Source organism: Lolium perenne, chromosome 3, assembly GCF_019359855.2.
Source record: "Lolium perenne isolate Kyuss_39 chromosome 3, Kyuss_2.0, whole genome shotgun sequence".
NCBI classification, from domain to species: Eukaryota; Viridiplantae; Streptophyta; class Magnoliopsida; order Poales; family Poaceae; genus Lolium; species Lolium perenne.
The window spans coordinates 306,463,565-306,535,653 of record NC_067246.2 but is presented as its reverse complement, the minus strand read 5'-3'; the positions used below and the strand labels follow the sequence as shown (position 1 = coordinate 306,535,653).

Sequence of the window (72,089 nt, the reverse complement as noted above, 5' to 3'; positions counted from 1 at the left end):
TGGTCCCCAACTAGGTTGGGTCCTAAGAGGTTAGTCACAATAGGCTTGGCAACCCAAATGGTTCTTTTCTTAACACCACTTTGAGCACCAACAAATTTGGCAAACACATTGCCACCCTCATCCTTACGAAGAGAATAAACATCATCAATGGTGATAGAGTTGGATGAGGTACCAATAGTGCAAAAGGAGGAGATGTGACCCTTCTCACGGCATATGTAACAAGTTCTTTTCTTCTCCTTCTTCTTAATATATTTCTCCACAATGGGAGCATTGGCTTGATTCTTCTTGGGAAGTGGCATTTCTTCAACTTGAGATTGAATATGAGTTTGAGCTTGAGGCCGCTTCCCTTTTTGCTTCTTCTTCAAAGGGCAAGATCTAACATGATGCCCTTCAATTTTGCACTTGAAGCAAACAATCTTGGCCGGGTCTTTGACTTGTAATTGGCCCTTCTTAATCTTGTTGTTCTTGGACTTGTTCTTGTTGTTGGAGTTGAATCCAAGTCCACTCTTGTCATTGGGGTATTGTTGCACACTTAACATCTTGTCAAGTTTGCATTTCCCTTCATGACTCTTTACCAAGTCGTTCTTCAAAGAAGAGACTTGGGCCTTGAGCTCTTTGATTTCCTCTACATGGTTAGTAACAACACAAGTACTAGAGGAAGTAGAACCTTCATTGTTAGAGAAACAAGGCAAGGAAGATAATTCATCACAAGATTTAGCAATATTATGAGTGGATGAATTACTAGGACTAGCACATGGCAATATAACATTTTGAGTAGTAGTGCTAGTACCCACATGAGGCTCATAAGGTGTTGCCTTAGATATTATAGCCTCATGAGCTAACTTTAGCCTATCATGAGAGGCTAGAAGATCCTCATAGGAGCTAGAAAGCTTTCCATGATTTTCTTCTAATTTCCCATATTTGCTAGTTAGCAATTTAAGTTGAGCCCTTAGCTCAACATTCTCCTTCAAGATAGATGCTTCACAAGAAGTAGAGTTAGTAGCACAAGCATCATTATTAATAGAAATGGGAGAAGGCAAGTTGTCATGCTCTTTTAGATAGGAAGCTTTAAGTTGCTCATGCGACTCGGTGAATTTGGTGAGCGCACTCTCAATAGCCCTTGAGCCCTTTTTGAGTTGCTCAAAATCCTCAAGGAGTTTAGCATTAACAAACACAAGCTTATCATTTTTTAGCTTTAGTTCATTTGCCACCTCAAGAGCTCTATCATGGTTTTCCTTTTCTCTAGACAATTCTAGAGCAAAGGTTTCCTCAAGAGCTTCCTTGGTGGTTTGTTCTTCTTCAAGTTCATCCTTTAGAGATGCCACATCATCGGCATACTCTCGTTCAAGAGCACCCATTTTATCAATGGTGTTCTCATGCATAAAAATAAGTTTTTGGCTCTCAATAGCGGTAGTCAAGATTTCAAAGAAGTGAGAGCAAGCAATTTTATCTTTGCAAATAACCTTGAAAACACTCTTACCCTTATCGCGTAGAGAGACAACCCAATCCTCTTCTTCATATTCATCATCATCCTTATCACCACGAGACATATTAGGTTCCATGGTAGGAGGTACCGTGGAACCCTTGGCCATAAGGCATATATGAGGACCGTGAGATAAAGATGAGGAGTTACTTGAGGCTCCTTTCAAGATATTGTCTTGACCAATAGAATCTTTGGTTTCCTCTACATTGTTAGACACACAACAACTAGAGAAAATGGAAGCATTTTTATCATGGCCACAAGACAATGCAAGCATATCATCATTAGATTTATTCAAGCAACTTACACATGATATGCAAGGACTATCAACACAAGCATGTAAATCATTTCTAGTGCTAGATGTGTTTGAGTCCGTAGATGAAGCATTGCAATGAGATAGAGATGAAGAATCATCAATAGTAAGGTCAATACCAACATTGCAATTTCCATCACCACTCACCACATCATTACTTTGTGTCTTGCCACACATTGGTGAAGTGGATGAAGATGAGAACTCATCACGGCCGGAAGTGGAAGCAATACAATCATCCTTAATAATATTGGACACATCATATTTTTCTTGAAGCTTTGTCCATAATTCATGAGAGCTCCCAAAAGGCATGATTGATTTAAGTAACTACATTGCTCACAACAATGGAAAACACATGAGAAGCAAGAGCATCGAGGCAAGAGTTTTTCTCCTCCTCAAGAGATAAATTTTGAGGATCCTTAGGACAAGAAAAACCCATGCCAAGATATCGCTCCATGTCCGGGGACATTCCCCGTAAGATTTTAAGCACATAAATTTTCCATAGATCATAATTTGTGCCATCAAATATAAACAAGTTATTGTGCGCTAATCCCCTAACCGACATCTTTACTCTCAAGGCGGCGAAGCCTAAGAATGAGAGATCTTGCTCTGATACCAATTGAAAGGACACAGATGTCGCCTAGAGGGGGGGTGAATAGGCGGTTTAAAACTTTTACGAGATGGGCTTAACAAATGCGGAATAAAACTATCGTTTACTTTGTCAAGCCCAAAGCCTATATACTATGGTTCACCTATGTGCACCAACAACTTATGCTAAGCAATACAAGCAACTTATGTGATAGCAAGATATATAACTTCAAGCACGATGGCTATCACAAAGTAAAGTGCATAAGTAAGGAGCTCGGGTATAGAGATAACCGAGGCACGCGGGAGACGATGATGTAGCCCGAAGTTCACACTCTTGCGAGTGCTACTCTCCGTTGGAGCGGTGTGGAGGACAAGTCACTCCAAAAGCACGAGGGCCACCGTATTCTCCTCGAGAATTCCCACCAAGAGGGATGTCCTCGAACCACTATGTAACCTTAGGGAGGTTACCGAACCCACACAAAGCTTGGGGCTATCTCCACAACTTAATTGGAGGCTCCCAACAAATTGCCACAAAGGCCTTGCCCTTGAAGAATCTCCACAACTTAATTGGAGTCCCCAAGAACACCACTAAGATGCCACAAAGGCCCTGCCCTTGAAGATTCTCCACAACTTAATTGGAGTCCCCAAGAACACCACAAAGATGCCACAAAGGCCTAGAATCCGTCTAGGGTTCCAAGAACCCAAGAGTAACAACCTTCTTGCTTTCACTTCCACAAATCACCGTGGAGAACTCAAACCGATGCACCAAATGCAATGGCAAGAACACCACAAAGATGCTCAAGTACTTCTATCTCAAATTCCAACAAAGCTACAAAAGCTATTGGGGGAATAAGAGAGGAAGAACAAAATAAGAGGAGGAACACCAAATTTCTCCAAGATCTAGATCTAGTGGATTCCCCTCACAAAGAGAGGGATTTGATTGGTCAAGATGTAGATCTAGATCTCCTCTCTCTTTTCCCTCAAGAATATGAAAGAATCATGGGAGGAATCAAGAACTAGGGCAAGCTTTGAAGTACAACAATGGAGGGGAGAGAGAGAAAGTGAACCAACCAGCCCAAGGAGGAAGAAGGGGGTCTTATCTACCCCCTCCCAACGAAATATGACCGTTTGGGACCTCCCAGGCCCGGAAATCCGCCCCCGGGCCGGATTATCCGCCCCTAGAAAATCTCCCCTGGACTGGGCCGGATATTTGGCCGGATATTTGCCCAGAATTGGTCATTCGGGCCGGATTATCTGCCCCCCCCCCCCCAGAAAACTGCAGAAACACCAAAACTAAAACGGGCATAACATTAGCATCCGGACTCCGATTTTGATGATCTTGGGCTTGTTTTGAAGCTAGGAACAAGCTCTACAAGATCATGCAGGAAACCATCATAGTCCAACAAGGTAGGATAGAAACAAATGATGAAAGGTTTGACCTATCTAAAAAAGACATACCGGTAAAACCTCCAATCTCGAAAATGCAACAAGTTGCCCATGCAAAAACCATTCTCAATGAACTAGAGCTTGTCATGAGAATAAGCACAAGCTCTAAAACATCACATGGATAAGATCCAAATAAAACCAAGAAAGATGATGAACCAAACTCAAAAACGCAACAAGTGATCTATGCGAAATCCGTTTTCGATGAACTAGAGTTTGTCATGAGAATAAGCACAAGCTCTAAAACATCACATGAATAAGGTCCAAATAACAACCAAGAAATATGATGCAAGGATGCAAAGGTTTGAGCTCTCTCCGAACGATACGATCGAGTTACTCACTCGAGAGCCCTCTTGATAGTACGGCAAACTATAAATCGGTCTCCAACTACACTATGAGACCGGTGAGAAAGAAACCCTATCAAGAGCAAACCTTATACTTGCGCATTCCACTTGAGCTCGATGACGACGATCTTGACCTCAACAAGATGGAACGCCTTTCTTGCTTGTGCTTGCTTGACGAAGTCTTGAGGATTGCTCCCCCATATCCACCATGGGAGAGCTTCTTCTTCGGCGCATCTTCACATAACCATGACCACCATGTGGATTTCTCCCCCATAATCCACCATGGGAGAGCTTCTTCTTCGGCACATCTTCACATATCCATGATCACCATATGGAAACCAAGACTCAAGCAAAGGATCTCTTCAAGATGGCTCATCTTGAACTTGCACTTCATTTCTCCATGGCAAGCTTCAAGCTTATGAACTCTTCGAGTTGTCTCATCTTGAAGTTGCACTTCATTTCTTCATTCTTCATCATGTTGATGTCTTGAAGTAACTTGAGGGCTCACTTCATCTTCATCTTCAAGACATACTTGACACTTGATATCCGTCATCAATTTTTTCTTATTGCAACCTAATACAAACATGTTGATGTCTTGAAGTAACTTGAGGGCTCACTTCATCTTCATCTTCAAGACATACTTGACACTTGATATCCTTCATCAAATTCTTCTTATTGCAACCTTGAAGCCAGCATATGGTTCAAGAATTGCCTATGGACAACTCCTACAAATATAACTCAAATGCAAACATTAGTCCATAGGGATTGTCATTAATTACCAAAACCACACATGGGGGCTCCATGCACTTTCACCCTTAGCCTTCTTCTTCCTTGAGTTGGTGCTGGTGTAGATGAGTGTTTCCCCCTCCTTGGCTGCTGCCAAGGAGGAGGATTTTCGTGACAATGCTTGGGGGCCTCCAAAAATAGGGTTTCCCATCAATATATAGTGTTGGAGATGCAATCTAGGCCATGGTATGGATGCCCCTTTGATCCAAGGGCTCTTTGGCACCTCTAGAACTTTCCTAGAACTCTCCTCTGTTTTTCATGAGCCTCACAACTCGTGGCTGGGCCGAAATATCCAGGTATGGAAAGAGTTTGTGTCAAATACGTCACCAACTTTCGGAGTCCCGAGACTGCACGAACCTTCGCAGTAACTATCCGTTGTCCGTTCTAGACAAATAAGATGTCCAAATTGTTCGGTTTGAAATTCTCTACAACTTTGTAGTTTACGACTTTTCCATTGGACGTCGTTTTGATGGAGTTTCGAAGCGATCTTTGAAAAGTGTTTAGCAGGGACAGATTCCGGGAAATTCCAGATTTCACCATAATGAGCTATTTCCTTCCATATTTTCCTACTTCCTGCACAAAAAAGTTGAAACCAAGAACTTGTGCACTTTTGCAACTATTAATAGGTTAATCCCTTAAAACATATAGTAATTGGTGTAAAACAAACATGGAACATCAAAAATTATAGATACGTTTGTGATGTATCATGCGGCGCAACACCAGGGATTCCGGTGCCAACGTGGAACCTGCACAACATAATCAAGATACTTTGGCCCAACTTAATAGTGAGGTTGTCAATCTCACCGGCTTGCTGTAAACAAAGGATTAAACGTATGGTGTGGAGAATAATGTTTGCTTGCAAAGATCAACAGAGAACAATGATTGCAGTAGGTTGTATTTCAGATGTAAAAGAATGGACCGGGGTCCACAGTTCACTAGTGGTGTCTCTCCAATAAGATAAATAACATGTTGGGTGAACAAATTACATTTGGGCAATTGACAAATAGAGAGGACATAACAATGCACATACATATCATGATGACTACTATGAGATTTACTTAGGGCATTATGACAAAGAACATAGACCGCCATCCAGCATGCATCTATGCCTAAAAAGTCCACCTTCGGGTTAGCATCCACACCCCTTCCAGTATTAAGTTGCAAACAACAGACAATTGCATTAAGTACTGTGCGTAATGTAAACAATACAAATATCCTTAGACAAAGCATTGATGTTTTATCCCTAGTGGCAACAACACATCCATAACCTTAGAACTTTCTGTCACTGCCCCAGATTCAATGGAGGCATGAACCCACTATCGAGCATAAATACTCCCTCTTGGAGTTACAAGTATCAACTTGGCCAGAGCCTCTACTAGCAACGGAGAGCATGCAAGATCATAAACAACACATATATGATAGATCAATAATCAACTTGACATAGTATTCCATATTCATCGGATCCCAACAAACACAACATGTAGCATTACAAATAGATGATCTTGATCATGATAAGCAGCTCACAAGATCTAAACATGATAGCACAAGAGGAGAAGACAACCATCTAGCTACTGCTATGGACCCATAGTCCAAGGATGAACTACTCACGCATCAGTCCGGAGGCGGGCATGGTGATGTAGAGCCCTCCGGTGATGATTCCCCTCTCCGGCAGGGTGCCGGAGGCGATCTTCAGAATCCCCCAAGATGGGATTGACGGCGACGGCATCTCAGTAACTTTTCTCGTATCGTGGCTCTCGGTACTAGGGTTTTCGCGACGGAAGGATTATATAGGCGAAGGGGCAGAGTGGGGGGACGCCCGAGGGGCCCACCCCATATGGCGGTGCGGCCAGGGGTGGGGCCGCGCCCCCCTATGGTGTGGCCGCCTCGTGGCCCCTCTTCGTCTCCTCTTCGGTGTTCTGGAAGACTCCGTGGAAAATAAGACCGTGGGATTTTGTTTCGTCCAATTCCGAGAATATTTCCTGTGTAGGATTTCTGAAACCAAAAACAGCAGAAAACAGGAACTGGCGCTTCGACATCTTGTTAATAGGTTAGTGCCGGAAAATGCATAAAAATGATATAAAGTGTATATAAAACATGTGAGTATTGTCATAAAACTAGCATGGAACATAAGAAATTATAGATACGTTTGAGACGTCTCACACGTCTCGTGCGTGCTAGCTGTTGAAGGAAGAAAACGAGGGGAGAAGGATTTCTGAAGGGGTATGGGACGAGGAAGGTGGGATGGGCTGCGGGGAAGGTGGGCTGCCCTAGGGAAAGAGAGAAGAGATGGTCTGGGTTGCCGGGGAGAGCGAAAGCAGAGGAAAGCTTGTGAAGAAAAGGCTCCGCCCCTTTTTTTTCTTTTTAACAAAATTTTGTATCTGGTTTATAGATAAAGATAAGAGAAGGGAGGCAAGGGTTTATAAAATAATTTTATTTTGCTAAAAACATGGATGATATGCACGCATGATGCCATGATGATGCACGGAACAAAAACAACAGCGAATCTAATAGGGGTATTACCCTGTGCCGTTACAATCGACAGCACTAACAAGGAACCTCGCCTCGAGGTTCCACCTCAAGGTACGGGGGAGAGAGGTGAACTAGCGGATCTTCTGGCGACGTGTCGATCTCCTTGACACTACTAACAAGAATTATTGCTCCATGCTGATCGGTCGACACCACTAACAAGAAGTCGTTGTTCCGTCGATGATGATGCGTTTCAGTCGGGATTCCTCGATGATTGAACCTATTAGGTTAAAAGCAAAGCTCGTCCAACCCACGTCGAAACCTAAACTCAGAAAACTCAGATAAGAAAGAAGACTCAAAACTCGCAAAGGTAAGAGGCGAAAGAATATAGGTAAGGAGAAAAACCAGAGCTAATCAGATCTATCAAATGAATTTTAATAAATAGTTTTGACACTAGACATAACAACGTCCGTTGGCAAGGTTATCTTACAGGCAAAGGGGACCAGTGGGGTATCATCAACCTGGGCTCTGATACTAACTTGTGAAGCCCCGTAACCGGTACCATGAGGATTCCAGCGATCCCACCGAAATCTCACGATATCGATTCAGAGACACCCCCGACACGACGTGCGCGATGTATCACACACGTGATGCCCGAGGAATTACCACGAGCAGTAATATTACCACATGATTACAATAGAGCCCACAAGAAACATATATTACAACAACGACTCCAACGAGTCAAGATATGAATATACAAGTCAAAGATCCGAATCATACAGAAGATCAAATACATCCGAGTACGGACAAGATACAAATTGGACTAAGAGTCCTGAAGATAACCAGTGGCGTCCATAACCCTGCCCAGACCAAGCCGGAAGGGTAACCTTGCTAATGTCGTCTTCATCGAACATGTCTTCATACCTGCCCGGTTATGTCCAAAAGCAGCAATAAGTATGAGTTCATACTTAACAAGAGTTCAAGACGTATATGCATTCGTCAACCAGTCGTCCTTTGTACTTGAGGGACGCATGGGACTTAGAGGACGCAATAGGAACGTCATAGGCAATATAGTGGGGTTTGATACGTCTCCGACGTATCGATAATTTCTTATGTTCCATGCCACATTATTGATGATATCTACATGTTTTATGCACACTTTATGTCATATTCGTGCATTTTCTGGAACTAACCTATTAACAAGATGCCGAAGTGCCGATTCTTTGTTTTTACGCTGTTTTTGGTTTCAGAAATCCGAGTAAGGAAATATTCTCGGAATTGGACGAAATCAACGCCCAGGGTCCTATTTTGCCACGAAGCTTCCAGAAGACCGAAGAGTCAACGAAGTGGGGCCACGAGGTGGCCAAACCATAGGGCGGCGCGGCCCAAGCCCTGGCCGCGCCGACCTGTGGTGTGGGCCCCTCGTGACGCCCCTCGACCTGCCCTTCCGCCTACAAATAGCCTTCGTCGCGAAACCCCCAGTACTGAGAGCCACGATACGGAAAACCTTCCAGAGACGCCGCCGCCGCCAATCCCATCTCGAGGGATTCAGGAGATCGCCTCCGGCACCCTGCCGGAGAGGGGAATCATCTCCCGGAGGACTCTACGCCGCTATGGTCGCCTCCGGAGTGATGTGTGAGTAGTCTACCCCTGGACTATGGGTCCATAGCAGTAGCTAGATGGTTGTCTTCTCCCCATTGTGCTTAATTGTCGGGTCTTGTGAGCTGCCGAACATGATCAAGATCATCTATCTATAATTCTATATGTTGTGTTTGTTGGGATTCGATGAATAGAGAATACTATGTTATGTTGATTATCAATTTATGTCTATGTGTTGTTTATGATCTTGCATGCTCTCCGTTATTAGTAGATGCTCTGGCCAAGTTGATGCTAGTAACTCCAAGAGGGAGTATTTATGCTCGATAGTGGGTTCATGTCTCCGTGAATCTGGGGGAGTGAGAGAAACCTCTAAGATTATGGATGTGCTGTTGCCACTAGGGATAAAACATTGGTGCTATGTTCGAGGATGTAGTCACTGATTACATTACGCGCAATACTTAATGCAATTGTCTGTTGTTAGCAACTTAATACTGGAGGGGGTTCGGATGATAACCTGAAGGTGGACTTTTTAGGCATAGATGCATGCTGGATAGCGGTCTATGTACTTTGTCGTAATGCCCAATTAAATCTCACAATACTCATCATAATATGTATGTGCATGGTCATGCCCTCTTTATTTGTCAATTGCCCAACTGTAATTTGTTCACCCAACATGCTGTTTATCTTATGGGAGAGACACCTCTAGTGAACTGTGGACCCCGGTCCAATTCTCTATACTGAAATACAATCTACTGCAATACTTGTTCTACTGTTTTCTGCAAACAATCATCATCCACACTATACATCTAATCCTTTGTTACAGCAAGCCGGTGAGATTGACAACCTCGCTGTTTCGTTGGGGCAAAGTACTTGGTTTGTGTTGTGCAGGTTCCACGTTGGCGCCGGAATCCCTGGTGTTGCGCCGCACTACATCTCGCCGCCATCAACCTTCAACGTGCTTCTTGGCTCCTACTGGTTCGATAAACCTTGGTTTCATGCGAGGAAAACTTGCCGCTGTACGCATCACACCTTCCTCTTGGGGTTCCCAACGGACGCGTGTTGTACGCGTATCAAGCACTTTTTCTGGCGCCGTTGCCGGGGAGATCAAGACACGCTGCAAGGGGAGTCTCCACATCCCAATCTCTTTACTTTGTTTTTGTCTTGCTTAGTTTTATTTACTATTTTGTTTGCTGCACTAAATCATAATACAAAAAAAATTAGTTGCTAGTTTTACTCTATTTACTATCTTGCACTCTATATCAAAAACACAAAAAAAAAATTAGTTACTCGCTTTTACTTTATTATCATGTCTAGTCCCGTAGTTGTTACTCTATCACCTGAGGAATCAATCTTCACTTTTAAACAAGAGGTGAAGAGAATTTTTAAGAAGCATGGTCTAGAATTTTTGATTCTTATAGTAAAACTGAACCTAAAATGACCTTGAGTTTGCTTCTTAGTAATTTCTATTTTGGACTTATTCTTCGCTATAGATATGCCTTAGATGCTGTAGTGGGAGGAGATTTCCTTCATTGTGATGGGGATCAAGCTTTTAATGCTATAAGGAAATTGATTACATCATTTAGCTCCGATAATAATTTTGATCCATCTCATGCTAGCATGCATAATAGATTAAACACTATTGAAACAAATATATCCTGTTTAAAAGAAGTGTATAACCAAATTCGCGAATACTATGATTATGTTCCATTAAGCTTCAAACCTTCAATGTGGGTGCCTACCGTTAAAGCTACTATTGGTGGTGAAACTTTTCCTGCTCGTTGTGATATTATGTCTGAGTTTTGCCTCATGCCTGAAAAAAATTATAAATCTTTGACACTTTGGGGACTTACTGAAGGGGGAGAAGAAATAACTCTTGCGGATAACTCTGTTGTAATTCCTAAGGGTATAGCTGAAGGCGTTTTCACAACCTTTCTTGGAAGGACGGTATCCACTAATTATCTAGTTATTGAATGTGTAGGGACAGGACAAATCACGCTTGGAAGATCCCTGCTGAAACTCATGGGAGCAGTCATAGATGTTGGGAAAGGCACTCTAAATTTTACCTCTACACCCGGATGCGGTCATGTATTCCCTAGACCAAAGAGTAGGAATAAGAGTAAGAAAGGTAAGAGGAACACCCCTGGTAAGAATGCCAACGCACCATCTCTCGACAATACTTGATACACACTTTCTGCGCCTAGCTGAAAGGCGTTAAAGAAAAGCGCTTATGGGAGACAACCCATGTTTTTACTACAGTACTTTGTTTTATATTTGTGTCTTGGAAGTTGTTTACTACTGTAGCAACCTCTCCTTATCTTAGTTTAGTGTTTTGTTGTGCCAGGTAAAGTCGTTGAGAGAAAAGTTCATACTAGATTTGGATTACTGCGCAGAAACAGATTTCTTTGCTGTCACGAATCTGGGCAAAATTCTCTGTAGGTAACTCAGAAAATTATGCCAATTTACGTGAGTGATCCTCAGATATGTACGCAACTTTCATTCAATTTGAGAATTTTCATTTGAGCAAGTCTGGTGCCTCAATAAAATTCGTCAATACGAATTGTTCTGTTTTGACAGATTCTGCCTTTTATTTCGCATTGCCTGTTTTGTTATGTTCGATGGATATTTCGATTCCATTGACTTTCAGTAGCTTTGTGCAATGTCCAGAAGTGTTAAGAATGATTATGTCACCTCTGAACATGTATATTTTGATTGTGCACTAACCCTCTAATAAGTTGTTCTAAGTTTGGTGTGGAGGAAGTTTTCAAGGATCAAGAGAGGGAGATGATACAACATGATCAAGGAGAGTGAAAGCTCTAAGCTTGGGGATGCCCCGGTGGTTCACCCCTGCATATATCAAGAAGACTCAAGCGTCTAAGCTTGGGGATGCCCAAGGCATCCCCTTCTTCATCGACAACATTATCAGGTTCCTCCCCTGAAACTATATTTTTATTCCATCACATCTTATGTGCTTTGCTTGGAGCGTCGGTTTGTTTTTGTTTTTTTGTTTTGTTTGAATAAAATGGATCCTAGCATTCTTTGTGTGGGAGAGAGACACGCTCCGCTGTTGCATATGGACAAATATGTCCTTAGGCTTTACTCATAGTATTCATGGCGAAGTTCTTCTTCGTTAAATTGTTATATGGTTGGAATTGGAAAATGATACATGTAGTAATTGCTAAAATGTCTTGGATAATGTGATACTTGGCAATTGTTGTGCTCATGTTTAAGCTCTTGCATCATATACTTTGCACCCATTAATGAAGAAATACATAGAGCATGCTAAAATTTGGTTTGCATATTTGGTCTCTCTAAAGTCTAGATAATTTCTAGTATTGAGTTTGAACAACAAGGAAGACGATGTAGAGTCTTATAATGTTTTCATATGTATTTTATGTAAGTTTTGCTGCACCGCTTCATCCTTGTGTTTGTTTCAAATAGCCTTGCTAGCCTAAACCTTGTATCGAGAGGGAATACTTCTCATGCATCCAAAATACTTGAGCCAACCACTATGCCATTTGTGTCCACCATACCTACCTACTACATGGTATTTCTCCGCCATTCCAAAGTAAATTGCTTGAGTGCTACCTTTAAATTTCCATTCTTCACCTTTACAATATATAGCTCATGGGACAAATAGCTTAAAAACTATTGTGGTATTGAATATGTACTTATGCACTTTATCTCTTATTAAGTTGCTCGTTGTGCGATAACCATGTTCCTGGGGACGCCATCAACTACTCTTTGTTGAATATCATGTGAGTTGCTATGCATGTTCGTCTTGTCTGAAGTAAGGGAGATCTACCACCTTATGGTTAGAGCGTGCATATTGTTAGAGAAGAACATTGGGCCGCTAACTAAAGCCATGATCCATGGTGGAAGTTTCAGTTTTGGACATATATCCTCAATCTCAAATGAGAAAATTAATTGTTGCTACATGCTTATGCATAAAAGAGGAGTCCATTATCTGTTGTCTATGTTGTCCCGGTATGGATGTCTAAGTTGAGAATAATCAATAGCGAGAAATCCAATGCGAGCTTTCTCCTTAGACCTTTGTACAGGCGGCATAGAGGTACCCCTTTGTGACACTTGGTCAAAACATGTGCATTGCGATGATCCCGGTAGTCCAAGCTAATTAGGACAAGGTGCGGGCACTATTAGTAGTATACTATGCATGAGGCTTGCAACTTGTAAGATATAATTTACATGATACATATGCTTTATTACTACCGTTGACAAAATTGTTTCTTCTTTTCAAAATCAAAGCTCTAGCACAAATATAGCAATCGATGCTTTCCTCTTTGAAGGACCATTCTTTTACTTTTATGTTGAGTCAGTTCACCTATCTCTCTCCACCTCAAGAAACAAACACTTGTGTGAACTGTGCATTGATTCCTACATACTTGCATATTGCACTTATTATATTACTTTACATTGACAATATCCATGAGATATACATGTTATAAGTTGAAAGCAACCGCTGAAACTTCATCTTCCTTTGTGTTGCTTCAATGCCTTTACTTTGAATTATTGCTTTATGAGTTAACTCTTATGCAAGACTTATTGATGCTTGTCTTGAAGTACTATTCATGAAAAGTCTTTGCTATATGATTCAGTTGTTTACTCATGTCATATACATTGTTTTGATCGCTGCATTCACTACATATGTTTACAAATAGTATGATCAAGGTTATGATGGCATGTCACTCCAGAAATTATCTTTGTTTATCGTTTACCTGCTCGGGACGAGCAGGAACTAAGCTTGGGGATGCTGATACGTCTCCGACGTATCGATAATTTCTTATGTTCCATGCCACATTATTGATGATATCTACATGTTTTATGCACACTTTATGTCATATTCGTGCATTTTCTGGAACTAACCTATTAACAAGATGCCGAAGTGTCAGTTGCTGTTTTCTGCTGTTTTTGGTTTCAGAAATCCTAGTAAGGAAATATTCTCGGAATTGGACGAAATCAACGCCCAGGGTCCTATTTTGCCACGAAGCTTCCAGAAGACCGAAGAGTCAACGAAGTGGGGCCACGAGGTGGCCAAACCATAGGGCGGCGCGGCCCAAGCCCTGGCCGCGCCGACCTGTGGTGTGGGCCCCTCGTGACGCCCCTCGACCTGCCCTTCCGCCTACAAATAGCCTTCGTCGCGAAACCCCCAGTACCGAGAGCCACGATACGGAAAACCTTCCAGAGACGCTGCCGCCGCCAATCCCATCTCGGGGGATTCAGGAGATCGCCTCCGGCACCCTGCCGGAGAGTGGAATCATCTCCCGGAGGACTCTACGCCGCCATGGTCGCCTCCGGAGTGATGTGTGAGTAGTCTACCCCTGGACTATGGGTCCATAGCAGTAGCTAGATGGTTGTCTTCTCCCCATTGTGCTTAATTGTCGGGTCTTGTGAGCTGCCGAACATGATCAAGATCATCTATCTGTAATTCTATATGTTGTATTTGTTGGGATCCGATGAATAGAGAATACTATGTTATGTTGATTATCAATTTATGTCTATGTGTTGTTTATGATCTTGCATGCTCTCCGTTATTAGTAGATGCTCTGGCCAAGTTGATGCTAGTAACTCCAAGAGGGAGTATTTATGCTCGATAGTGGGTTCATGTCTCCGTGAATCTGGGGGAGTGAGAGAAACCTCTAAGATCATGGATGTGCTGTTGCCACTAGGGATAAAACATTGGTGCTATGTTCGAGGATGTAGTCACTGATTTCATTACGCGCAATACTTAATGCAATTGTCTGTTGTTTGCAACTTAATACTGGAGGGGGTTCGGATGATAACCTGAAGGTGGACTTTTTAGGCATAGATGCATGCTGGATAGCGGTCTATGTACTTTGTCGTAATGCCCAATTAAATCTCACAATACTCATCATAATATGTATGTGCATGGTCATGCCCTCTTTATTTGTCAATTGCCCAACTGTAATTTGTTCACCCAACATGCTGTTTATCTTATGGGAGAGACACCTCTAGTGAACTGTGGACCCCGGTCCAATTCTCTATACTGAAATACAATCTACTGCAATACTTGTTCTACTGTTTTCTGCAAACAATCATCATCCACACTATACATCTAATCCTTTGTTACAGCAAGCCGGTGAGATTGACAACCTCGCTGTTTCGTTGGGGCAAAGTACTTGGTTTGTGTTGTGCAGGTTCCACGTTGGCGCCGGAATCCCTGGTGTTGCGCCGCACTACATCTCGCCGCCATCAACCTTCAACGTGCTTCTTGGCTCCTACTGGTTCATTAAACCTTGGTTTCATACTGAGGGAAAACTTGCCGCTGTACGCATCACATCTTCCTCTTGGGGTTCCCAACGGACGCGTGCTGTACGCGTATCAGGGTTAAGCGGCAGCGCGCAGGAACTAAAAATCTATAGAGACACTCTACAACAGACGTCTATCAGAGAAGGTGAGAGAGCGCATAAACTAACATTTATATACTCTGCAAACATAACCCAGCCGATGTGTTTCCCATTCGGAAAGGAAGTACATACAAAAGCACTCACACGGTTGACAAGTTTTAACCATTTATTATTGAGGTTACGCTAACTTAATATGCAAGTTATTATTAATGAACAACATGTGTAAGTTGTCTATGGTCGAGTCATACAGCTCCAAGTCGTCCATAACCGCGGACACGGCTTTTCGAAAAGATTTAACCCTGCAGGGGTGCCCAAATGTGCCCACACGCACGATCAACTCCCATGGCAAAAGGCAAAAAGGTGGAGCATCACGTCTCGCACTCTCCTTCACGACAACAATGTACAGAAAGCCACCTAACTAATTTAAACCCGTATCAAAGTCCGACCGTGCTCCAAAGCGGACTCAGCTATTGCATCAGCGTACTAGGTGATCAGTACCCAGCGGGATGACCACTTCGCAGCGGCTCCGCAACCTACGAACGTGCAAGAGACAACGGGGTACAAGGCCCCAAAAGTAGCATCATATCATCTCACCATAAAGAAACAAGCTTGCACGTTCGGGGGAAACAAAACGTTCAAACTAATTGTAGCCACTAGACAAAGCTGTAGATTCTGACAGTGGTCGAGGGGAGACCCGGTAAGCATACCCATGTGTGGTTAGAGCGCTCAGTATCGGAACAGATAACAAGAACTCGGGTCCTAAGTTATTTAGGAAACACAAGTGAGCCGTCACAAAACAAGCAGTTGACCCACCGATGCCTCCTCTTAGCAATTATTAACAAGTAACCATGATACCCTCAACCGATAACCCGATAAGGTAACGATAACGGTAACGAGATAAAACAACACTAGCATGCACTACGACTCGCAAGGCAGACCCGATAACCAAATCATAGATGTAGGAGGGAGGTGGAGGCAATATGGGCTGCTTGAGGTAACAAGTGGATGGAACACGTGACAAGAACGCAACTCAAGGATAGCATAAGGGAGAAGGCAAAATAAAAGGTGAGCAACTCCTGCAAAGACAGGAGTTTAGGAAATGCTTGCCTATTTAAGATTGTCGAAGATCATTCGGAGAACTTGTTGTATCTCACAACACCACTTCGCGATCCTATCCGGGAAGAAAATGCTGGAACAAACAACGGATGCAAAACTTACTACTACGGATGAAGAACCGGCATGATGAAGATGATGCGGTGCAACTTAACCATATTAATCGGAGTAGGGATCCCCGGACAAACAAATTAGGTTGGAGTTGCATTTTCTACCGTCAAAGTTAAGTGTTGATTAGCATGGCAAAACATGGCAGGGGTGCGCTACTTCAAAGTACCCTAGTCTGTGTCCGAAATACTCCACATATATGTGAGGTGAAATGCACAAACTATCACATCGCGACATGATGCAAGATGCAAACAGGTATATGGATGGCATATTATTGTTCCTCTCATTTTTCTGAGCAAATTTCATATATAACACTTTTTATTTTGAGTTACAGATTAAAAGATACAATTTTAGCAAGATTTAAACATTTTCTGTAATTTTCAGATAACAGAGAAAAGAGGGAAACATTTTATACCCAGGAAGAGCCAGTCTCAGGCCTGATGCGCGGGGCCAGGATGTGCTGACTGGGCGCTGATAAGGCAGGGAAGCTGAGGTGGCGCCGGTGGAGGCTGACGGCGGGGGCCACCTGTCAGGCAGGGAATATATCAAAAAAGGATGGTGTTTTTCTGCAAGATTGAGGATTCGAACGCTGGATCAATTGATCTAGGCCAAAGGAACAAACCTGTTTGCCTGCGCCGGTTACTGTGTCAATTACAGGGCACGCAGCAACTTGAACCAAGCAAGGGCGGGGTCGAGCTTGGTAGGTTGCAGCCATGTCGGAGGGAGATCCGGTCAAGCACGAATCTGATGATTCAGGGCAAACCAGGACCAAGAAGATGGCGTCGGGGATGCACCTGAACATGGAGAACCCGATGGTGGCGGTGCGGAGTCTAGGGACTCACCGGAGCATCGCCGGCGGTGAGGTTCCAGCGGGAAAAACGATGGCTGCCGTCGGCAGCTCGTTAGAGAGCGGAATAGAGGAAGAAGAGAGGCTCGGGAGAACAAGTAGACCACCAGGAAGACGTACATGTGCTCAGCAGGGGCGGAGGAGGACCGGAGTGGCCGAAATTGACGATTTTCCCGCCGGACTTGGAGAAGGAATCGGTGACTTTGCGGTTGATTTGGAGCGTGTAGGGACGATTCCTTTGGGGAAGATGATGAGGACGGCGAGGCGCATCTCCCGGTAGTCTCGGCGAGGGACAACCTGGAGTGGCGGCGCCATGGTTGTGTGTTGTTGGTGCCCTCAGTGGCTGAAGAAAACGAGAAGGTAACGAGAGGAAAAGGGTTGCGGCCCGTGAGGGAGGAAGAGAGGGCCTCCTATGGTCTCAAGAGGGACTCAGATGTGGAATAAAAATGGGAGGGAGCAGGTGGTGGTGCGGGGTGGTTGTGGGGAAGCACCACAGAGAGGAGCACGTCTAGTGCGTGCTAGCTGTGGAAGGAAAACAACAAGGGGAGAAAGATTTCTGAAGGGGTATGGGCCGAGGAAGGTGGGCTGGGCTGCGGGGAAGAGAGAAGAGATGGTCTGGGTCACCGGGGAGAGGGAAAGCAGAGGAAAGCTTGGGAAGAAAAGGCTCCCACCCTTTTTTCCTTTTAACAAAATTTTGTATCTGGTTTATATATAAAGATAAGAGAAGGGAGGCAAGGGTTTATAAAATAATTTTATTTTGCTAAAAACATGGATGATATGCATGCATGATTCCATGATGATGCACGGAACAAAAACAACGGCGAATCTAATAGGGGTATTACCATGGGCCGTTACAAAGAAGTTGTAGCAAGCCATTTTAGCAACTCTTGTAGAGAAGAATAGATTTTCCTCCCAAAATATTTCTCTCCTCACTTACAAAATTGTTTTCCAGAGTCCTTTTTAGTACTCTAGTGAAGGTGATCTAAAGGAACTATAGGGGATCAAAAGATCGACAAGCTCGCTCTACCTGCCACAAATAGTGGCGGATGCAAGTGCAACCTGAAGGGTGGGTGCACATGATACCCGTGATTTTTGTTTTTGTAAAATACTGATTTTTCACCATATGTGCTAGCCCTAAAAGAATGTATTTGGCTTCTTTGGCACCACGGTGCATCCCCGTAATTATATCTATATCTTCTTCACTAATTGCAAAGGCGGTGATGCAAGATTACTTCCATATATATTATGGGCCCCATCTTCCGTGACCGGCCATGGGCTATCCCCCTAATGGCATGTAGTGATTCTTCTTAATGCCTGATCTCCTTTATCAAGAGGTATTCTAATCACGAGGGTAAGATTCTAATTATGTTTAACCCTGAATTTTATGCTAACAAACTAAAAATACACAAGGTTCTATATCAACTTGTACATGACCACTCATGGTGTGGACGCCCACACGCCCCATGCAGTCGATGTTGAAGAACATGATTAGATGTCTTTCTGTGGTGCATGATCGCCCTGCCCCTCCTGGATCGTAGCCAACCTCCACCCCCATCCTCCCTCTAACATCCCCTACCCCTGTCTTTGGTGCCAGGAGAGCCCTCCCAGCACCCCAAACCCTAAGATCTCGTCACCGATGAGCTCTCCACACCCCAAACCCTAAGCTCTCATCACCGACGAGTTCCCCGCACCCCAACCCTAAGATCTTGTCACCGACGAGCTCCCCGCACCCTAAAACCCTAAGTTTTACTTCTCTCCTCCACCTGCGGTGTCGCAACCAACTGTGTCGTCCCCGTCTTAGGTGAGGTCTAGGTCTCGCCTCACCAGAGACGGCGCGATCTCCGGCAAGGGTGCCACATGGTTTCCATCTTCCTTCTTGGTGGCCTTCTTCCTCCTTGATCAGTAACCGCTGCCTCATTGGCCGAAGCCCACCACATTCCCGCGTGAGCGCCGGGAGGATAATCGATGCATGAAGCGTTAAATAGGATTTTTCGACACGATCCCGAGCGGAGGATTGCCCGATTCTTTTTTTTTCTACTCTACTCATCACTCACAATTTTTTATTCCAAACACAGAAAGTACTACTAGTCGTCTTTTCTATGTCAATACTCCTTCCGTTTGGGATTATAAGGCTAGATGGTCAATTCGCTAAGACCAAGAAAATTCACAACTCCCCTTATTAATTAGTGCATAAATTAATAATCTCACGTGCATGAGAGAAGAGAAAGAAAAGAGAGCAGACATTGGAGGAGAGTGAACAACAAATGAGATAAACCTTATAATTTCTAACAATTTAAAAAATCTCCCATGCTTATAATCTCCAATGGATGGAGTACACGCCAACTAGTTACATGTACTAGGGAAATAACTAATTAATGGCGTCACTCATATGTCCTAATGGCATGTTAAATTATTTGTATTATGTGCTATACAAATATAACAAAATCTGTTAACTATTTGAGATTCGAAAAATTGCACTGTACTGTTCTGAGATTCACACTTTATTATTTTGTGCAGCTCAGAATGTTAATTATTTTAAGTTTATATTTTGCACATTTGCGGGATATGTGGTTGTCTACATCCATAATTTTCAGATTTTTCTTAAAAAATAGGAATATGATTTTTGATTTTATATTCTAAAAGAACTTGACTCCGGGAGCCGTGACGCAGTAATGTCCACTCGATATAATACCAAGACGCGAGTGCGAAAATTCAATTTGACTCATAGGTGCATATAAATCTATTGTGCGAAAAAACATTTTGAAATATCAAAAAACATGTGAAATAAAATTCTACATATACATCTAGATATTCTATGTCCGCACACAAGTTCTCGGGAAAAGAACCATCTTTTGTGTCATGTGTAAAATGGAAAAAATTGGTACTCCAACATGTCTATTTACGGGACTTCTTTTTTTGAATTTTTACAACGGCTATATAAAATGTTCCCCTTTCCTCAAAAACTTATGTGCCAGCAAATGTACGCGAAAATTGGTGACCTTACATGGGAGTAGATTTATATGAACTGTGGCAAAGCTTCATTATAGAATTTTAGTAGCATGATGCATTAGTAAGAAGAGACAAATCAATTTCTACAATATAACGATGCTTAGTGTGCCGGAAAGTGACCTCGTTGGTTGCATCCGGGCCCGGTCGGCAGTGACTAGATAACCAAAATATTTCTTCATTATTATTTATTGGCTAAAAGGACCATCTTTACAGAGATGGTTAGTCGAGTTAACTTAAAACTACAACGGCCGTACCTACTCACGGTCGCGCGGCCTACCACGGCCGGGGTTACTTGCAGTCGCGCAGCCTACTACTGGCCGATGGAGGGGCCGGCGCCGTTGTCGAAGCACGAGCGCTTCACGCACACCGCGCGCCGCGCACGCTGGCGATCCGACACCTCGTCCTGCCGTCTGCGGCGTTCGAGGGCCTCGGCCAGAGAGGAGTCCCACAGGACTCTCCTGGCCAGAGAGGAGGCTGTAGGGATTCGTTGCATAAAAAAAAAAATTCCTACCGCGAACACGCAATCCAAGCCAAGATGCAATCTAGAAGACGGTAGCAACGAGGGGATTATCGAGTCTCACCCTTGAAGAGATTCCAAAGCCTACAAGATGAGGCTCTTGTTGCTGCGGTAGACGTTCACTCGCCGCTTGCAAAAGCGCGTAGAAGATCTTGATCACGGCGCCACGAACGGGCAGCACCTCCGTACTCGGTCACACGTTCGGTTGTTGATGAAGACGACGTCCACCTCTCCGTTCCAGTGGGCAGCGGAAGTAGTAGCTCCTCTTGAATCCGGCAGCACGACGGCGTGGTGTCGGTGGTGGTGGAGAAACCCGGCGGAGCTTCGCTAAGCGTGCGGGATGTGGTGGAGGAGAGAGGGCCGCTAGGGTTTGGGAGAGGGGGGCGCCGACCACTTGAGGTGGTGCGGCCACCTTGTGGTGTTTGGGTGGCCGGCCCCCTCCCCTTGGCCCCTCATTATATAGGTGGAAGCCCCAAGTGTTGGACTACAAGTCTCCGAATAAGACCCGAACCCAAAACCTTTCATGTGATAGGGAAACCTACCCAAGGTGGGAATCCCCCCTTCCATGTGGGGGGGTGGCCGGCCCCCTTAGGGGAGTCCACTTGGGACTCCTCCCCCTTTAGGGTTGGCCGGCCATGGTGGTGGAGTCCCTTTGGGACTCCGCCTTCCATAGTGGTTTCTTCCGAACTTTTCTAGAACCTTCCTTACAACCTTCCGGATCATTTTAAATCTTATAAAATGACTTCCTATATATGAATCTTATTCTCCGGACCATTCCGGAACTCCTCGTGATGTCCGGGATCTCATCCGGGACTCCGAACAAATATTCGAACTCCATTCCATATTCAAGTTCTACCATTTCAACATCCAACCTTAAGTGTGTCACCCTACGGTTCGTGAACTATGCGGACATGGTTGAGTACTCTCTCCGACCAATAACCAATAGCGGGATCTGGAGATCCATAATGGCTCCCACATATTCAACGATGACTTTAGTGATCGAATGAACCATTCACATACGATACCAATTCCCTTTGTCACGCGATATTTTACTTGTCCGAGGTTTGATCATCGGTATCACTCTATACCTTGTTCAACCTCGTCTCCTGACAAGTACTCTTTACTCGTACCGTGGTATGTGGTCTCTTATGAACTCATTCATATGCTTGCAAGACATTAGACGACATTTCACCGAGAGGGCCCAGAGTATATCTATCCGTCATCGGGATGGACAAATCCCACTATTGATCCATATGCCTCAACTCATACTTTCTGGATACTTAATCCCACCTTTATAACCACCCATTTACGCAGTGGCGTTTGATGTAATCAAAGTACCTTTCCGGTATAAGTGATTTACATGATCTCATGGTCATAAGGACTAGGTAACTATGTATCGAAAGCTTATAGCAAATAACTTAATGACGTGATCTTATGCTACGCTTAATTGGGTGTGTCCATTATATCATTCATACAATGATATAACCTTGTTATTAATAACATCCAATGTTCATGATTATGAAACTAATCATCCATTAATTAACAAGCTAGTTAAGAGGCATACTAGGGACTCTTTGTTGTTTACATATCACACATGTATCAATGTTTCGGTTAATACAATTATAGCATGGTATATAAACATTTATCATAAACATTAAGATATATAATAACCACTTTTATTATTGCCTCTTGGGCATATCTCCTTCAGTCTCCCACTTGCACTAGAGTCAATAATCTAGATTACATTGTAATGTACCTAACACCCATGGCATTCTGGTGTTGGTCATGCTTTTCCCTAGGGAGAGCTTTAGTCAACGGATCTGCTACATTCAGATCAGTGTGTACTTTGCAAATCTTTACTTCTCCATCTTCGATGTACTCGCGAATCGAGTGGTAACGCAGCTTGATATGCTTCAGCCTCTTGTGTGACCTTGGTTCTTGTGCATTGGCGATGGCACCCATGTTGTCACAGTAGATGACTAGTGGGTCCAATGCACTAGGAACCACACCGAGCTCTACAATGAACCTCTTCATCCATACCGCTTCTGATGAAGCCTCTGAAGCCGCTATGTACTCGATTACGTTGAAGACTTCGCCACCGTGCAACCGCTTCGAGCTTGCCCAGCCATCGCAGCACCATTCAATATAAACACGTACCCAGATTGTGACTTAGAGTCATCAGGATCAGTGTTCCAACTTGCATCGGTGTAACCACTTACAACGAGCTCTTGGTCACCTCCATAACAAAGAAACATATCCTTAGTTCTTTTCAAGTACTTCAGGATATTCTTGACCGCTGTCCAGTGTTCCATTCCTACAGAGCTCCCACTCACTTTCTTGTAAATACAGGCCTCTCCATGACACTGTATAAACCCGAAGTATTTGATCACCTTATCAAAGCGTCGGTTCCAACTTCTTGATGCTTGCTTCAGTCCATAGATTGAACGCTGAAGTTTGCATACTTTGTCAGCATTTTTAGGATCGACAAAACCTTTGGGTTGTACCATATACAACTCTTCCTCAATGTCTCCATTAAGGAACGCTGTTTTGACATCCATCTGCCAAATCTCATAATCGAAAAATGCAGCTATTGCTAACAAAATCCTCACAGATTTTAGCTTCGCTACAGGTGAGAAAGTCTCATCGTAGTCAACTCCTTGAATTTGTCACCCTTTGCGACAAGTCGAGTTTTATAGACAGTAATATTACCATCAGCATCTGTTTTTCTCTTGAAGATCCATTTATTCTCGACAGCCTTGCGGCTATCAGGTAAGTCTACCAAAGTCCATACTTTGTTATCATACATGGATCCCATTTCGGATTTCATGGCTTCTTGCCATTTGTTGGAATCTGGGCTCATCATCGCTTCTTCATACGTCGCAGGGTCCTCATCATTGTTATCCACAATCATGACATTTAGACAAGGATCATACCAATCAGGAGTGGCACGTTCCCTTGTCGATCTGCGAGGTTCAGTAGTTTCCTTGTTCGAAGTTTCATGATCATTATCATTAGCTTCCTCTGTTGCCGGTGTAGGCGGTACAGGTACAACTTTCGGTACTGCGCTACTCTGATCAACGAGTATAGATTCATCAATCTCATCGAGTTCTACTTTTCTTCCAGTCACTTCTTTAGTGAGAAATTCTTTCTCAAGAAAGGTTCCGTTCTTAGCAACAAAGATTTTGCCTTCGGATCTGTGATAGAAAGTGTACCCTATAGTTTCCTTAGGGTTGTTAGGTCAATATGCTTGTTGTGTTATCAGGGGGCCAAAGGCCACAATATATAGTACATGTACAGGTGCAAATATGCAGGAAGCCCCCTAATATATGGGGAAACTACAATATACAGATATATACTCTAACACCCCCCCGCAAACTCATGGTGGATCCACAACACTGAGTTTGGAGAGTAAAAAGTCATGTTGCGCTCGAGTTTGTGCCTTTGTAAAGAAATCCGCCAACTGCAAATCTGAAGGCACATAATGAACCGCAACAACCTCATCCTGCACCTGAGCACGTGTATAAAAAGCATCAACACCAATATGCTTGGTCAGCTCATGCTTGACCGGATCACGTGCAATCTTGATAGCACTGTCTTTGTCAGACAAAAGTGGAGTGGGTGTCGTAACAGAGACCCCAAAATCTGCAAGCAACCACCGTAACCAGGTCACCTCAGCAATCAACAAAGCCATAGCCCGCAGCTCAGCCTCAACACTCGAACGAGAAACCGCTACCTGTTTCTTCGTCTTCCAAGCAACAAGCGAACCACCAAGAAACACACAGTAAGCAGAAAGTGAACGACGATCCGTAGGATCACTCGCCCATGTAGCATCCGAGTAGCACTGGAGCTGGAGAGAGCTAGAACGAGGAAAGAAAAGGCGACGAGTGATCGTGCCACGAAGGTAACGAAGAACACGGAGGAGATGGCTGTAGTGAACAGTGGTAGGAGCTGAGACAAACTGACTCAGAATATGAACAGGATAAGAAATATCCGGACGAGTGACAGCAAGATAAACAAGACTCCCAACAAGATGACGATAACGTGTGGGATCAGGAAGAGGATCACCATCAGTAGGACGAAGCTTAACATTAAGCTCCATAGGAGTATCAACCGTGCGCTCATCCCCAAGAGCAGCACGAGCAAGAAGATCCTGAATGTACTTCTCCTGAGAGATAGAAAAGCCATCAGAAGTGGAGGAAACCTCAATCCCAACACCAAACTGACCAATCATGGACACATCAGCACCAGCAGCCAATGCCTCCATGAACTCCTTCCCAACACCAAACTGACCAATCATGGACACATCAGCACCAGCAGCCAATAACCAAATTAATAGTAGGCAATAGCTTCAGAGTGAAGCCAAAAGGCACAGCAGACTTGTGAACCTAAATTCCAAAGAAAATCACTGGCCACCACGAAGGCGGAGCACCAGGTGGAGTGTGGACTCCTTCTGGATGTTGTAATCTGCAAGGGTGCGGCCATCCTCGAGCTGCTTGCCAGCAAAGATAAGGCGCTGCTGGTCCGGTGGGATGCCCTCCTTGTCTTGGATCTTCGCCTTGACATTGTCGATGGTGTCAGACGACTCAACCTCGAGGGTGATGGTCTTGCCGGTCAGAGTTTTCACGAAGATCTGCATCTTGGCGGAGGATTGCGGAGTTGTTTTCTTGATCTGGATCGGGGGCTCTGATACCATGTTAAGCTTCATGCACTAGCCACTTGAACCAAAAGTCCGAACTGATGGAAAGGGCTAGGCAATCTACTTGTACACTTCACAACACCCCCACTCGCGTGTGACGGGAGAAGAGAAAGTCAACACGTGAAAGAAGAAGAGCACACCGAAACAGTGGTGGCTAAAGAGCGGGTAACAGTAATTTTTAGGCTTAATTGCGAAAACCATGTGAAAGCCAGGATTTGAACTTGAGACCTGGGGCTCTGATACCATGTTAGGTCAATATGCTTGTTGTATTATCAGGGGGCCAAAGGCCACAATATATAGTACATGTACATGTGCAAATATGCAGGAAGCCCCCTAACATATGGGGAAACTACAATATACAGATATATACTCTAACAAGGGTATCCTATGAAGACGCATTTCTCCGCTTTGGGTTCTAGCTTGTCCGGTTGTAACTTCTTTACATAGGCTTCGCAACCCCAAACTTTAAGGAACGACACCTTAGGTTTCTTATTAAACCATAATTCATACGGTGTCGTTTCTACGGATTTTGATGGTGCTCTATTTAAAGTGAATGCGGCTGTCTCTAATGTATAACTCCAAAATGATAACGTCAAATCAGTAAGAGACATCATAGAACGAACCATATCTAAGAGAGTTCGATTACGACGTTCGGATACACCGTTTCGTTGTGGTGTTCCCGGCGGTGTCAATTGTGAAAGTATTCCGCATTTCTTTAAATGCATGCCAAACTCATAACTCAGATATTCACCTCCGCGATCAGATCGTAGAAATTTAATCTTCTTGTTACGTTGATTTTCTACTTCACTTTGGAATTCCTTAAACTTCTCGAAAGTTTCGGATTTATGTTTCATGAAATAGATATACCCATATCTACTCAGATCATCTGTGAAGGTTAGAACATAACGATAACCACCGCGCGATGCTACACTCATTGGTCCACACACATTGGTATGTATAATTTCCAATAAGTCAGTAGCTCGCTCCATCATACCAGAAAATGGAGTCTTAGTCATTTTTCCCATTAGACATGCTTCGCATCTATCAAGTGACTCAAAGTCAAGTGATTCAAGTAATCCATCGGTATGGAGTTTCTTCATGCGTTTCACTCCAATATGACCAAGACGACAGTGCCACATATAAGTAGAATTATCATTCAATTTAATTCGCTTAGCATCAATTTTATGTATATGCGTATCACTACTATCGAGATCTAACAGAAATAAGCCATTCTTTTCAGGTGCTCGACCATAAAAGATATTATTCATAAAAATAGAACAACCATTATTCTCAGACTTGAATGAATAACCGTCTTGCATTGAACAAGATCCAGATATAATGTTCATGCTCAACGCGGGTACAAAATAACAATTATTTAGGCTTAAAACTAATCCCGAAGGTAGATGTAGAGGAAGTGTGCCGACATCGATCACATCGACTTTGGATCCGTTTCCAACGCGCATCGTCACTTCATCTTTCAGTAGTCTTCGTTTATTCTTTAGTTCCTGTTTCGAGTTACAAATATGAGCAACCGAACCAGTATCAAATACCCAGGTACTAGAACGAGAACCAGTGAGATAAACATCTATAACATGTATATCATATATACCTTCTTTCTTTTTCTTGACAAGGCCGCTCTTCAGATCAGCCAGATACTTGGAGCAATTACGCTTCCAGTGTCCCTTCTCCTTGCAGTAATAACACTCAGCATCAGGCTTAGGGCCGTTCTTAGGTTTCATAGGAGGCGTGGTAGCTTTCTTGCCACCCTTCTTGAATTTTCCCTTAGACTTGCCCTGTTTCTTGAAACTGGTGGTCTTGTTGACCATCAACACTTGGTGCTTGATACGTCCAAAACGTATCTACTTTCCCGAACACTTTTGCTATTGTTTTGCCTCTAATTTGTGTATTTTGGATGCAACTAACACGGACTAACGCTGTTTTCAGCAGAACTGCTCTGGTGTCTCGTTTTTGTGCAGAAATCCAACTTTCGGGAAAATCCTCGGAATTTATGCAGAAGGCCCTATTTTCCCAGGAAACTAACGGAGCCAGAAGGACAATTGAAGTGGAGGCCCGAGGGCCCCACACCATAGGGCGGTGCGGCCCAGGGGGGGCCCGCGCGGCCCTGTGGTGTGGCCCCCTCGGCCGGCCTCCGACGCCCTCCTTCGGACTACTTATCGGCCTCGACCTAAAAACGCCAGGGAAGAAGTCGAAGTCGCCAGAAACCCTCCAGAACGCCGCCACATCGCAAAACTCCGTCGCGGGAGCCAGAAGTCTCCGTTCTGGCACTCCGCCGGGACGGGGAATTGGAGGAGATCATCACCGCCATCACCGCCAACGCCTCTACATCAACCAGCCATGTTTCCCCCATCCATGTGTGAGTAATTCCCCCGCTGTAGGCTGAAGGGGATGGTAGGGATTGGATGAGATTGGTCATGTAATAGCATAAGATTGTTAGGGCATAGTGCCTAGTGTCCGTAATTGGTACTTTGATGATATTGTTGCAACTTGTTATGCTTAATGCTTGTCACTAGGGCCCGAGTGCCATGATCTCAGATCTGAACATGTTATTGCTTCATCAAGATATTCATTGTTTATGGTCTTACCTATAAGTTGTATACACATGTCGCTGTCCGGAACCGATGGCCCCGAAGTGACAGAAATCGGGACAACCGGAGGGAATGGTAGCGATGTGAGGATCACATGTGTTCACGGAGTGTTAATGCTTTGCTCCGGTACTCTATTAAAAGGAGTACCTTAATATCCGAGTAGTTTCCCTTGAGGCCCGGCCTGCCACCGCTGGTAGGACAAAAGATGTTGTGCAAGTTTCTCATTGCGAGCACGCACGACTATATATGGAACACATGCCTATTGATTGCTTTGTACTTGGACACCGTTTTATTATTATCTGCAAATGCCCTGCTATGATTGTTACATGAGTTTCTCTCATCCATGCAACGCCCGTCATCCGTCCCCGTGCCTACAGTATTTTAATCCTGCTGTTTACTATAATCACTACTGCTGTCTTTGTTACTCTGCTGCTGTTATTTCACTACTGCTACTGCTATAAAGCTGTTACTCTTGATAAACTCTTGCGAGCAAGTCTGTTTCAGTGCAGCTGAATTGACAACTCCATTGTTAAGGCTTCCAAGTGTTCTTTGTCTCCCCTTGTGTCGAATCAATAAATTGGGTTTTACTTCCCTCGAAGACTGTTGCGATCCCCTATACTTGTGGGTCATCAAGACTATTTTCTGGCGCCGTTGCCGGGGAGCATAGCTTTATTTGGAAGTTCACTTGGATTAATATTGTTCGCTGCAAATTATCCATCATGGGTAGACCTCGCGATACTAAGATCGCCATATTACCATCCACTACAAGAAAAGGTACAATTCTGAGTACCTCTGCTGCTCTTGATTCGCCATCTGTGATTGATAAACTTGTTTCACCGCCGCATGCTTCAAATGCGGGTACTTCTGCTGAATCTGAAAACTCTCATAATATTGATAATATTTCTGCTGTGCTTGATGATAGTGGTTCATTGGGATCTTTTCTAGATGCTACAATTGCTAGGTCTAGACAAATTGAAAATACTGAAACTCCTAATGCTACTACACCTGTTAATTCACCTGAACTTGATTATTTTAGTGATGATCCTGATGAAGATTATGTGGAGCTTAATGATGATTTTATTGAAAAATGCAAAGCTACTACTGATGCAAGAAAAATTAAAAGTTGCTTGCAGAACATGTTGTTAGATATAAACTGTCTCCTGATCCTAAATTTGCCACATCTCCTATAAACATTAGGGATAAAGATTATGATTTTTCTCTTGATCTATCTCATATAGCTATTGTTGAGAAAACACCCTTTTGTGGTACTGAAAAAGAAAGTGCTGTTGAACACATGACTGAGTTATCTACTCTAAGTAGCTTGTTTTCTGATGATGTCAAGATGCGTACTTACTTTGTTGCTAAAATCTTTCCATTCTCATTAAAGGATGACGCTAAAACTTGGTATAATAATTTGCCACCTAATTCTATTAAAAGTCCAAAAGAATTGCTTGATGTTTTCTTCCGCAAATATTTTCCTGCTAGTGCTCAACATATTGCTTTGCAGAGAATTTATAATTTTGACCAGGGAGATGAAGAGAAATTACCTGAGGCTTGGGCGAGATTTTGCTCTCTTATTAGAGCTCGGCCTGAGCATGATCTGGAAAAGCATGATTTACTTGATATATTTTATAGTGGACTAACCATTGAGTCTAGGGCATACCTGGATAGTTGTGCTGGTTGTGTTTTCAGGAAAAGAACTCCAGGGCAATGATTTGAAGAACTATTGGCTAAAATAAGCCGGAATCATGATGATTGGACTACGCCTGAACCAACTCCAACTCCAATATTGAAGAAGAGGGGTTTAATTAAATTGAATGATGAAGATATGAGGGAAGCCAAGAAGTCTCTCAAGGAGAAAGGTATTAAATCTGAAGATGTGAAGAATCTACCTCCTATAGAAGATATATGTGAGATAATTCCCCCTTCATCCATGATTGAGGTAAACTCCCTTCAACGCTTTACTAGGGAAGATATTCCGTATTCAAACCTCTGCACAATGCTTAGATGAGTTTGATAATTATATTGTTAAGCAAGAAAATTTTAATATGAGAGTAGAGAATCATTTAATGGAAAATTCTCGAGCTATTAGTGAATTGCATGGTATTGTGGAGAGAACCTCCAATGATGTTAAGATGCTTGTTAAACATTTTCATATGATTCAAACTCAAATTGATCAACTCACTAAAGTGCAAAATGACTTGTTAGGGAATAATTCTAAAGAGAAACATGCTTATGAAGTAACAACTAGAGGTGGTGTCTCTACCCAGGATCCTCTATATCCTGAAGGGCACCCCAAAAGAATTGAACAAGATTCTCAACGCATTGAACCTAGTGCTCATTCTAGGAAGAAAAAGAAGATGAAACATAAAAATGTTGTAGAATCCTCTGAACTTGTTAATGATCCTAATAGTATCTCTATTTCGATGCTTTGAAACCGAAAGTGGTAATGAACATGATAAAGATAATGATAAGAATGATACTCCGATAAAGAAGAGGTAGAAGAAGAACACAAAAGCATGCTAAAAATAAAAAGTACACTAAAGAAGATTTTATTGCTGAGAAACATGGTAATGAAAGAGAACCTTGGGTACAAAAGCAAATGCCTTTTCCTGCTAAGAAACTAAAATCAAAGGAAGAAGAACACTATAATAAATTTTGCGATTGGATGAAACCTTTATTCTTGCAAATCCCTTTGACTGATGCTATTAAATTGCCTCCTTATTCAAAGTATATGAAAGATATTGTTACTAACAAAAGGAAAATCCCCAATGAGGAAATTTCCACTTTGCTTGCTAATTACTCTTTCAATGGCAAAATTCCAAAGAAGTTGGGCGACCCAGGTATACCTACTATTCCTTGTTCTATTAAGAATAATTATGTTAAAACTGCTCTATGTGACTTGGGAGCCGGTGTTAGTGTTATGCCTTTTTCTCTTTATAAGAGACTTTATTTAGATAAGTTGATACCTACTGATATATCTTTGCAAATGGCTGATAAATCTACTGCTATTCCTGTTGGTATATGTGAGAATGTTCCTGTTCAAGTTACTACTAACTGCTTGATATTAACTGATTTTGTTGTGTTGGAAATGCCTGAAGATGATAATATGTCTATTATTCTTGGGAGACCCTTTCTTAACACCGCAGGGGCTGTTATTGATTGCAACAAAGGGAAGGTTACTTTCAATGTTGATGATAGGGAACATACCGTTTATTTTCCCAAGAGGATTGAGAAAGCATGTGGAGTTAATACTATTTCTAATGTGAGAACTATCAAAGTGGGAACTATTGATTGTCCTATATATGAGCCTAAGGAAGAATATCAAACTCTCGTGATTGGATCCATATCAATACAATTCAAGGTAACATGATTGATTTGAGGTTTATTTCTTCTTATGCTATGAAAAAGTTATTTGGTGACAAGACTTGATCAACCTTGTTAACGGATACTTTTTATATGCATAGAGGAGGTAAACAACATATCTTTCTTCCTCCATTTGCTCTAGTTGCTGTAGCCTTTTTAATTTGCAAAGTTCTTTAGTTATTTGAAGATTTCGAAATTTTTCCTGGCCAGTAATTATAAACTAAATACCCAGAAATGTGCGTTTTTCAAAGTTTTCAAAAATTCACAAAAATTATACCGTTGGTCTTATTTTTCGACGAGGCACCTGGGAGCACCAGAGGATGACCTGTGGGGCACCGGAGGGCGCCAAACCACAAAGCCGGCGCGGCCAAGGAGGTGGCCGCGCCACCATGTGGTGTGGGCCCCCTCTCGCCCCACTTTGTCATCACTTTCTCCCGCACCTTCTCTCTCCCGAAAAACTCGTACCAAGTTCATCTCTCTCGCGTTTTTGCTCCGTAGCTCAGATTTCTCGATCTCTTTGCTCAGCCCAGATTTCATCGAAATTTGGCACATTTGCTCTTCGGTATGTGACTCCTCCACCCATCCAAGTAGAATTTCGTTTGGTTGAGTATATCTTGAATATTCTGCTGCTGTAGGTAACATGTTTAGTGAGCTTGCATGCTTGTTCTAAGTGGTAGAAACTAGTTTTGATGCATGATTAGTACTCTAGCAAGTTCCTATGGTAGTTTCCCTCAATTATATGTCACCAAATCAAATTTTTTATATTGGTTGTTGAAATTTCAGAAAATGGAGTGGAATAGATATCACTTGAACCAGCAAGAATGGAAGTCCAACAAGTTATGATAGTCAATCGTGAAGAGGGAGTATACCCCTCTTACTACCCGTGCGCGGATTTCATGAGAAGCGCGGGGATATTCGAAGATGTTCAAACTCTAATTTCTCGTGCAGGGCTGAGCGACTTTGTTGAAGGAGAGCCAAGACAATATGTGAAATTAACTATGTCTTTTGTGCAGGACTTCAAGTTCAATTGGTCGCGATCTAACCCCACGGTCCAGTATAAAATTTACAATAAAGCTGTCAACTTGCCATTTAGTGCTTTTTGTGCAGCAATTAGAGTACCGCAATGGGGATCATGTGAGAAGATAAAGGGATCGCCGCAAGAACTCTCGGATCTCTACAAGATGATCTGCGATGGAAGGAGTTTCTCAGGTGATAGTGGTAAAATCACTAGTATTCAGCTCCCGGCTATCCGCTACTTTGCCTATTTTATTACCAAATGTGTTCTTGCTAAAAGGATTGGTGGTAAACTTTCTATCCCGGATTTGGCTTTTCTAGCTGCAGCACTGCAAAATAGTAGGGCTTATAATTTGGGAGCGTTAATAGCTTATAGACTTGCTACTAACCGTGAGAAAGGTGGAATTTGTGGAGGTCTCATCGCCTCTCGTTTACTAGCTTTTCATAATGTAGAACCTCATCATCTTGATATTCCGTTCCCCATAGAAAAACTTGACATAGCCTCTATGATTAAACATGAATTTGTTTCAGATTCCTCCAACTTGGGTAACCTGTATTATAAGATGATATTTTACAAGAAAGTCTGGAGAATAACTAAGAAAACTGAGAAACTAGTAAGATTGCCTGCGCCTGTTTTGTCTAACCTTGATTCCAGGGGAGATTGGTCGGTCACAGAAGGTGCACTGGATGCACATATAGAGAGAGGAGGTCAACATGCAAGAGGCGACACGGAGGTCGAGGAGCACCTCGACTCATCATCCGATGCAGCAAGTTCCTCGCATCAACATGGTGGATATGCGGAGCCTCCACGCTTTTCTTCTGCACAGGAGCTCTACTATGACTACTCCATGGACTACCCACCGGCGAGGAACAACGACCCTCGTTGGGGTTGAACTCCACTTAGGCCAAAAGCCTAAGCTTGGGGGGAGGTATACCGGCATCACTCATTCTTTGCATATTATGGTTGCTGGATACTTGCACATACTTGTTTTGTTCGTTTGAGTGGTTTTCTAATGAGAGGAAGATGATATTTGGGGAAGTGCTGCCTGAAAACAGATTCTGGAACGTTACCGTAAAAATTCTCAAAAATAGCCAGAGCGTCATTTTGAGCTGCCAATTTTTGTGCAGGTTCCCCAGGTTGTTATCTAACTTTCATTAGTTGAACACTTTTCGATCTGAGCAACGTAAGATTTTTGTAAAAATCGATTTCTGTACTGCTGTCAGGTTTTGGCAGATTTCTGTCATCCTGTTGTTATGTGTTTCTTTTAGTTTGCTATTTCTTGTTTTTGCTTTGTTTCTTTCCCAAAACACAAAAAGACCAAAAATATTTCTGTTGTTTCTCTTCACCATTTGTTTGCTTTGGTTTCTTGCATTTGTTTCGCTTTATTTGCTATTGCTAGTTTGCTATAAGAAAACCCAAAAAGATTTTACTTTGTTTGTTTGTTTCCTTTTGTTCTTGTTTCTAATTCGAAAACACCAAAAATATTTGCTGTTCTTCTTTGGTTTGTAAAGTTCTTTATGAGTTCAATGGTCTTCGGTGGCTGGAGCGTGGTTTTCATTTCATATTATCCAAGCTACACAAGTGAAAAGGCAATAATGACGATCTACGACAATCTGATTGTGGTGAGAGGCTGGTATGAACTCTATTTGTTTTCATTTTTGTACATATACTCATCCATGTGAACATGCTTAGTTGGTTCATGTGAGGTATATGTTATTTGAGAAAGTCTAGTGGTTTATGATCTCTCATGTTTAGCTCCAATCTATTAATATGAGTAGCATGTCATGGATGTTTGCTTGCATTGTTTTATTCATAAGTAAGTATGGCATTGTGGTATCCTCCTCTGAATAATTCATTTATATCGACTTGGCACATGCTCACGCATGCATATGACTGAACAAAAAGTCAATTAAGCCTCGATGATTTATATTGCTTCAGAGTTCTTGTATCACTTTTATGCCTCCGTTAATATATTTTGCCGCAAGCATGATTATGACAGTTACTGCTCTCTTGATTTGTCGCTCCCTAGTCTATTGCTAGCCTTCACTTGTACTGAGCGGGAACGCTGCTCGTGCTTCCAAACACCTGAAAACCAAGTTGTTCCAAAAGTGTCCACCATAAATACCTATGCATGGCATTTCAAACCATTCCAAGTAAATTCTCGTGCGCTACCTTTAAAACCTTCAAAATGCTTCTCAATTTGTGTTTATGTTTCATAGCTCATGAGGAAGTATGTGGTGTTTAGCTTTCAACCTTGTCATTTACTTTTGACGGACTCTCATATGGACTAGTGGCACATCCACTTATCCAATAATTTTGCAAAAAAGAGCTGGCAATGGGATTCCCAGTCCCGAATTAATTAACTTAAATAGACACTCCTCCATGGTTTGTGATTGTTGGACGGCACCCGAAGGATTCGGTTAGCCATGGCTTGTGTAAGCAAAGGTTGGGGGGAGTGTCATCATCATAATAAAACTAAAATAAAAAGGCACTCCTTCATGGTATGAGATTGTTGGCAGGCACCCGAGGATTCGGTTAGCCATGGTTTGTGCAAGAAAGGTTGGAAGGAGTGCCAAATAAATATGCAATAATTCATGGGAGCCGCTCTTGAAAGTCCGGTTGGCAAGGTAGTTAGTGTACCCATTACCATTCGTTGACAACAACAAACACCTCTCAAAATAATTTTACTCCTGTCTTTATAAAAATAAAAAGCTCTAGCGCATGTTAATCCCTGCTTCCCTCTGCGAAGGGTCAATCTTTTACTTTTATGTTGTGTCTCCATTATTTCTTTGAGCACTATCTTGAGAGCACAACTGTCATTCTTAGTACAATATGCTTGTCTCAAAATATGATTGATTGTGGTATAACTTTGATGCATTTATCTTTTGACAATCACTACTTCTAGTCTTTCTATGAACTCCAGAGGTGCCCGGGCATTTATGTTTTGCCAATCAAATACAGGCAAGCGAGATACCACTTTATCATACTCTCTTATGAACATTGCAATCCTGCTTATATACATGATTCATGATGCTTATTATTAATTGTTGGTACCTCTCCATGTTTGGCATAGCTGTTAGATGATCTTATTTGCATGTATTTCATTATGAACTGTTTAAGTATTAGCCATAGCATGAGAATATATACATCATATGAGCAAATGTGTTCGTGAAAGTTCTTTTATCGCTCAGTTGTTAACTGAATTGCTTGAGGACAAGCAATAAGCTAAGCTTGGGGGAGTTGATACGTCCAAAACGTATCTACTTTCCCGAACACTTTTGCTATTGTTTTGCCTCTAATTTGTGTATTTTGGATGCAACTAACACGGACTAACGCTGTTTTCAGCAGAACTGCTCTGGTGTCTCGTTTTTGTGCAGAAATCCAACTTTCGGGAAAATCCTCGGAATTTATGCAGAAGGCCCTATTTTCCCAGGAAACTAACGGAGCCAGAAGGACAATTGAAGTGGAGGCCCGAGGGCCCCACACCATAGGGCGGCGCGGCCCAGTGGTGTGGCCCCCTCGGCCGGCCTCCGACGCCCTCCTTCGGACTACTTATCGGCCTCGACCTAAAAACGCCAGGGAAGAAGTCGAAGTCGCCAGAAACCCTCCAGAACGCCGCCACATCGCAAAACTCCGTCGCGGGAGCCAGAAGTCTCCGTTCTGGCACTCCGCCGGGACGGGGAATTGGAGGAGATCATCACCGCCATCACCGCCAACGCCTCTACATCAACCAGCCATGTTTCCCCCATCCATGTGTGAGTAATTCCCCCGCTGTAGGCTGAAGGGGATGGTAGGGATTGGATGAGATTGGTCATGTAATAGCATAAGATTGTTAGGGCATAGTGCCTAGTGTCCGTAATTGGTACTTTGATGATATTGTTGCAACTTGTTATGCTTAATGCTTGTCACTAGGGCCCGAGTGCCATGATCTCAGATCTGAACATGTTATTGCTTCATCAAGATATTCATTGTTTATGGTCTTACCTATAAGTTGTATACACATGTCGCTGTCCGGAACCGATGGCCCCGAAGTGACAGAAATCGGGACAACCGGAGGGAATGGTAGCGATGTGAGGATCACATGTGTTCACGGAGTGTTAATGCTTTGCTCCGGTACTCTATTAAAAGGAGTACCTTAATATCCAGTAGTTTCCCTTGAGGCCCGGCTGCCACCGGCTGGTAGGACAAAAGATGTTGTGCAAGTTTCTCATTGCGAGCACGCACGACTATATATGGAACACATGCCTATTGATTGCTTTGTACTTGGACACCGTTTTATTATTATCTGCAAATGCCCTGCTATGATTGTTACATGAGTTTCTCTCATCCATGCAACGCCCGTCATCCGTCCCCGTGCCTACAGTATTTTAATCCTGCTGTTTACTATAATCACTACTGCTGTCTTTGTTACTCTGCTGCTGTTATTTCACTACTCTTGCTATAAAACTGACATTGCGATAAACTCTTGCGAGCAAGTCTGTTTCCAGGTGCAGCTGAATTGACAACTCCGCTGTTAAGGCTTCCAAGTGTTCTTTGTCTCCCCTTGTGTCGAATCAATAAATTGGGTTTTACTTCCCTCGAAGACTGTTGCGATCCCCTATACTTGTGGGTCATCAGTGCTCTTTCTTGATCTCAATCTCAGCAGCTTTTAGCATGCCAAAGAGTTCAGGTAACTCCTTGTTCATGTTCTGCATATTGTAGTTCATCACAAAGTTCTTGTAACTTGGTGGCAGTGATTGAAGGACACGATTAATCCCCAGTCCGTTAGAAATCACTATTCCCAAGTCACTGAGTTTCTTCGCATGCCCGATCATAACGAGCATGTGCTCACTGACGGAGCTGCCTTCTTTCATCATACAGCTGAAGAAGTGTTTCGATGCTTCATAGCATTCCACGGCCGCATGAGTCTCAAATATAGCTTTCAGCTCATTGACCAACTCATGAGGATCGTGGTGCTCAAAACGTTTTTGAAGATCGGCTTCCGGCGCACAGGAGGGCACACTGAACTTGAGAGTACCGAGTTTTCCGAGTTGCGTAAACATTCTTTACTTCCTCGGTTTCAGTTTCTGCAGGAGGGTCACCTAGCGGTGCATCAAGCACAAATTGCAGATTTCCGCCAGCGAGGAAGATCCTCACATGACGGAACCAGTCGGTGAAGTTGCTACCGTTGCTCTTAAGCTTTTCTTTCTCTAGGAACTGGTTAAAAATGATTGGGGACGCCATCTCTACAACATATATTTGCAAAAGTTTAGACTAAGTTTATGAAAAATTGAGTTCAAATTTTAATTCAACATAATTAAAAATCTAGGTGAACTCCCACTCAAAACAATATCCCTCGCATTGTCTTAGTGATCACACGAACCAAATCCACCACACCTAAGTCCGATCATCACGAGACAAGGTGTAATTTTAATGGCGAACACTCAAAGTGTTCATCATATCAACCATATGATTCATGCTCTACCTTTCGGTATCACGTGTTCCGAGACCATGTCTGTACATGCTAGGCTCATCAAGGCCACCTTAGTATCCGCATGTGCAAAACTGTCTTGCACCCGTTGTATGCACTTGTTGATTCTATCACACCCGATCATCACGAGATGCTTCGAAACGACAAGTCTTGGCAACGGTGCTACTAAGGATGAACACTTTATTATCTTAAGATTTTAGTGAGGGATCATCTTATAATGCTACCGTCGTGATCTAAGCAAAATAAGATGCATAAAAGGATTAACATCACATGCAGTTCATATGTGATATGATATGGCCCTTTTGTCTTTGCGCCTTTGATCTTCATCTCCAAAGCACGGACATGATCTCCATCATCTTCGGGCATGATCTCCATCATCGTCGGCGTAGCGTCAAGGTCAATGACGCCGTCTTCATGATTGTCCTCCATGTAGCAACTATTACAACTACTTTGAAATACTACTCAACATGAAATTTAAAGACAACCATAAGGCTCCTGCCGGTTGCCACAATACAATAATGATTATCTCATACATATTCATCATCACATTATGGCCATATCACATCACCAAACCCTGCAAAAACAAGTTAGACGTCTCTAATTTGGTTTGCATACTTTACGTGGTTTAGGGTTTTCGAGAGAGATCTAATCTACCTACGAACATGAACCACAACGTTGATACTAATGTTGTCAATAGAAGAGTAAATTGAATCTTCACTATAGTAGGAGAGACAGACACCCGCAAAGCCTCTTATGCAATACAAGTTGCATGTCGAACGAGGAACAAGTCTCATGAACGCGGTCATGTAAAGTTAGTCCGAGCCGCTTCATCCCACTATGCCACAAAGATGCAAAGTACTCAAACTAAAGACAACGAGAGCATCAACGCCCACAAAACCATTGTGTTCTACTCGTGCAACCATCTATGCATAGACACGGCTCTGATACCACTGTAGGGATTCGTTGCATAGAAAACAAAAAATTTCCTACCACGAACACGCAATCCAAGCCAAGATGCAATCTAGAAGACGGTAGCAATGAGGGGATTATCGAGTCTCACCCTTGAAGAGATTCCAAAGCCTACAAGATGAGGCTCTTGTTGCTGCGGTAGACGTTCACTTGCCGCTTGCAAAAGCGCGTAGAAGATCTTGATCACGGCGCCACGAACGGGCAGCACCTCCGTACTCGGTCACACGTTCGGTTGTTGATGAAGACGACGTCCACCTCCCCGTTCCAGCGGGCAGTGGAAGTAGTAGCTCCTCTTGAATCCGGCAGCACGACGGCGTGGTGTTGGTGGTGGTGGAGAAACCCGGCGGAGCTTCGCTAAGCGTGCGGGATGTGGTGGAGGAGAGAGGGCCGCTAGGGTTTGGGAGAGGGGGGCGCCGGCCACTTGAGGTGGTGCGGCCACCTTGTGGTGTTTGGGTGGCCGGCCCCCTCCCCTTGGCCCCTCATTATATAGGTGGAAGCCCCAAGTGTTGGACTACAAGTCTCCGAATAAGACCCGAACCCAAAACCTTTCATGTGATAGGGAAACCTACCCAAGGTGGGAATCCCACTTGGGGTGGGATTCCCTCCTTCCATGTGGGGGGGTGGCCGGCCCCCTTAGGGGAGTCCACTTGGGACTCCTCCCCCTTTAGGGTTGGCCGGCCATGGTGGTGGAGTCCCTTTGGGACTTCGCCTTCCATAGTGGTTTCTTCCGGACTTTTCTAGAACCTTCCGTAGAACCTTCCGGATCATTTTAAATCTTATAAAATGACTTCCTATATATGAATCTTATTCTCCGGACCATTCCGGAACTCCTCGTGATGTCCGGGATCTCATCCGGGACTCCGAACAAATATTCGAACTCCATTCCATATTCAAGTTCTACCATTTCAACATCCAACCTTAAGTGTGTCACCCTACGGTTCGTGAACTATGCGGACATGGTTGAGTACTCTCTCCGACCAATAACCAATAGCGGGATCTGGAGATCCATAATGGCTCCCACATATTCAACAATGACTTTAGTGATCGAATGAACCATTCACATACGATACCAATTCCCTTTGTCACGCGATATTTTACTTGTCCGAGGTTTGATCATCGGTATCACTCTATACCTTGTTCAACCTCGTCTCCTGACAAGTACTCTTTACTCGTACCGTGGTATGTGGTCTCTTATGAACTCATTCATATGCTTGCAAGACATTAGACAACATTTCACCGAGAGGGCCCAGAGTATATCTATCCGTCATCGGGATGGACAAATCCCACTGTTGATCCATATGCCTCAACTCATACTTTCTGGATACTTAATCCCACCTTTATAACCACCCATTTACGCAGTGGCGTTTGATGTAATCAAAGTACCTTTCCGGTATAAGTGATTTACATGATCTCATGGTCATAAGGACTAGGTAACTATGTATCGAAAGCTTATAGCAAATAACTTAATGACGTGATCTTATGCTACGCTTAATTGGGTGTGTCCATTATATCATTCATACAATGATATAACCTTGTTATTAATAACATCCAATGTTCATGATTATGAAACTAATCATCCATTAATCAACAAGCTAGTTAAGAGGCATACTAGGGACTCTTTGTTGTTTACATATCACACATGTATCAATGTTTCGGTTAATACAATTATAGCATGGTATATAAACATTTATCATAAACATAAAGATATATAATAACCACTTTTATTATTGCCTCTTGGGCATATCTCCTTCAGAGGCCTCCTCCGCCATCGCCGCCTCAGCCACCGCCGCCTGCAACGCTGCCATCTGGGCATGGTAGCGGGCCCTGTCCCTACCGCCTCCGCTACCGCTTCGTCCCTGGCGGCGATGGCGTCCGCCAGCTCCCGGTTCTCCTGCTCGACCCTCGCGGGAGAAGGGCCCCTCCGCTGGAGTGAATCCAGGTCGGAGCACAAGTAGCCCCGAGCCATGGTGACCGCATAGCTGTGGGCTTCATCCTCCGCTGCCCAAGCCTGACGGCGCAGGGCGTCCCCAGCTAGGGTCTCGAAGGACGCGCACATAACCCGTTGGTCGCCAACGCACTCGAAGTGGCTGGGTATGATGTCATCGGCAGCGGCGATGTCATGGATGACTGTGTTCGCGGGTGGGGCTGCCAGAGGGGCCGTCATTGTCGCTCGCGTCTCCGCGAGCTCGGCCCTGGCCTCGGCGAGCTCGGCCCTGGCGTCAGCGATTTCCGCCCAGGCCACCGCGAGGCGCTCTTCCGCCTCCGCTTCCGCAACCTCCGCTTCCGCCACCTCCAGGTCCAGTTGCTCGGCCTGAAACGCGTCGGCGACTAGCTGCTCGTCCTCCGGGTGGGCTTGGTGGCACATCTGAATAACCTGATCCCAACTAAGGTTGTGCTTGGCCATGGATGGATGCTAGGGTTTAGCTTGAGGTGTGTCCGTCGCCCCTGCTGGTATCCACCATATATAGCCACGGCGGGGCGGGAAACGGCGTTGCCGCGCATGTCATTTCCCGCGCGTGCGAAATGCCGGCGAAACTTGCCAATGTGTTGGGCAAGCGCGGGAACGGCCATCGTCGCGCGGAAACGGTAATCGCCGGCGGCAGGCCTCGACGGGACGTTAAACCGCCATTATCGACCTTGACGTTGTCTCCGCTAAAAAAAATATGTCCGCACCGCTGGTATACCCCCGACGGTCGCCCTGGGCCGTATGACGTTCGCGGGCCGACGCAAACGGATATTTTGAATGTCCGAAATGCGTAGGCGTTGGAGATGCGCTTAGTACAACATAAACGCCGTGCCAGCGGACAAAAAAAATAAGTTGATTGCGGCATGTATAGTATAGCCAGGAACAGGGAGGAGGCGTTTTGGCTCATAGGAGCAAATGCTCCCATTATACAAAATAATTAAAAAATAATTTTAAAAATGGCAAAAAATTCTGACATAATTTTTTTGGTGTACATCATGACATTCTATGTTAGTGCACAAGTTTTCGTGGAGAAACAACATTTTATGTGGCGTGTACAAAAAAGACAAAAAATGTCCTGTACGTAGTCATGTTATAGCATCAAAATTTGTCTTTTTTACAGGAGCCACAAATTTTTTTAGTTTTTTTTGTAAACTTGTGTACGAACATAAAATATGTACATGTACATGTAAAATTTTATTTTAGAATTTTTTGACACTTCGAAATGTTGATTCACATAATGGGAGCAAATGCTCCTATGAGCCAAAGTGAATATCCCCAGGAACAGAGAGATATGAGATGGGATACATGCAAACCCAAACCACGCCATATATATATGCTGGTTTGCTGTTGCTGGTCGATGAGATGCGCCCACTACGGAATTGGGAATTGGCATGGCATCCCATCCCATCAGCAACTAGGGGGCGTAGCTAGGCCCATGGTACCGGTGACCACCACGCCACGCCGCACAACACAACCAAATTCACCGCTGCCTGCAATCACCTCGTGGTCTCGGGAGGGACGCTCTCCCAGTCCCAGATCCTGAGCTCCAACTCCAAGCCGGAGAAGCAGGATCGGAACACAAGGCCCAAAGTCGCCGCCAGATCCTCCTGGAGTGGAGTACGTGACAACAAGTGGTCGGTGAGCACATATGAGTCATCAGCGAAAGAAAATAAAAATCGAGATAGCAGAAGAAGGATGCGCATCAATCAAGCGGGAAACAAAAGCGACGTGACGTGACTCGTCGGAGAGGAGCTCTGCTCAGGAAATAAAATAAAAATTGCTACCAGGCGATTATTATATATTATGAAAGAGAAAACGAAAATGAAAATGGAAAGAAAGAGAGGAAAAGGGCAGCCGGAACGACTGGATGAGGTCACTCGGGCACCTCCTCTCCTCACAATTCACACCCGAACAAAAAGGAGGAATTCTTTCTTTCTTTGCTTCGCTCGCGTAAAAAGGCTAAAAGGCGTTGGGAAAACGAAAAAGGACAGGAGGCGAGCGCCCCGGGCAGGCACACTGGCGCGCCCCGCGCGCACTGCGACAAAGACCAAATTGGTAGGTGCACCACCATCCCGTCCCCGTGCCAACAATTCCCGGCAGGGCCAAAGATGATGCCCTTTGGCACCCCACACAAGTGTTTTTCATCAGATTGTTAAGACAAGTGTCAACGTGGGAGAAGCACTACTACTAATAGAGGATAGTACTAATTGGACGAGGTCTAAACCACTTTATTTATTGCAAATCTGTCGACTAACTTTCATAAAAGTCAGTATACATTGTGTGCTGCGTAATACTTGCAAAATCCATCCGTCCGCATAAAAACCGTGAGAAATATAATGCGGTGCAAGAAGAAAAAAGAGGAATTGGCGGCGGGCGCAAAGGTGATTCCCCCTTTTTTTTTAGCTTGCTCGGACAAGTGTTTTCAGATCGTCAAGGCAAGAGCCGACATGGGTGAACGGTGCAAACCTAGGCATACCTTAAACGATCTACTCCTTCCGATACCTTTAATTAACTCAGATTTAATACAACTTGAAACTAAATCCAAGTTAATTAAATGGGATCAGAGGGAGTAATAAATTTTAGCGGCCTCGGACATTCGTTTAACTAACTTTCATAAAAAGAACAAAAGAACACATACACGCCATAAATCGAGGGGTTGCGGCCAAGCCAACTGTACATCTCATTACGCCAACACTCCTTTCGGCGCTTAAATTGTATTCCATACACCATCCGTCACATATGTTCTTACGTCGGTGCTCCTTTCGGCGATTAAGGTTTACACCTTCTATCCTTTGTCGCATCTCTTTTTGCGTCAGTGCTCATTTTTTGGTTTCTTATATCCTTTGTCGCGTCTCTTCTTGCGTCGGTGCTCCTTTCGGTGCCTTCTATCGCCGGTCGCCTCGCTTCTCACGCCAATGCTCCTTTCGGCGCTTAAATTGTACGCCATATACCATCTAGAACATATCTTCTTACGTCAGTGTTCCTTTCGCCAATTAAGCTTGTCGCATCTCTTTCTTGCGTCGGTGCTCCTTTCGGCGCCTTCTATCGTCGATCGCCTCGCTTCTCACGTCAATGCTCCTTTCGGCGCTTAAATTGTACGCCATATACCATCTGGCACATCTCTTCTTACGTCAATGCTCTTTTCGGCGCTTAAATTGTACGCCATATACCATCTGGCACATCTCTTCTTACGCCAATGATCTTTTCGGCGATTAAACTTTACACCTTCTATCCTTTGTCGCATCTCTTTCTTACGCCAATGCTCATTTTTGGTGCCTTCTATCCTGTGTCGCGTCTCTTCTTGCGTCGGTGCTCCTTTCGGCGCCTTCTATCACCGGCCTCCTCGCTTCTCACGTCAATTCTCCTTTCGGCGCTTAAATTGTACGCCATATACCATCTGGCACATCTCTTCTTACGTCAATGCTCTTTTCGGCGCTTAAATTGTACGCCATATACCATCTGGCACATCTCTTCTTACGCCAATGATCTTTTCGGCGATTAAACTTTACACCTTCTATCCTTTGTCGCATCTCTTTCTTACGCCAATGCTCATTTTTGGTGCCTTCTATCCTGTGTCGCGTCTCTTCTTGCGTCGGTGCTCCTTTCGGCGCCTTCTATCACCGGCCTCCTCGCTTCTCACGTCAATTCTCCTTTCGGCGCTTAAATTGTACGCCATATGCCATCTGGCACATCTCTTCTTATGTCAATGCTCCTTTCGCCGATTAAGCTTTACGCCTTCTATCCTTTGTCGCAACTCTATCTTGCGTCGGTGCTCCTTTCGGCGCCTTCTATCACCGGCCTCCTCGCTTCTCACATCAATGCTCCTTTCGGCGCTTAAATTGTACGCCATATGCCATCTGTCACATCTCTTCTTACGCCAGTGCTCCTTCCAGCACTTTCTATCACTGTCCTCCTCGCTTCTCACGTCACTGCTCCTTTCGGCGCTTGTCATATATCGCCTCGCGATCCATGCCATTGCGTGCCAGTGTCTATGTTCTCTTCTTTTTCAAGGCTACCCATCTCGGTTTCTCCGCCCAACAGAAAATTGTCTCGTCCCTCTTTACCCACTCTTCACGGTGTTGCTATTCTACATAGGTAAAAGGCGACAAAATGGTAAACCCAACTGAGAACGGTGACATGGTTTCTCTCATTGTCAAACTTCGTTCACTGGACATGGCTGCGGTGATGTGGAAGGGGGAGCAAAGATAACTAACAAAGTGATCTAAAAAAAACGCAACAAAGTAAAACACACAAATTACAAAGATAACCCTGTAGGCCCAACATGTCCACAAGCAAGATTAGGAAGGGAAAATAAAAATCTCCGGTTTGATCTCCCATGTCCTTGCCATGATCAAATATTTTAAAGTCAAACAAGACATTTTGGTAAGGTAAAAAAAAAACCCAAGTACTTTGAGCCGATGCTACGCGTGAAGGGCGCGTGTTGGGACCGCAAACGCTTTGGGTGCACGTAGCAGGGCCGCGCACCGGAAAAAGAGAGCGAGAGAAAGGGAGAGGAAATAAATACGAGCGGCAGGCAGCGGCAGGCAGGCCGCCCTCCACACCGCACCGATCACTCGCCGGAGCTCCCAATCAATGGCCGCCGCGATCGTGTGATGGCCCGCGCAGCCGCTCGCTGCCCATGGACGAAGCCGGAAGGGCCCCCGCTCCCGCGGTGGTGACCGTCACGGCCTCCGCCGCCGCGCCCTCGCCTCCCGCTCCCCCTCCCCCGCCCCCCGCCACCGCCACCGCCGACACCGGCACGCCCTCGCCCGACCCCGATGCACTCTACCAAGGTTAGGGTTTCCGCGCCTCCCAGTCTCCTCGCGCCAGCGTCCGACCGATTTTGGGGAATTTCGGTTATCGGCCGCTCAATTCCGCCCCCCGTAGGTTATGCGCCGACGCTTCGTTTTACCTTTTCTTTTTTCCCGCGATTTATTATTGCCTAATAATCAGTGGCTGTTCTCGCAGTATACTGCGATGGATTATGGGTTCTCATCAATCCCTATATAGATACTATTATTATACTAAAGCTATAGTTTCCCTTCTGTGTATCTCCGTGTGGACGCGGAATTGGGGTTTTTGCGGGTGCTCGATCATGCCAAACTGTGGCGCTCTTGATTTCCATGTTCTATATGCAGATTCCTGTAGAATGTGGATAGTTTTATGGCTCAAACCGGTCGCCAGTAAAATTTTGCACAAATTTGATCTCGATTTTCGTTAGCTTGTAGTGGCTTCTGCTTATTATGTTCTAACTAACATCGTGTGCAATGTTTGCTGCAGAGGGGATGTGGCACCAGATGGCCATGAGCAGCGGCGCCACTATGCAACAGGGCCCATATCCTGAGCGGCCGGGGGAACCCGACTGCACTTACTACCTCAGGACTGGATTGTGTAGGTTCGGCTTGAGCTGCAGGTTCAATCACCCTCCTGATAGGAATATGGTGAGTAACCACCTCTCCCTCTCTCTCTCAGCTGTTATACTGCTCTGCATCACACATTTACAATCATCAGCACGTTTTGCACATTTGCCTATACGGTGTTTCCTCGTGCACATAATCAGCACTGTTGAAGTGAGTATGCAATTGGACGAGAAATATCATGTGTGGATTGTTTCCATTGCACCGTATCAGATGCAAAAGTTTGAGCAGATCAAATGTGGTAGTCAGTGTATGAAATGCTCTGCTCCATGATTTTGTATGACCACCTATAGATATTTATGTATGCTTTCTCATTTGGAGGGGACACAGATGTTAGCACCAGCATGCTGGTAAAACGTTTTTAGCTTGGTAAGTGCCATTGCCGGCTATTAATCCCTGTGAACTTTTCCTTGCATTGGGTAGTTTGCTACTACCTCTGTTCCAAAATATGAGCCTTTTTAGAAAGTTAAACTAGCTTTCTAAAAAGGGCTTCTATTTTGGAACGGAGGTAATACATGTTACTCATGTGTTTATAATAGACACAAGCCACTTTTCATTGGGTAACTATCCCTATTCCCTAATATGTCACTTTCTTTTGGATAATTTATAATTGCCACTCGCCGGCTGCATGTCATTTCTGTTAGTGAGGCATTACAGTACTAACTCCCAACTTTCTGTACAATCATTTCCGTACTTACTAATTGCTGTTTCTTTACTTCATCTCATATTTTTCTTCTCAACTCATCTTCTTAATGCTAGGCTATTGCCTCTGCTAGAATCAAAGGAGAATATCCTGAGAGGGTGGGACAACCAGAATGTCAGGTACTTACGATTACGAACTGCTTGTTTTTTTAAGAAGTATTGTTTATTCATAGATTTTACTTGGATCCAGCCAATGTTGTGCTGGTTAACAATATTTAGTAATGTTACATGTGGCTTGTTTTCTGCTTATGTGATATTTTAGGGCTATTACTTACCTGGTTAACACATGCTTTGGGGGAAAAAGGGGCTCTTAAATTTGGTTAATGCTGCTTCCATATATGATTATATGTTGAGAAAAAACATGTGGCTTGTTTTCTTCTTATGCGATATTTTAGGGCAATTGCTTACCTGGTTAACATATGCTTTGGGGGATGTGTGCAGAAAAGGGGCTCTTAAATGTGGTTAATGCTGCTTCCATATATGATTATATGTTGAGAAAAAAATTGAGGCTCATATGAACACTGAGAAAAGTACTGTGGTTTTTTATTCGGTGCTTGTTTGTACAAACTGATTATCATTTTAAAACCAAACCAGATAACGGTTACCAACATTTTGTAGAAGTGTACTTGTACGGCAAGAAAATAGTCGCTAGGTGATTAGCTTCAGTTTTTGCCAGAATGATAATCACAATCTTGGAGTTGCTGTAAAATTGACTTTTATGTAGAGTCTACATCTTGCAATGTAGGAGCGGTATAGTTCTATCATTTTTATGCCATGCTGGACAATGTTGAACTGATGGAATTTCTCAACGTTTTTTGTTCAGTACTATCTGAAGACTGGAACATGCAAGTTTGGGCCTACATGTAAATTCCATCATCCCAGAGAAAAGGCTGGGATCCAGGGAATGGCACAGCTAAACTCATTAGGATACCCACTTCGACCGGTTAGTAGTTTACTGTTAGCTGAATAGTATTATTCTGTCCATCCATTTGTTTATTTTTCTGTTTGTTGGGCTGACTGAAATTTATTTACTGTTGTAGAATGAAAGGGAGTGTGCATACTACTTAAAAACGGGACAGTGTAAATACGGGAATACATGTAAATTTAACCACCCAGAACTTTTCAATGCGGTGCCTTCCTCGCGTGGTTCCCCTATTTATCCTTCTGTACATACCTCTGGAAGCACTGGTCCACATTCCTATACTGGAACTACTATGGCCAGCTGGGCTTATCCAAGAGGTTCCTTCGTTCCAAGCCCTCGATGGCAAGGTGCTTCAAATTATGCACCGATGATTGTACCACAAGGTCTTGTTCAAGTACCAAGCTGGAATTCATATCCTGTAAGATCATCTCATCTCATAGTCAGGCAGCATAATGAGTTTTCACTTAGTCGTGATATGTTTAGTGTATTTATCTTGTTTGGGCTTTGATTTCCTATACCAACAGGGTTAAAAAGTACGGAATATGCCAGTCTTAACTTTTAACTTGCCTTTTCCCATTATTTGGATCTCTGCAAGTCTTACCCTGGAATTCCATTGTTTTGTGCCATGGCTCTGATTATATAGCCGGACTATATTTGCATTATGTTTCCATTTGAATTTGCATCGCCATGATGTTTTCTAGATACAAATCATCAAGTAGGACTTAATTATTTAAGTTCAGTCGCAAATGAGTCTGTTCTATATGCATCGTGGAAAGCTCTGATATGGAGCTTTTGTCTATAATATATTGTTTGGCTTTGTTAATCTCTAATATGTTTCAAAAACTGTGAGATGAAAACACGCCCTTAAATACATCAATTGTTTGATTCTATTTAGGGTTGATATTTCTTATTTTGTTTATCTTTCAAGGGACAAATACTACCTGTTTCATCTTCCGAGAGTCGACTTCAGTCTCCAGGAGCTCAACAATACTATGGAACTTCTCGACAAGGTGAAGGTAGTGCTGGCAATCAGGGAATGCTCTCACCCTACAGATCCAGCTCGTTTCCTGTACCTCAGTATGCACTTCAGAGAGAGAATGTATTTCCCGAGAGACCTGATCAACCAGAATGCATATACTACATAAAGACTGGAGATTGTAAGTTTGGTGCAGTTTGCAAGTTCCATCATCCCCGGGTGCGATCACAACCTTCCCCAGACTGTGTGTTGAGCCCAATGGGTCTTCCACTACGCCCAGTAAGTATATGGAAACCTTCTATTGATGTTTTATCTCCATGATAGTTTTATTCCATATGATTTATAGTTTTGCCTGTCCATTTTCTGAGCTCTTTACCACCTATCATCTGTCTGTGGGAGAGGCTTAAGTATAGTTGATTTGCGTTAATGTTTGTGAGTATAGATTGAGATGAACTGTAGAACCAAAGATGTTTCACATATCGTCCGGTTACATGATTGGTTCTGAAATGTAATGATAAATTTCCTGATATTGATGACCAATTCCCAAAGCAACAAAATATCTTCTTGTCGTTGCTGAAGCTAAATCCTGTAGATTCATAGCCTATTTGTTAAACCATGCCTGTATTGGTTACACATTGTTTAATCATCAAATTCATGTTGAAGTCACAGCCGGTAAATCTACTGTGGTAGGTACAATAAGGATACTGTCGATTGCAGTGTAGCACATTGTTATAAGATGTCAATCTGACAGGGAAGCAATAAAGTACCTATCTGTAGTGACTATTTTGCTAGCATACTGTACCTATTTAGCTGTTCAATGAATATGGCTTAATTTGAGATCTGTTAGTTCTTCTCAAATTGGAATGCCTGATATTATTACTGCAGTTACTGCAATATAGTTCTACTTTTCTGTTCCTAGTACACCTATTGGACCCATGATGATTATATTTTGTGTTTTTCAGGGGGAAGAGCTCTGCAAATTCTATTCCCGTTATGGCATCTGCAAGTTCGGCGTAAACTGCAAGTTTGACCACCCGATGGCTACTCCGGTGGGCGTCTATGCGTATGGCTACTCCGCCTCGGCTTCACCTAACGCGCCTACTGCTCGGCGCCTCCTGGAGTCCCCCTCTGGATCTGCCTCGTACCCATCCTAGGTCAGGGTCCCTTGGCATTTGACCCGCTGCCTGCCTTGATGTATAAAATGCATCGCCGCCCCGCCTGAGGCGCTGCGAAATGTTTCCCCCCTAACTCCCCGGAATCAAGTTCTGTAAATTGAGTTGCTGCCAGAGATGTACAGTTCTCTTTTTTTTTGTTTTGTCAATTCAGAATCATTGGAGAGGCCAATTGCAACCGAAATAATTGAATGCAGATAACCCAGTTTTCAGGCTTAGCATTGGTATTGATCTACTACTTTGGAGAGTATCAATCAAAGGTTCCTAAGAGTAAAAGGTGGTGGTACTGTTAGGAAATTGATGTGGAGGAAGCACAGGTGATTTTCTCTCCTACAAAACCCTGTTGCATCAATGCATTGACTAGTATTACTGGTGTGGTTTGCATTTAGTAGATGTCCTGGTGTGGTTTTCATTCTGCTGTGAGATTAGCTGCGAAGGACATCGCCCCTTCGTCCATGCACAAAGACCTCGGCCACACATGGGTGGAGGTAAATGTTGGAAGGATGCAGAAAACTGGCACCTACATTCGGTTGCCGCGTCGCCATCATGATCTCGCACAGAGGAAGTTTTGTGAGGTAACCAGCCTCCGCCCAACAACCAGCGTTAATGCGGTCATCATGATAAGGTGCGGAACCTGGTCCAACCGCGTTTCTCGTTGCGAGGTGGGGAGCATAAATGCTTGCCCCAAATCCACGGTACAAACAAGGTTCCTCTCGATGGCGACTCCTGTTTTCTGTCAAGGTTTGAGGATTGATCTGCGAATTTTTGCGGTCTTGGCCTGGCAGTGTCAGCCGGCCTGAATCCTCGCAAGATCTCCCTGTAAGAACCGGATTCATTCAACAGAACACAATGCTGTCAGGTGAAACAGATTGAATAGCGGGAGGCTTGATAGCTCTCCTCGTCTCAACATACACATATATAGATGGATCAACTTGAGTTACAAGTTAACTTGAGAGATAAGACTAAACCCTAACCGCCACAATCTGGCCTGATGGGCCTGGTATGTCGGTTGCCTAACACGCCCCCGCAGTCTGAACTAGGAGGGTAGTCGACGTGAATACTGGATCTGAATTCCTGGAACAATGCTGTAGGTAGCCCCTTGGTAAATATATCGGCATACTGAGAGCTGGAGGGTACATGAAGAACACGGACAGCTCCAATGGCCACCTTCTCCCGTACAAAGTGTATGTCCAGCTCAATGTGCTTTGTCCTGCGATGCTGAACCGGGTTGGCGGAAAGATATACTGCGCTGACATTGTCGCAATAAACAATAGTAGCAGTGTGCACTGGACGACGAAGCTCCTGGAGAAGATGGCGCAGCCAACAGGTTTCAGCAACGACGAGAGGCGACGCCACGGTATTCGCCTCGGCACTCGAGCGTGAAACCGTGGGTTGCCGGCGAGAGGACCAAGACACCAAGTTATCACCCGGATATACACGTAACCACAAGTGGACCGTCTTGTATCCGGGCATCCAGCCCAATCGGCATCCGAGTAGGCAACCATTTGGTGGGAGGAAGTGGAGTGAAGGACAAGACCAAGATCGATGGTGCCCTTTAGGTATCGAAGAATGCGTTTAATTAGTTGGAAGTGAGAATCACGGGGATCATGCATATGGAGGCAAATTTGTTGGACAGCATAGGAAATTTCGGGTCGGGTTAGAGTAATATATTGAAGAGCCCCGGCAAGGCTGCGATAGAGAAAAGGATCGGAAAAGGGTTGGCCGCAAGAGGCAGCGAGTTTAGGTTTAGTGTCTATGGGAGTAGTGGAGGGTTGGCAATCACGCATTCCGGCGCGAGATAAGATGTCTAGTATGTATTGACGTTGGGAGAGATGTAGGGTGGTGGGAGTGCGAGTGACGGAAATGCCTAGGAAGTGATGTAGGGGTCCGAGGTCTTTCATGGCAAAGGCAGAGGCAAGAGTGGCGATGATATGACGAAGGAGAGGGGTGGAAGAAGGCATGAGAATGATGTAAAATGCGACATATAGAAGTAGATAGGCTGTGCCGTGTGTGTGATGATAGGTAAAGAGAGAGGCATCGGATTTTGAGTCAACAAAACCGATTGTGCGCGCATGGGAGGCAAAACGCTGGAACCAGGCACGCGGAGCCTGCTTTAGGCCATATAGTGATTTTTGAAGACGACAGACATGGTTTGGAAAATTTGGATTGAGAAACCCAGAGGGTTGTTGGCTGTAGACTTCTTCGGTAAGATCGCCATGAAGAAAGGCATTTTTGACATCGAGTTGATGTACTGCCATTGTTGGGAGATAGCTAGAGAAAGAACGACACGAATGGTGGCGGGTTTCACTACGGGGCTAAAAGTCTCGTCAAAATCGACGCCGGGCTGTTGGGTGAAACCTCGGACAACCCAGCGAGCTTTATGGCGAGCAAGAGAGCCATCCGCATTATGCTTGTGACGGAAGATCCATTTGCCGAAGACGATGTTGGCGCCTGGAGGAGGGGGTACTAGGGACCATGTGTTGTTGTGCATGAGGGCATCGTATTCGTCCTGCATAGCCTGACGCCAGGCATGATCACGTAGGGCAATGAGATAGTTATGCGGAATGGGAGAGGAGTGAATGGCAGAGAGGTTTAGTTTGTCTATGGGTGGAGGAAGGCTGCCGGTGGAGCTGCGTGTGCGGTGATAGACTGGAGGGTTGGTAGGCGGAGCAGTGGGTCGGGGCTGGCTGGGACGTCGGGTGTAAACGAGGAGGGGTTTTGGATGGGTGTCCGCAGCATGGTATGTGTTGGCCCGGGCAGGAGAAGGAGCGGTCGGAGAAGGAGCAGCCGGAGACGAGTCGGCGGTGTCAACAGAAGGGCTTGGCGGAGCATTGGTGGCTGCGGTTATTGGTGGAGACGTTGTATCAATGGTGGGCTGACGATATGCTAGGTGATGGTGAAGAAAGTCGGTATTAGTTGGAGGGGTGGAGTCGGTGGATTCGGTAGAGTAGGGAAATGTGTGTTCGTCGAAGGTGACGTGTCTAGATATGATTATTTTGCGAGTAGTGAGATCGAGACAGCGATAGCCACGATGCTGAGAGGGGTATCCAAGGAAAATACATTTGGTGGCTCTAGGAGAAAGTTTGTTTTTGGCGGTTGAGAAGGTGTTGACATAATAGAGGCAGCCAAAAACGCGGAGATCTTGGTATCGCGGTGTGCGGCCGTATAAGGAGAAATAGGGTGTAGTTTGTGGTTGGGAGGAGGTGGGACGAATGTTGATGAGATAGGTGGCGGTATGGAGTGCCTCAGCCCAGAAGGATGGTGGCAGCGATGCTTGGAAGAGGAGGGTACGAATGACGTCGTTAGTGGTGCGAATGGCGCGCTCGGCCTTGCCATTTTGTTGGGATGTATACGGACATGAGAATCGATAGATGATGCCGTGGGTAGTGCAGAAGGTGTGTAGGTTGGAGTTATCAAATTCTTTTCCGTTGTCGCATTGGATGGATAAAATAGACAGTTGAAATTGGGTAGTGATGAGAGCATGAAAGGCGACAAAGGTAGCATACACTTCAGATTTTTTGCGTAAGGGAAAACTCCAGAAATATTGGGTGAAATCATCGACTATAATGAGATAGTAGCAATATCCAGAAGTGCTAGGGATAGGTGAAGTCCACAAATCACAATGCAAACGTTCGAAAGGTCTAAAAGTTCTAGATGCCGAAGAATAAAAGGGTTTCCTAACATTTTTCCCTAGTTGGCAAGCATGACACAGGGTGGTGCTTGGTTTATTATGGCAAGTATGTGGAGCAAGGCGCGACATGGTGGAGCTTCCAGGATGGCCGAGGCGACGGTGCCAAAGATCGGGGTGTTGGTGTAGGACGAAGGCGACATGATGGAGAGCTTGGCACATGGAGTAGAGCGGACCAGAGCTATTGCATCGAAGCATCACGGTCCCGGTGAGAAGATCCTTCACAGAGAAACCATAAGGGTCAAATTGAATGGAACAATGGTTATCGATAGTGAATTGCCGAACAGAAATCAGATTTTTAATAATGTTAGGAACAACAAGAATATTATTTAGATAGAGAGGTTTGGAGGGTGAATGGATGGTTGTGGAGCCGGTATGTGTGATGGGGATAGAGGAGCCATTGCCAATAGTGACAGTTTGGGAGGAGCAAGGTTTGAGGGAGGATAGGTTACCGGGGTCGGATGCCATGTGGGAGGATGCTCCAGAATCCATGTACCAGTCGCCTCCTGAGAGTTGCATATTGTTCAGGGCGTTGACGAGGGCAGGGTCCAAGGCCGGTTGGTTGTAGCTCGGTGGCGGTGTCGGCTGAGGACCGTAGCTGGTGGAGGGCTGCCCGTATGCAGCATGGGCTGCGGCGCGAGAAGGCGGGCGCGGACCAAGTACTCCAGGGGCAGGAGCAGACCATGGCCGAGGGGACCAGGGTGGCTGCTGCCATGGTGCCTGGGGCTGCTGCTGAAGGTTGGCGCGAGTGGGAGCGCCCGTCCACGGGGTGTGTTGCGGAAGTCAGCCTCCAACTGAATGGCACGGTGCTTTTTGTTGTCGCGGAAGAGGTCCTCGATGGCGCCCCAGATGGTGCGGGCGGTGGCGCCGGGACGCATGACGATGTTGAGGAGGTCGACGGAGACGGAGCCGTAGATCCAGGAGAGGACGGTGTAGTCGTCGCGGCCCCAGGGGGAGTCGGGGCCGGTGTCGGATGGAGTGGACTCGCCCGTGACGTGGGCGGTGAGACCGTAGCGACCGAGGGCGACGAGGAAGAGCTCGCGCCAGCTCGTGTAGTTGCCGTCATCGAAGCTCAGGGTGATGGGCACATGCAGTTTGATGGTGGTGGCGTAAGTGTTGGGGTTGGAGGTCTGGGCGGTGGTAGGGTTTTGGATGGGAGAGGTGAGTGCAGCAGCGGGGTTGGGTGGGTTGGCGGTGTTGAGTTGGTTGGCAGCGGTGAGCTGCTGATTGAGGGCGGCTTCGCGGGCGTCGAGGGCAGCGGCGCGATCCGCGAGCTCGCGCTCCTTGGCGGCGATTTCATCAGGTGTCATGGTGGGGAGGCGAGAGGAGGGAGAAGAGGTGTAGGTTTAGGGTTTTGGGGAGAGCCGGCGGCTAGGAGAGGGGAAGGGTGACCCGCTCTGATACCATGAAACAGATTGAATAGCGGGAGGCTTGATAGCTCTCCTCGTCTCAACATACACATATATATATAGATGGATCAACTTGAGTTACAAGTTAACTTGAGAGATAAGACTAAACCCTAACCGCCACAATCTGGCCTGATGGGCCTGGTATGTCGGTTGCCTAACATCAGGGTTAACGCATGTGCTGGTATGAACTCGACACAGAAACTTTGTTAGATCGCGGCATAGGCCATGGGAAGAACACTGAAGCTCGTTAGCCATATGAACACAAAGAGATGTGTATGCGCATTTTTTTTCTCCTTCGATTTTGCTAATTCTCAGTAAAATGAGGTTTACCTTAAAATGTTATGAGCTCAACTCCGTTAAACATCGGTTTTAGGAGAAGGCTAATTGGTGATAAGTGGGATCAATGGGTACACCTATGCCAAAGGCTCATGGATATAAATCTAAATGATAATCAAGATAAATTCGTTTGGGGCCTAACATCTACAGGGAAATTCACTGTTAAAACTATGTATGCTGACTTGTTAAATGAAAATACTAGATATCTCCGTAAGTATCTTTGGAAGATAAAAATCTCACTTAAAATTAAAATTTTCATATGGTTCCTCAGTAAGAAAGTCCTTTTGACCCGTGATAATTTAGCCAAAAGAAATTGGAATGGAAATACGAAATGTTCTTTCTGTGACGCAGAGGAATCAATGGAACATTTGTTTATTTCATGTCCTTTTGCTAGGCTGATTTGGCGGGTAGTTTTTGCTGCATATAATATTCCACCTCCATCCAATATCACAAATATGTTTGGGAATTGGCTTAATGGAACTGACAAAACTGATAAAGCTAGGATTCGCATTGGTGTTTCGGCTTTATGTTGGTCAATTTGAAATTGCAGAAATGATATTTTTTTAACAAAAAGGACTCTACTAATTTTTTGCAGGTTATTCACACTATGGTACACTAGATGCAGCTATGGCGCTTCTTACTCCCGGAGGACCAGTGAGAGTGCATGGTTTCTGGATGCAACCGCCTTCGAATGGTTGCCCAGGATATTTTCTACCAGGATACTTGGCGGCCTGTTAAGAGATTACATCATGCCTAGTTTGCTCGTTTGTCTACGTCTATTTCGATGGTTGATTTTTGTTTCGATCCTTTGTGATCGTTGATTTGTAAACTTTGAACTTAAGATTCTTTAATAAAGGGTTGTGTGCATCAACCGATGCAGAGGCCGGGGATCACCCCCATTTCGAAAAAAAAACCTTAGAGCTCAGTAGAATCTGCAGCTGTTGAAATCACGCCAAGATTCGTGCGTCGTCTTCTACCTTGCACATACCGAGCGGGAGGAGGGAGGAGGCGGGGGAATGTTTGCTGAGCCGGAGCCGGTGAAGGCAAGGAGAAGAAGGGGGTGAGGATTAGAGGGATGGCTAGGGCGACGGTGGACCAGCGGAGAGAGCAGAGAGCAGCAGGGGATCGACGATGGCGGAGCAGCAGAGAGAGCATCGGAGAGAGCAGCGGTCGATCGTCCACCTCCATAGAGTCGGGTGACCAGTAGGTAGTAGGTTAGAGATGTAGCAAGTTTCACATGTCATCCGGGATTGAGGAGTGAATAATGTTTTACTCGGATTTGGCCTAAAACATTATTTATTCCTCGATTCTGAATGACATGAAAATAAAACTACAAGCAAATGTTTAGTTTGTCTTAAAAAAATCATATCGGGCAGCTTGTTCGGTGGCGCCGGTGTGGGACGCCCCCATACGGCAGTGTCGATCTCTCTGCCGGCGCCAATTTGGGGGGCACCGGTGAAGATGCTCTAAGTGAGCCGTAGACAAACCCTCCTTCCTTGTAAAACCGAGTGCAAAGTGGTGCATCCAAGGAAAAAACTAAAGCCTAAAAATCGGTGTTCCATCATCATCATCGCATAGGATCATAGATCGGGATCCTAGGTTGTAGCAGGATCATCCATAGGAGGATCCCGGATCGTAGGACATCACGCACGAAAGTTGATGGGGCGAGATTTCCCGACTATCAGATCATGTGCGAGTATTACTTTCTTTTTCTATTTCTACTAGCAAGTACCCCATGCGGCCGGCCAGGCCCACTTTGGTAAGAGCATCCCCACTCGTTGGCGCTCCCCACGCTTAAATCCGGCGAAATTTTCGACCGGATTGGATCAATTTTTGGCATGGGGGCAGTATATTTCCAGTCGTGTGCTCCCCAAGCGGCGTTTCTCGGAAAAAAAGAGGATGGCCCGGGGAGTCCGGACGAAAGAGGAGACACGTGGGCGTGGGCGGTTGGTTTTGCTCCATCCGGAGTCTCCGAGCGCTCCCCGGGGGGCCGGGGATGGCGTGGGATCGCCGGATGAATTTAGGCCCAAATTATGACGAAATCGAGAAACCGGGGGCGCGACTGGACCGGATTTCGCCGTAGGGATGTAAAAAAGGGCTTGTGGGGGCTTCTCGGGGAGACATGTTCTAAGCCCAGCCGGTGAGTGACGCCGGACGTGACGACATGCGGCGAGGCTTTTCTACGAGATCTCGCAAGCCAAGCCCCCTTCTCTCACGGGCACCCCCCGACACAGAGCCTCGCTTTTCCCTCACTCCCCACCTCAGTTCAGTCCTCTTCACCCACTGCCCAGTCCAAGCCCGTCCAAATCCCCGCTCCAGCGGCGAGCGAGAGAGGATGCCCGCCGCCATGCCCACCCTGCTCTTCCTCCTGCTCCTCTTCCTCTCCCTCGCCGCCACCTCTACCTGCTCCCACTCCCAGCCCCAGTCACAGGTAAGCAACTTCCTCCTTCCTCTTCTTGCCGCGCCCAATTCCGCGAATCTTGGGGCCACGAACCCTGACTGACAACCATTGCCGCCCTCTCTCTCTCGCGCGCGCGCAGGTCCCGGACGCGGAGCCGCAGCAGGCGGTGGAGATGGTGCCGATGGCCACGGCGGCCGGGTCCGGCTACAGCGGCGTGGTCCTCAACGAGACGCGGCGGCGGCTGGGCCGCTTCCAGCTCTGCGCGCCCTGCACCTGCTGCGGCGGGCCCAGGGGCGTCTGCGTCCTCGCCCCGTGCTGCTACGCCATCAACTGCAACATCCCCAACCGCCCCTTCGGCTTCTGCTCCTTCACGCCCAAGGCCTGCAGCTGCTTCGGATGCAACATCTGAATTCGCCATCCCGCGAGAAGCAGCGTGAGGAGTGGGTGGGGGTCGCAACAGGACATACGATTCCCCCGCCCCGCCGCTTTGGTTAAGCTGCTACCGAGTATTTGTTATTGTTTCTAGCTATATTTTGCTACGAATTCGTTATTTATAGTATAATTGTGTAGTAGTTGTTGCTACGGTTGAATTGGTTAACAGAGAGGGTGTCAATTCGGATGTTGGCGGTTCTAAGGTTGTGTTGTGGCAACATTGCAGTCTTCTTTTTTCTCATGGATGTGTTACCAGCCTGCTTTTATGGATAGAAGATTAGTGTTTTTAGTGCAGAGATTCAGTCCATGTTAGTGGGTGCTATCTCTTGCGTCTCAGATCCTTGTCATGGAATACGTAAACAGGTCAAGCCAGGCCAAGTATTTTCCAATGCATTATATTTTCCGGACAATACTTTTTTTCTCCCTAATGCGTTCTTCATTGTTGGTTCTCAAATTGAAGTCCTGGAAGGTTGACAGCTCACACATTCATCTCTTTTTGCACATCTTGTCTTCTCGTTAGATATCAATCTTGCTCTTAACAGACTTGTTTATGTGTATGTATGTTGAATGGTGAGTACAAAGCGCTAGTATGAAATATGTATAATCTGCCTCAACACTAGAATGCTCTGCTCTGGAGACCATGCTATTTTCACCGATTTGGTAAAATTGAGCTCCGTCCGAGGGTTGCATTCTTTGTATCATCAATGTATGCATGCATACATATGTTGTTACTGGGGTTTTATGTGTGATTGGTTCTCTGTTACTCCACCTTTACAAGTTTATTGTAAAAGATTTCTTGCTTCAGGATTTCTGACCAAAACCATCATTCATGGCACATGCTCCTGTATATTTGTTACTGGAACCTAGGTTTTGTTTTTGTTCTGCTACCAATTTACTACAAGTTAACATATTGACTGCTCTTTTAACTTTATTTCTTTTATTACCTGTGGTCCATGTTTTGAATCAAATAACCTGAATCTGTTTCTTGTATATTTGTTGCTGGAACCTAGGTTTAATTTTTTCTGCTGCCAATTTACAAGTTAACCTAGTGACTGCTCTTTTAACTTCATTTCTTTATCTGTGGTTGGTTCTTTTTGAATCAAATAACCAGAATCTGGTTATTGTAAATTTGTTACAGGAACCTAGGTTTAATTTTTATTCTGCTACCATTTACAAGCTAACCTATTGACTGCTCTTTTAATATGTGGTCCATTGTTTTTAATCAATAACCAGAATCTTGTTGGCTGCTAAATAGCAATGCACATGCATTGGTTTCTTCACAAGAAACAACGATTATTTATCATCAATCATATGCTCTACATTATTCGGTTTACTTGTTTAAGGCAACTGTGTATTTACACCATCAAAAGTTGCGTAAAATGTATTATCTTTGGTTGATATCTGTTTCAGGCATTAATCTGTGTTGCGATGATAATTCCCGAGCAAGTACTTATTTGATTTGCTTGTTTTTGTTTCTGTTTTTTTTACCCTTGGCCCTTTCAGCGCCATACCTCAACAAATGAACATACAACTTACTCCTGTACAAAGTAAAAGCAAATGGACATGCTCATGCATCATAGGCAGTCCTTGTTCCTAACTGAACTTGGCAACTCTGCTGTTTAGCTGCAGTAATACCATCTAAAGTTTGCGCCTTCTCACAATTTCTGTATTGGTTTACGGTATTTGATGGGGCATTTGATTTATATAATAAATAATGGTGTTAGGAACATGCCAATAACCTACTTTACTGCTTGTGCTGTTCATAGGTGGTACCAAAACGTAGATCATGTGCCAATGCTCCAGTAGCAGCTTTTCTCCCCCATCTATGACTATTGAGTAGAAGTGCATCAACTTGCGTGTTGTTAACATCCATCATCAGGCCATCACTCTCCGTGTTGCGTCTCCTGCATGCAAGTCTCGGTCTAGAGAGAATGATCATGATTGTGAAGTGACTTTGAGTAATAATACTGAAAAAGTAGGACGCAAAAGGGGATTTTCTTCTTAAGAGGAAAACAGGTGAGTTTGTCTTAGATCTCAGCTTGAATTTCCCCCTTTTCCTCTTGCTCATGTCTCAATCCAGGTTTGAATCCATCCTTTTCTTTTGCTTGGAAATAGACCGTGAAGTGTAAACCATTGACAATCTATGTTCAGTTATCCACCACTTAGCTGTTGTAACCTAAATTGACGGTGATGAAAGCATGCCTTTGGTCAGTATATCTGTATAGCTCTGTGTGAAACGGTAACTGGAATATACGGCTGCGCTGGGGTGCATCATTCAGAAATGAACGTGGGAAAATCCATCCCATCTGACACCCACAAATATTAGTTTCCTGCAAAATTATTGAGCAATGCTATTATGCCGCTGTTCCCCGTGGGACAGAGTGGCAGCACAGCGACCTCTCCATGTGGACGAAGGGATCACTAAATCATTATCCATGAAGAAAACACTGATGGCAGTGCTAATGCATCACGATGGGAGTTAACCTAATCATTAGTAATGCATATGCTTAGTGGGATTCATCATCCGTCAAGTTTGACTTCGATCCCTTGTTTCCATGTGTGAGCCGTCGTTGCTAAGATTCTGGTCCCAGCTTATAAAAATGAAGCGGGTTAGTTTGGTAGTACTGATTAGTTTTAGTTATGGAAGAGTAGGCAAGGCCTGTCATGAACAGAGCATAGCTGCATAGGGGAGCTGTATCCTCCCGTGAAGTCAGAACTGGAAGCGAGAAGCGCCGCCAGCCAGTGGTGTGTGATAAGCCCCAAAGCTTCTTTCAGCCAGGCATTTCTGAGCCTGGTTCTTCCAGAAATCTGTGAACGAAAATACTGAAATGCTATGGGTACTAGGGTGGCACATACGTAGACTATCAAATATACATAAGGGAAATTTCTACCAAAGACAACTCTGCTTTTACACACGAACACATGTATTATCACAACACAAACACAGTTGTTTGAGAAACTCGGCACGTCACATTGGCATAACTTCGCACCGGGAAAGCACTTGCAGAGTGCATAATCTTAAGCCTCAGTAACAATATGTGGTTTTGACACTTTGCTGGCAGTTCTTCAGTGTACCTGATGCCTTGATGTAGTTTTAGGTAGAGGCAAACAAAATGGTACTAGTAGGCATCAACCACATGAGAAGTAACATAGTACAGAGGAAGCATATCTTGGCCTAAGTTCATTTTCTAGAGAAACAAAAAACAAATATTGGCCAAAGTACAATCAAGAATCAAGCTAGATTTTCTCACTAAAAAAGTCAAGCTAGTTGCTAGATATAGCAATTCATATCCAGAAAGTACCCTTTTATGTCGAACTTTTTCCTTCTTGTAACTGTTTATTTGTCATATTCTGCACACGCACTGCCGCACACCATTCTAGAGAGAAAGAAAAGAAAAAAGATCATCTGACTTACTGAAATGCCTTAGGAGAAAACAAGGGAACTGCAGATCTCCAGCCGTATCAACAGGGCTTTTGGAAAACTAAAAGGAGAAAAACATCAAAACATCCATTTTGGAGAAGAATTGACGATGATCCGACGGGGCTTTGGAGGCTGTTGCTGCTCCATGGAGTTCCTCTTCTTCATAGCTGAGGAGACCGTCGGGCTCAAATAGTCATGACTCCTCTGTGGCAGAGACGTGCTCTGCGAGTGCGTCTTCCGAACAGGGATCAGTGTGTGTTGCTTCCTTAAGGTCCCGTTTTGCACCGACGGTTTCCTTGGAGAGTTCCACCGGCTGTAGTTGACACAGCTCTGGCTCCTCCCGACGTGCTTCTCCCTGGGGCTTGGAATGTTCCTGCTCTCCATGGTTTCGGCTGAGTACATTGTTTCCTCCTCGCTGCTATACTGGTCTCGATGATTTCTGTACTCCATTCGTTCAGCAGGTGACGAGCTGGACTGCCCCTCACTGCTACAATCCTCCTCCAGACGAGCAACCGGAGGATCCCGAGAATCTGCCTCGCCGTTACGGTGCCATATCAGCCCTGATGGAAAGCAATTCTCTCTAGATGGATTCCTAGGTTTGGAAGTCTCCACATTGTTCTCGTCAGAAAGCATTTGCTTCAGGGGTAGTGGTAGAAAGATAGTCTTGGGAACCCTTGGTGGGAAGTTGATGTCCAAGAGTTGAATTGGCGCAGGACCCTGCTGACCCTGACAAGAACTACCCCTCGGCGATTCATATATTTCTGGAGTTGAAATCCCTTGCTCGCTGTTTCTGCGTAGATCAACAAGAGGATTGGCATCATGTGAGATTTTTGCATTGGCTGAGCTGCCTGACCCCTGCTGATATTTAGGCTTGGAAGTCACTTTAGAAGTAACGGACGCATCATCATTCTCGTCATCTGCAGGCTTGAACACATTGCGGCGAGTAAAGGAGCTGGTCGAGTGATCGCTCCTGCTGGACATCAGTCTAACAAGAGGCAACTTTGGCTTGGTAACCTCATCCAAGCTGCCCTGCCAATGCTGGTACAACCAATCGCAGACGACAGATATGGGAATCCCGAATTGCATTGGCTGATCCTTCTTGGATGAATGCGACGACGATGAGGATGCTGAAGAAGACCTTGCGGCCGGGGAGGAGGCCAGCTTCATTGGATCGCAGATCATGAAAGCTAGGTTCCCTTGGGCGTCGAAGCCGGCAGAGCCAGGGCACCATGTCACCCCATCTGTGGAGAGCTTTATGAGGTTGTCTGTGCCGATCACTACCTTTCCGTCGCCGATCACCAGTTCCTTCTTCCCAGTATGCCCCAGCAGGTAAACAACACTGCCATGATCCAGGCTTGGTTTGCAGCATGTTTTCAAATAGTGAGGCTGCTGAGCTTGCAAAGTGGACTCATTCTCGGCAGAATCAACACCAACTATTGTGAGGTCAAGAATCGAGCTGGTAATGAAGAATCTGCACACATCAACATTTTGAAGAAAAATGTAAGTAGGCATAGAGTTAGAAATGGCAAAATAGAACAAAAGGCACGCATTTTAAAAACCAAAGATGAAGTTTTGTCCGGAAAAAACCATTTTCTTTTTACTCAGCAGCAAAGTTCATATGTCCTGAACTGGCCTAATTGTATTTTCAAACAACACATTGAACTTTTCATGACCCCAAGCTTGCTGCTTTCTATCATGAAGCACTTATTGCCTGCCTGTGACACATCTTTTGTTGCCTGAACAGCACAATGCTGGTAATAGTAGTGCTTTCCAGCTGCACTAACTGTCTCGTGATCACCATGATTGTAAGCAAGACAGCACATAGTCCCAACTACTAACAGAAATCCCACTACACTAGAGGCGAGGCGAGGCGAGCTTGGTTGCAGATTCCCGTCTCCTAATGAGGCGCATTATGGGTAATCATCACCGGCAGCAACAGCTCCCCCACCACCACCGACAAATCGGGCGGTGTGGGTCTCGGTTGCCGACGCGGGCGGCGGATCTTAGCCTAATCAGTCTGCAATAATCACCTGGAGCACCGAACTAATAAAACGAACAAATCCACAAACAGGGACGCAGGGCAAAAGAAAGGATAGAAAATGCAGCGATTCAGTTCAGAGATGCGGCGGCTGGCAGAAATGCAGGATCAGGAGGTGGCGGAGGAAGTCGCGCGCGCAGACCTGTGGGGCACGAGTCGGGCGGGGACGCGTGCGTGGCCGAGCAGCGCGTGGGCGTCCTCGGCGGCGGCGGCGGAGGGCAGGTTGCCGTGCGTGGTGAGCAGCAGGTTGCGGTGGATGAGGAGGCCCGTGCCGCCGTGGGCGCAGACGGCGGCGAGCGCGGCGGCCTTGGCGGAGAAGATGGCGGCCTTGACCCGCTCGGAGCGGCCCCCGCCGCCGCCGGAGCAGAAGCACCACCCGGCGCCCTCCTTCCACACCCCCATTCTCTGTAATGTACACGCCCCCACACCGATCTCGGCAGCTAGCTAGGCACGGTCACCGCGGCCGTCCTCCCCGCCGCATTCCCCGGCGCGCCGCCTTCTTGCTACCTTCTGTTTTGTTTTCTTTTACCTTTGGGGATTCTCTTCTCTCGCTCAGCTCGAGCGTCGGGACAGCAAGGTGACCCCGGGAAGTGAGGTGGGGCTCGTATTAAAGCTGACCACTCTGCCACCTTCTGCGGCCGGAGCCCAACAACTTGTCTCGCAACCCAGCCACCCCAACTGACCGGTGGAGCCGACGTCTACGTGGCCCTACATGTCAGTGAAGGATCGCGTGGAAGTGTAGGGGGAGAAGCGGACGGTGGTGAGGGCGATAATGTCCGTAATTAGCAGTGCAGCGTGTGATGTGGTTTTGGGGTGGGGAAGAAAGGAAACGGCACCGACACGTTTAACTGCCCCGGGACACTGAACATGGGGCCAGCCTATCCACGTTCGCCTGCACGCGGCTCTACCTGGCCGCCTGGCCGCACTGAATTCCTTCACCGGATCCGTGTGACAACGCCGGCCATCGATCCGAGCTGTTCACACACGCAAACGATTGTCAAACCAGAGCCCTCCACTTAAGGCCCGTCTGGAGCGAGCGCCGAAACAAGGGAGCTCCTCGACACCGACCTGGTCGGCGCTGGGACGATGCCGCACACCCTCGCGCTCCCTGGTAGCTAGGTGGGCCGCGGCCCAACATCAGGTAATTCGTTTTCTGTTGTTTGTTTTCTGTTTTAAAAGATTTTTTTAAATATGAATATTAATCAAAATTAAAAAAATTCAAATTAAAAAGAAATAACTTTTTAAAAATCTGAACATTTTTTCAGATTTGAACATTTTTAAATTTGAACAAAAATGTAGTTTACTCTACGAACAATTTCCGAATTTGAACAAAATTTATATTTGAACAATTTTCGAATCTGAACGATTTTCATATTAGAACAATTTTCGAATTTGAACGGTTTTCGAATTTGAACGGTTTTCAAATTTGAACGATTTTCGGATTTGAACGGTTTTCAATTTTGAACATTTTTGAATTTAAACATTTTTCAATTTGAAATTTTTTTTAAAATTGAAATTTTCGAATCTGAAAAAATATAAACAAAACCGAAAAAAGAAAAAAGAAAAAAAGGTGAGCTTGAGGCATTATTGGAGGATCGCGCACCGGAGTCAGGACTCTGCTGGAAAAAGCGCCGTCAGAATGCAATATTTCGGAAGATCAACAATTGACGGAATTTATATGAAAAATCCTATTTTTCCAGAAGACGACGAGAGTCAGAAGGAGGAGCCGAGGAGGGCCACCATGGCCCCCCCTCATAGGCCAGCGCGGGCCCTGCCCTGGCCGCGCCGCCCTGTGAGGAGGGGCCCTGACCCTCTCGGCCTCCCTCTCTGCGCGTATTTCTTCGTCCGAAAACCTAAGCTCCAGGGCACGATCGCGAAGAGTTACAGCCGCCTCTGCGGGGCGGATAACACCAGAGAGAAAAGAGCTCTCCCAAGAGCCGAGATCTGCCGGGGAAATTCCCTCCCGGAGGGGGAAATCGACGCCATCGTCACCGTCATCGAGCTGGACATCATCTCCATCACCATCATCATCATCTTCATCATCATCACCGCCGTCTCCACCGCTGAACATCGTCACCGCTGTAACAATTTGGGTTTGATCTTGATTGTTTGATAGGGGAAACTCTCCCGGTGTTGATTTCTACTTGTTATTGATGCTATTGAGTGAAACCGTTGAACCAAGGTTTATGTTCAGATTATTATTCATCATCATATCACCTCTGATCATGTTCCATATGATGTCTCGTGAGTAGTTCGTTTAGTTCTTGAGGACATGGGTGAAGTCTAAATGTTAGTAGTGAAGTATGGTTGAGCAATATTCAATGTTATGATATTTAAGTTGTGGTGTTATTCTTCTAGTGGTGTCATGTGAACGTCGACTACATGACACTTCACCTTTATGGGCCTAGGGGAATGCATCTTGTACTCGTTTGCCAATTGTGGGGTTGCCGGAGTGACAAAAACCTGAACCCCCGTTGGTATATCGATGCAGGAGGGATAGCAGGATCTCAGAGTTTAAGGCTGTGGTTAGATTTATCTTAATTACTTTCTTGTAGTTGCGGATGCTTGCAAGGGGTATAATCACAAGTATGTATTAGTCCTAGGAAGGGCGGTACATTAGCATAGGTTCACCCACACAACACTTATCAAAACAATGAAGATTAATTAGCCATATGTAGCGAAAGCACTAGACTAAAATTCCGTGTGTCCTCAAGAACGTTTGGTCATTATAAGTAAACAAACCGGCTTGTCCTTTGTGCTAAAAAGGATTGGGCCACTCGCTGCAATTGTTACTCTCGCACTTTACTTACTCGTACTTTATTCAACTGCTACATCAAAACCCCCTGAATACTTGTCTGTGAGCATTTACAGTGAATCCTTCATCGAAACTTCTTGTCAACACCTTCTGCTCCTCGTTGGGATCGACATTCTTACTTATCGAAAATACTACGATACACCCCCTATACTTGTGGGTCATCACCGGACCATTCAACGTGTTGAATGGATAAGAAGATTGGGTTGGGCCGACCCGTTAACTAACGTGCCATTCAAATTTGTCAGCTGACCGGTTAAACAAAGAAAGTTCGCCCGCCCCGCAACCTAAGTGGACCTTATCCTTCGGGTAACTAGTATTACGCTACCTCCTACGGCCCAACCAGGGGGCCATGAAGATCATCCACCGACCAAGGTGGACCGTTATGTTGGTTCCGAAGAAGGATTCTTGAAGAACAAGGCAAGAAAACGAAGAAAACAAGGAAAGTTTAGACATGGAACTCTTTGTAACCTAGTCGTACCCGAACAGACCTCTCGAGACCTGTCTCACAATATAAGGGCCAGGAGAGGGTCTGCCAGGGGACACACAATCAACTTAGCCATAACCACCATAAGTCTAGAGCTAGGTTATACGAAATCTTTGCTTCTCGACGAGTTCATAGTCGAAGCCTTCGGCTATCCCATTGTAACCCGATATTCCCGATAATCAAGATCAGACAAGCAGGAAGTACGGGTTTTACCTCATCGAGGGCCCCGAACCTGGGTAAATCTCTCTCCCCGTTTGTTTGGTATCCGATGTTTCGTGTCAACCTGCAGGATTCCGTCAACCCTAAGCCCCAAAAGGTGGGCATTGCCGAGGAGTACCCTCGACAATTGGCGTAGTCTGTGGGAAACCTATCGGTACAAGGCACGTCATCGGCATCTCCAGTCACATCAGCAGCGTTTGTGTTGAGCTCACCAACACCTTCAAGTCCAAGAAACTCGGTTCGGTGTGGTTATTTCGAATACGCACCGCGCGTTGAGGCCTCGCATCCGATCTCTTCAGAGTTACGCGGCGATATGGATACAACCTTCGGAGGGGTTCACTTCATCATCGATTCCAAAGGATTTTTCCGACTTCCCAGTTCAAACGCGTCAAGCCTAAGGACTTCGGCTCCAGAAACCATTGGTCCAATGACAACTTTAGTAGGTTTACCCAGAAACAGCGGCGAAAGCAGAAGTCGCTTTGGTAGCATAGAGGAGCAACGGAAGAGGCGAAGGGATCTACGCCGTGCGAGAAGAGATGCTACAATGCGCAATCCAGTAAGAACTGCCTCCGTACACCTTATTTATCGGCTACGGAATAGCTTGACGCACCATGCTATTTGCACTCTTATATCGACCTGAAGGTTAGAGTCGAGAAGGCCACTCATTTACTCAGAGATTTTCGGCAGTTCCTCGACATTCAACAGTTCTGTGACGAGTTAAGGTCTGAATCAGAGGCAAAAGCTTGTTCGGCAGAAAAAAGAGCAATAGCTTACAGCTGCCCGCATCAGTACACACCGGGCGAAGATATTTACATAGCAACCAAAGTTTATCCTGCATATCGAGGTCGAGTGAACATGATTCATAAAACCAGCTTTTCGAAGAGAGAAGCCAAGAAGTTTTTATGAGAAATAAAATTCGCAGAGGTAGCTATGGCAGCGGTACCTGATTACATTGATTGGTTCGATCAGAGCATCCTGTTTAGCAGAGCAGATCACCCGACAAACGTTCCTAGGCCCGGTCATGCTGCCCTAGTCCTTGAAGCACAGATTGGAGGATATGACATGAGCAAAGTATTCATGGATGGAGGAAGCGGTCTAAATCTTTTGTTCGCAAGCACAATGAAATCAATGGGATTATTGGTCGGTATGCTAAAAGAATCTGATACAGGCTTCCATGGCATTATCCCAACCCGACCCGCTTATCCCCTTGGTAAAATCTCACTAGATGTCATGTTCGGCACACCTAGCAATTTCAGAAAGGAAAAGCTCGAGTTCGAGGTAGTCGATTGGAAATCACAGTACCACGCCATCCTCGGCACGCCAGCGTTCGCGAAATTTATGGCGGTTCCTCATTACGCGTATTTGAAGCTAAAGATGCCAGGAAACAATGGGACAACAATAACCGTTCACGGGAGTTTTTCTCGTTCTGATAACTGCGACAGAGAATTTCAGAAGATCACCTCCAAGTTCGGAGTCAGGGAGGAACTCAATGCAATTGATGCAATCACCGATCATACACAACCACCTGCTGATAATCAAAACACCAGACCTGACGAGTTCGACGTCACGAAGGAAGCAAAGAAGCATCAAGTGCACCCCTCTGACTCGAAGAAGACGGTCAATGTATCGGCAGACCGTATTACTGCATAGGAGAGCGCGCTCATCGAGTTCCTCCGTGAGCGCTGGGAAATATTTGCATGGGAACCATCCGACATGCCAGGTATTCCCAGGGAACTCGCTGAGCATGCCCTTAATGTTGACCCAAAGTCAAATCGGTGCAGAAGACACTACGTCGTTTCTAAGAACCAAAAAGAAAAGCCATCGGCGAAAAAGTCAATCGGCTCCTGATAGGGCAAAGGTGGCCAATCTTTCGATGAGACGTGGATAGATCGATTTGTTGGTGGAGTTCGTGCTTGATGATCCGACTATACGTGCAAAGCTCGTGCGCCAATGCAATCGCTAGGACAATCTCCGGGAGTTACTGATCTTGCGGATGCACGATCAGCCTGACCAGCGAGGGTCTTAATTCCTACCTGAAATCGAGAACAAGTAAAAACTAATATTGCAATCAGAATATTGTGGATGAAAGATGAAATCTTTATTGAAAAAGGTGGGATTCTTAATAGTCGGTCTTGTTCTGGGCGTTGGCCTCAAAAGAAGTACACGAGAGTTGCAGCAATGGCTAACTTTTCATCTAATCAAAATCCAAGTTCTAATGACGGTTATAGAGGGATATATATGGGGGAAGTGAAGGGATTTTCGTCCAACCAGCTAGGGTTGGCCAAAAACACCCCTAAATGGGCCTTCCTCCACTTATATGGCCTCTTAAAATACACTAAAATACCTAATCCGAAAATACATGGGCCTGGCCCATTAAATAAGGTGACGCAGCACCATAAATAACTCTTTGGACGAAATTTTATGATGGAGTAACTTGTATAATTCATCCAAGCATCGTTGCTTCACTATGGTGGCTTCAATGTTCTGAAATCCTCGCTTGCAACGCCATCCTGAATCCTTGCAGGTCTGCTGTCATCTGCATGCACGTTCCTAATCCAATACTTGGCGTCCATGCTAGATCCATTCCTAAATAATATAAATACATTTGATTTAGGCAGCATCATATTCTCATATATATTAGGAAGGATTCCTAGTAACGAAGGTACCTGAGATGTGGTTGTAGGAGTATTGGTTGTATCTATCATAGTGATGTCCTCATCATCTTCCCCTTCTTTAATTGAAGTCGTCCTCGACGTAGTCTCATCTTTTTCACCAAAATATGCCTTCAAATCGGAGGTTGGGATGTCCTCATCAGCTCCAAAAGGCTGGTTTTATTCGAGAGCTCAAGGAAGCTGCGTGGGTAGCCAATCCAGTCATGGTGCCAAACAAGGATACAAAAGCTCTTCGTATGTGTATTGACTACACAAGTCTCAACAAACATTGCCCAAAGGATCACTTCCCGTTGCCTCGCATTGATCAAATAGTCGACTCTACGGCAAGCTGCGATCGCCTCTCTGTTCTCGATGCCTATTCGGGATACAATCAGATCAAGCTCAAGAAAGAAGATCAGGAATTAACTGCATTCATAACTTCACATGGTGTTTACTGCTACAACGTCATGACCTTCGGATTAAAAAATGCAGGCGCAACTTATCAACGGTGCATGCAAGCTTGCCTCGGAGAGCAGATTGGCCGTAATATCGAAGTTTACATTGATGACATCATCGTCAAAACCAGAAACGTGACCACGCTCATTGAAGATTTAAGGGAAACCTTTGATAATCTCGACAGATACAAAATCAAGCTGAACCCGAAGAAGTGCTTCTTCGGGGTGCCAGGAGGCCAAGTACTCGGGTACTTTATTTCAGCTAGAGGGATAGAAGCTAATCCCTTAAAAATTAAAGCTGTTGTTGATATGGTGCCACCTAGAAGTCTACAGCAGGTGCAGCAGTTGGCAGGACGATTGGCAGCTCTTAGTAGGTTCATTGCAAAACAATGAGAAAGAAATGGCCTTACCATTCTACCAACTGATGAAAAAATCTAAAACATTCGAGTGGACGGCAGAGGCGCAAGATGCCTTCGACAAACTGAAGAAGGTTCTGTCGACCTCTCCAGTTCTCGTAACCCCAAGGGATAAGGAGCCAATGCTACTTTACATAGCTGCAACTGTTCAAGTCGCCAGTTCTGTCCTTGTCGTCGAACGCGAAGAAGAAGGAAGAGTACATGGAATGCAACGCCCCGTTTATTGCCTCAACGAGGTACTCACACCTGCAAAGCAACGGTATCCTCACCATCAGAAGCTGGCGTATGCAGTATGGAGGGTAGCACGAAAATTACGACATTACTTTGCAGAACATCCAATTGTTGTCGTCTCAGAAGCTCCATTGAAAAACATACTTACCAATCCAGTGGCGACAGGTAGAGTATCTCAATGGGCTATCGAGTTAGCACCACATGATATCTCTTATGTTAATCGAACAAGAATCAAATCCCATATCCTTCCCGATTTCTTGGTTGATTGGATCCAGTCGCAAATCCCGGCAGCACCCGATATGCCGGGCTCATGGAGGATGTATTTTGATGGGTCTAAGCGTAGTTCAGGTGCAGGAGCTGGAGTAGTGCTAATCTCGCCGCAAGGAGACAAAATGAGATATGTTTTAGGGATGAATTTCTCGTTACCAACAAATAATGAAGCAGAGTATGAAGCAATTATTACACGGTATGCGTATGGCCCAAGCATGTGGTGCTACTCGTTTGGATATCTACGGAGATTCAAATCTCGTAGTACAGCAGTCGATGAATCTGTGTGACGCTATTAGCGACAACATGATAGCTTATCGCCAGATGTACCAATCAATGGAAGCTAAATTTGAAGGCTGCGAGTTGAAACATATCGGCAGAGCCAGCAATGAGGAAGCCGATGCTCTGGCCAATATCGGTTCTACATGCTCTTCTATACCAGATGGAGTCTTCTATGAAATAATTACTCAAAGGTCTATTAAAGTAAAAAACTCGACACATCCAGGAACATCGGCTACTGACAGGGGGGCCACGCCCCAAGAAGCTGCCGAAGATG

The 72,089-nt window shown here is 45.0% G+C and overlaps 4 protein-coding genes across 4 annotated transcripts; 2 read left to right on the top strand and 2 right to left on the bottom strand.

Moving 5' to 3' along the window:
* Positions 1-25,313: 25,313 nt before the first annotated feature.
* LOC127338820 (ubiquitin) lies at positions 25,314-25,670 on the bottom strand. Its single transcript, XM_051364789.1, has one exon. The coding sequence runs from the start codon at positions 25,627-25,629 to the stop codon at positions 25,396-25,398; it is 234 nt and encodes a 77-aa protein (XP_051220749.1). The 5' UTR covers positions 25,630-25,670; the 3' UTR covers positions 25,314-25,395.
* Positions 25,671-45,618: 19,948 nt separating this feature from the next.
* Positions 45,619-50,488, top strand: LOC127345343 (zinc finger CCCH domain-containing protein 12). The gene is made up of 7 exons (XM_051371810.2): positions 45,619-45,874; positions 46,362-46,522; positions 47,258-47,320; positions 48,024-48,143; positions 48,241-48,540; positions 49,051-49,377; positions 50,061-50,488. Exons 1-7 carry the CDS (start codon positions 45,721-45,723, stop codon positions 50,250-50,252), a joined length of 1,317 nt encoding a protein of 438 aa, XP_051227770.1. The 5' UTR covers positions 45,619-45,720; the 3' UTR covers positions 50,253-50,488.
* A 7,432-nt stretch (positions 50,489-57,920) lies between these two features.
* On the top strand, positions 57,921-58,830 carry LOC127345342 (uncharacterized). Its single transcript, XM_051371809.2, has 2 exons — positions 57,921-58,134; positions 58,244-58,830. Exons 1-2 carry the CDS (start codon positions 58,039-58,041, stop codon positions 58,511-58,513), a joined length of 366 nt encoding a protein of 121 aa, XP_051227769.1. The 5' UTR covers positions 57,921-58,038; the 3' UTR covers positions 58,514-58,830.
* A 2,974-nt stretch (positions 58,831-61,804) lies between these two features.
* Positions 61,805-64,579, bottom strand: LOC127345341 (uncharacterized). The gene is made up of 2 exons (XM_051371807.2): positions 64,138-64,579; positions 61,805-63,428 (listed from the first exon to the last, which is right to left on the bottom strand). Exons 1-2 carry the CDS (start codon positions 64,395-64,397, stop codon positions 62,036-62,038), a joined length of 1,653 nt encoding a protein of 550 aa, XP_051227767.1. The 5' UTR covers positions 64,398-64,579; the 3' UTR covers positions 61,805-62,035.
* Between the last annotated feature and the right edge of the window lie 7,510 nt (positions 64,580-72,089).

Coding starts and splice junctions, on each gene's coding strand:
- LOC127345341 (XM_051371807.2), bottom strand. CDS start 64,397: ATGGGGGTGTGGAAGGAGGGCGCCGGGTGGTGCTTCTGCTCCGGCGGC. Junction 63,429..64,137: donor GCCCGACTCGTGCCCCACAG/GTCTGCGCGCGC, acceptor TGATGTGTGCAG/ATTCTTCATTACCAGCTCGA.
- LOC127345342 (XM_051371809.2), top strand. CDS start 58,039: ATGCCCGCCGCCATGCCCACCCTGCTCTTCCTCCTGCTCCTCTTCCTC. Junction 58,135..58,243: donor ACTCCCAGCCCCAGTCACAG/GTAAGCAACTTC, acceptor GCGCGCGCGCAG/GTCCCGGACGCGGAGCCGCA.
- LOC127345343 (XM_051371810.2), top strand. CDS start 45,721: ATGGACGAAGCCGGAAGGGCCCCCGCTCCCGCGGTGGTGACCGTCACG. Junction 47,321..48,023: donor TGGGACAACCAGAATGTCAG/GTACTTACGATT, acceptor TTTTTTGTTCAG/TACTATCTGAAGACTGGAAC. Junction 48,144..48,240: donor TAGGATACCCACTTCGACCG/GTTAGTAGTTTA, acceptor TTACTGTTGTAG/AATGAAAGGGAGTGTGCATA.
- LOC127338820 (XM_051364789.1), bottom strand. CDS start 25,629: ATGCAGATCTTCGTGAAAACTCTGACCGGCAAGACCATCACCCTCGAG.